This window comes from Amia ocellicauda, chromosome 19, assembly GCF_036373705.1.
Source record: "Amia ocellicauda isolate fAmiCal2 chromosome 19, fAmiCal2.hap1, whole genome shotgun sequence".
In the NCBI taxonomy this organism is placed as follows: domain Eukaryota; kingdom Metazoa; phylum Chordata; class Actinopteri; order Amiiformes; family Amiidae; genus Amia; species Amia ocellicauda.
The window spans coordinates 6295860-6367948 of NC_089868.1; positions in this window are offsets into that span (position 1 = coordinate 6295860).

Consider the following 72089-nt stretch of genomic DNA (forward strand, 5'->3'; position numbering starts at 1 on the left):
TTGAAACCAAGTCAGTTCTGACCTGAAACAACAAGATATGTTGTAAAATTGCATTTGTAAGCAGTTGTAATGTAGTTAAGCACATCTAACCTTACAGAATGAAGATATTGCAAAACCATCCAAATCAAGCATCTCTCAGCCTCATTTGTTCCTACACTGTACTTTAGGGCATTATCACTAATAGGTGAACAGTTTACATGTGTATTAGCAAGAAAACATTACAATTCATCAACTTCTTGAAACCAAGTCAGTTCTGACCTGAAACAACAAGATATGATGTAAAATTGCATTTGTAAGCATATGTAATGTAGTTAAGCACATCTAACCTTACAGAATGAAGATATTGCAAAACCATCCAAATCAAGCATCTCTCAGCCTCATTTGTTCCTACACTGTACTTTAGGGCATTATCACTAATAGGTGAACAGTTTACATGTGAATTAGCAAGAAAACATTACAATTCATCAACTTCTTGAAACCAAGTCAGTTCTGACCTGAAACAAGAAGATATGTTGTAAAATTGCACTTGTAAGCATATGTAATGTAGTAAAGCACATCTAACCTTACAGAATGAAGACATTGCAAAACCATCCAAATCAAGCTCCTCTCAGCCTCATTTGTTCCTACACTATACTTAAGGGCATTATCTCTAATAGGTGAAGAGTTTACATGTGTATTAGCAAGAAAACAATACAATTCTTAAAATTCTTGAAACCAAGTCAGTTCTGACCTGAATCAACAAGATATGTGGTAAAATTGCATTTGTAAGCATATGTAATGTAGTTAAGCACATCTAACCTTACAGAATGAAGATATTGTAAAACCATCCAAATCAAGCTTATCTCAGCCTGAAATACTCCCAAACTATAGTAAAAGGCATTATCTCTAATAGGTGAAGAGTTTACATGTGTATTAGCAAGAAAACAATACAATTCTTAAAATTCTTGAAACCAAGTCAGTTCTGACCTGAAACAACAAGATAAGTGGTAAAATTGCATTTGTAAGCATATGTAATGTAGTTAAGCACATCTAACCTTACAGAATGAATATATTGCAAAACCATCCAAATCAAGCATCTCTCAGCCTCATTTGTTCCTACACTGTACTTTAGGGCATTATCACTAATAGGTGAACAGTTTACATGTGTCTTAGCAAGAAAACATTACAATTCACCAACTTCTTGAAACCAAGTCAGTTCTGACCTGAAACAACAAGATATGTTGTAAAATTGCATTTGTAAGCAGTTGTAATGTAGTTAAGCACATCTAACCTTACAGAATGAAGATATTGCAAAACCATCCAAATCAAGCATCTCTCAGCCTCATTTGTTCCTACACTGTACTTTAGGGCATTATCACTAATAGGTGAACAGTTTACATGTGTATTAGCAAGAAAACATTACAATTCATCAACTTCTTGAAACCAAGTCAGTTCTGACCTGAAACAACAAGATATGTTGTTAAATTGCATTTGTAAGCAGTTGTAATGTAGTTAAGCACATCTAACCTTGCAGAATAAAGATATTGCAAAACCATCCAAATCAGGCTTCTCTCAGCCTCATTTGTTCCTACACTATACTTAAGGGCATTATCTCTAATAGGTGAAGAGTTTACATGTGTATTAGCAAGAAAAAAATACAATTCTTAAAATTCTTGAAACCAAGTCAGTTCTGACCTGAAACAACAAGATATGTTGTAAAATTGCATTTGTAAGTATATGTAATGTAGTTAAGCCATCTAACCTTACAGAATGAAGATATTGCAAAACCATCCAAATCAAGCTTATCTCAGCCTGAAATACTCCCACACTATAGTAAAGGGCATAATCTCTAATAGGTGAAGAGTTTACATGTGTATTAGCAAGAAAAAAATACAATTCTTAAAATTCTTGAAACCAAGTCAGTTCTGACCTGAAACAACAAGATATGATGTAAAATTGCATTTGTAAGCATATGTAATGTAGTTAAGCACATCTCACCTTACAGAATGAAGATATTGCAAAACCATCCAATTCAAGCTTATCTCAGCCTGAAATACTCCCAAACTATAGTAAAGGGCATTATATCTAATAGGTGAAGCGTTTACATGTGTATTAGCAAGAAAACAATACAATTCTTAAAATTATTGAAACCAAGTCAGTTCTGACCTGAAACAACAAGATATGATGTAAAATTGCATTTGTAAGCATATGTAATGTAGTTAAGCACATCTCACCTTACAGAATGAAGATATTGCAAAACCATCCAAATCAAGCTTCTCTCAGCCTCATTTGTTCCTACACTATACTTAAGGGCATTATCTCTAATAGGTGAAGAGTATACATGTGTATTTGCAAGAAAACATTACAATTCTTTACTTCTTGAGACCAAGTCAGTTCTGACCTGAAACAACAAGATATGTGGTAAAATTGCATTTGTAAGCATATGTAATGTAGTTAAGCACATCTCACCTTACAGAATGAAGATATTGCAAAACCATCCAAATCAAGCTTATCTCAGCCTGAAATACTCCCACACTATAGTAAGGAGCATTATCTCTAATAGGTGACGAGTATACATGTGTATTAGCAAGAGAAAAATACAATTCTTAAAATTCTTGAAACCAAGTCAGTTCTGACCTGAAACAACAAGATATGTGGTAGAATTGCATTTGTAAGCATATGTAATGTAGTTAAGCACATCTAACCTTACAGAATGAAGATATTGTAAAACCATCCAAATCAAGCTTACCTCAGCCTGAATTACTCCCACACTATAGTAAAGAGAATTATCTCTAATAGGTGAACAGTTTACATGTGTATTAGCAAGAAAACATTACAATTCATCATCTTCTTGAAACCAAGTCAGTTCTGACCTGAAACAACAAGATATGTTGTAAAATTGCATTTGTAAGCAGTTGTAATGTAGTTAAGCACATCTAACCTTACAGAATGAAGATATTGCAAAACCATCCAAATCAAGCTTCTCTCAGCCTCATTTGTTCCTACACTATACTTAAGGGCATTATCTCTAATAGGTGAAGAGTTTACATGTGTATTGCAAGAAAAAAATACAATTCTTAAAATTCTTGAAACCAAGTCAGTTCTGACCTGAAACAACAAGATATGTTGTAAAATTGCATTTGTAAGTATATGTAATGTAGTTAAGCCATCTAACCTTACAGAATGAAGATATTGCAAAACCATCCAAATCAAGCTTATCTCAGCCTGAAATACTCCCACACTATAGTAAAGAGCATTATCTCTAATAGGTGAAGAGTTTACATGTGTATTAGCAAGAAAAAAATACAATTCTTAAAATTCTTGAAACCAAGTCAGTTCTGACCTGAAACAACAAGATATGATGTAAAATTGCATTTGTAAGCATATGTAATGTAGTTAAGCACATCTCACCTTACAGAATGAAGATATTGCAAAACCATCCAAATCAAGCTTATCTCAGCCTGAAATACTCCCAAACTATAGTAAAGGGCATTATATCTAATAGGTGAAGAGTTTACATGTGTATTAGCAAGAAAACAATACAATTCTTAAAATTCTTGAAACCAAGTCAGTTCTGACCTGAAACAACAAGATATGTGGTTAAATTGCATTTGTAAGCATATGTAATGTAGTTAAGCACATCTAACCTTACAGAATGAAGATATTGTAAAACCATCCAAATCAAGCTTACCTCAGCCTGAAGTACTCCCACACTATAGTAAAGAGAATTATCTCTAATAGGTGAACAGTTTACATGTGTATTAGCAAGAAAACATTACAATTCATCAACTTCTTTAAACCAAGTCAGTTCTGACCTGAAACAACAAGATATGTTGTAAAATTGCATTTGTAAGCAGTTGTAATGTAGTTAAGCACATCAAACCTTACAGAATGAAGATATTGCAAAACCATCCAAATCAAGCTTCTCTCAGCCTGAAATACTCCCACACTATAGTAAGGAGCATTATCTCTAATAGGTGACGAGTTTACATGTGTATTAGCAAGAGAAAAATACAATTCTTAAAATTCTTGAAACCAAGTCAGTTCTGACCTGAAACAACAAGATATGTTGTAAAATTGCATTTGTAAGCATATGTAATGTAGTTAAGCACATCTAACCTTACAGAATGAATATATTGCAAAAACATCCAAATCAAGCTTCTCTCAGCCTCATTTGTTCCTACACTATACTTAAGGGCATTATCTCTAATAGGTGAAGAGTATACATGTGTATTTGCATGAAAACATTACAATTCTTCACTTCTTGAAACCAAGTCAGTTCTGACCTGAAACAACAAGATATGTGGTAAAATTGCATTTGTAAGCATATGCAATGTAGTTAAGCAAATCTAACCTTACAGAATGAAGATATTGTAAAACCATCCAAATCAAGCTTATCTCAGCCTGAAATACTCCCACACTATAGTAAAGAGCATTATCTCTAATAGGTGAAGAGTTTACATGTGTATTAGCAAGAAAAAAATACAATTCTTAAAATTCTTGAAACCAAGTCAGTTCTGACCTGAAACAACAAGATATGACGTAAAATTGCATTTGTAAGCATATGTAATGTAGTTAAGCACATCTAACCTTACAGAATGAAGATATTGTAAAACCATCCAAATCAAGCTTACCTCAGCCTGAAGTACTCCCACACTATAGTAAAGAGAATTATCTCTAATAGGTGAACAGTTTACATGTGTATTAGCAAGAAAACATTACAATTCATCAACTTCTTTAAACCAAGTCAGTTCTGACCTGAAACAACAAGATATGTTGTAAAATTGCATTTGTAAGCAGTTGTAATATAGTTAAGCACATCAAACCTTACAGAATGAAGATATTGCAAAACCATCCAAATCAAGCTTCTCTCAGCCTGAAATACTCCCACACTATAGTAAAGGACATTATCTCTAATAGGTGAAGAGTTTACGTGTATTAGCAAGAAAAAAATACAATTCTTAAAATTCTTGAAACCAAGTCAGTTCTGACCTGAAACAACAAGATATGTTGTAAAATTGCATTTGTAAGCATATGTAATGTAGTTAAGCACATCTAACCTTACAGAATGAATATATTGCAAAAACATCCAAATCAAGCTTCTCTCAGCCTCATTTGTTCCTACACTATACTTAAGGGCATTATCTCTAATAGGTGAAGAGTATACATGTGTATTTGCATGAAAACATTACAATTCTTCACTTCTTGAAACCAAGTCAGTTCTGACCTGAAACAACAAGATATGTGGTAAAATTGCATTTGTAAGCATATGCAATGTAGTTAAGCAAATCTAACCTTACAGAATGAAGATATTGTAAAACCATCCAAATCAAGCTTATCTCAGCCTGAAATACTCCCACACTATAGTAAAGAGCATTATCTCTAATAGGTGAAGAGTTTACATGTGTATTAGCAAGAAAAACATACAATTCTTAAAATTCTTGAAACCAAGTCAGTTCTGACCTGAAACAACAAGATATGTTGTAAAATTGCATTTGTAAGCATATGTAATGTAGTTAAGCCATCTAACCTTACAGAATAAAGATATTGCAAAACCATCCAAATCAAGCTTATCTCAGCCTGAAATACTCCCACACTATAGTAAAGGACATTATCTCTAATAGGTGAAGAGTTTACGTGTATTAGCAAGAAAACATAACAATTCATTAACTTCTTGAAACCAAGTCAGTTCTGACCTAAAACAACAAGATATGTTGTAAAATTGCATTTGTAAGCATATGTAATGTAGTTAAGCCATCTAACCTTACAGAATGAAGATATTGCAAAACCATCCAAAACAAGCTTATCTCAGCCTGAAATACTCCCACACTATAGTAAAGAGCATTATCTCTAATAGGTCAAGAGTTTACATGTGTATTAGCAAGAAAAAAATACAATTCTTAAAATTCTTGAAACCAAGTCAGTTCTGACCTGAAACAACAAGATATGACGTAAAATTGCATTTGTAAGCATATGTAATGTAGTTAAGCACATCTAACCTTACAGAATGAAGATATTGCAAAACCATCCAAATCAAGCATCTCTCAGCCTCATTTGTTCCTACACTGTACTTTAGGGCATTATCACTAATAGGTGAACAGTTTACATGTGTATTAGCAAGAAAACATTACAATTCACCAACTTCTTGAAACCAAGTCAGTTCTGACCTGAAACAACAAGATATGTTGTAAAATTGCATTTGTAAGCAGTTGTAATGTAGTTAAGCACTTCTAACCTTACAGAATGAAGATATTGCAAAACCATCCAAATCAAGCATCTCTCAGCCTCATTTGTTCCTACACTGTACTTTAGGGCATTATCACTAATAGGTGAACAGTTTACATGTGTATTAGCAAGAAAACATTACAATTCATGAACTTCTTGAAACCAAGTCAGTTCTGACCTGAAACAACAAGATATGATGTAAAATTGCATATGTAAGCATATGTAATGTAGTTAAGCACATCTAACCTTGCAGAATAAAGACATTGCAAAACCATCCAAATCAGGCTTCTCTCAGCCTCATTTGTTCCTACACTATAACTTAAGGGCATTATCTCTAATAGGTGAAGAGTTTACATGTGTATTAAGCAAGAAAACAATACAATTTTTCAACTTCTTGAAACCAAGTCAGTTCTACCTGAAACAACAAGATATGTGGTAAAATTGCATTTGTAAGCATATGTAATGTAGTTAAGCACATCTAACCTTACAGAATGAAGATATTGTAAAACCATCCAAATCAAGCTTATCTCAGCCTGAAATAATCCCACACTATAGTAAAGAGCATTATCTCTAATAGGTGAAGAGTTTACATGTGTATTCGCAAGAAAACAATACAATTCTTAAAATTCTTGAAACCAAGTCAGTTCTGACCTGAAACAACAAGATAAGTGGTAAAATTGCATTTGTAAGCATATGTAATGTAGTTAAGCACATCTAACCTTGCAGAATGAAGATATTGCAAAACCTTCCAAATCAAGCATCTCTCAGCCTCATTTGTTCCTACACTGTACTTTAGGGCATTATCACTAATAGGTGAACAGTTTACATGTGAATTAGCAAGAAAACATTACAATTCATCAACTTCTTGAAACCAAGTCAGTTCTGACCTGAAACAAGAAGATATGTTGTAAAATTGCACTTGTAAGCATATGTAATGTAGTAAAGCACATCTAACCTTACAGAATGAAGACATTGCAAAACCATCCAAATCAAGCTCCTCTCAGCCTCATTTGTTCCTACACTATACTTAAGGGCATTATCTCTAATAGGTGAAGAGTTTACATGTGTATTAGCAAGAAAACAATACAATTCTTAAAATTCTTGAAACCAAGTCAGTTCTGACCTGAATCAACAAGATATGTGGTAAAATTGCATTTGTAAGCATATGTAATGTAGTTAAGCACATCTAACCATACAGAATGAAGATATTGTAAAACCATCCAAATCAAGCTTATCTCAGCCTGAAATACTCCCAAACTATAGTAAAAGGCATTATCTCTAATAGGTGAAGAGTTTACATGTGTATTAGCAAGAAAACAATACAATTCTTAAAATTCTTGAAACCAAGTCAGTTCTGACCTGAAACAACAAGATAAGTGGTAAAATTGCATTTGTAAGTATATGTAATGTAGTTAAGCACATCTAACCTTACAGAATGAAGATATTGTAAAACCATCCAAATCAAGCTTACCTCAGCCTGAAGTACTCCCACACTATAGTAAAGAGAATTATCTCTAATAGGTGAACAGTTTACATGTGTATTAGCAAGAAAACATTACAATTCATCAACTTCTTTAAACCAAGTCAGTTCTGACCTGAAACAACAAGATATGTTGTAAAATTGCATTTGTAAGCAGTTGTAATGTAGTTAAGCACATCAAACCTTACAGAATGAAGATATTGCAAAACCATCCAAATCAAGCTTCTCTCAGCCTGAAATACTCCCACACTATAGTAAAGGACATTATCTCTAATAGGTGAAGAGTTTACGTGTATTAGCAAGAAAAAAATACAATTCATCAACTTCTTGAAACCAAGTCAGTTCTGACCTGATACAACAAGATATGACGTAAAATTGCATTTGTAAGCATATGTAATGTAGTTAAGCACATCTAACCTTACAGAATGAAGATATTGCAACACCATCCAAATCAAGCATCTCTCAGCCTCATTTGTTCCTACACTGTACTTTAGAGCATTATCACTAATAGGTGAACAGTTTACATGTGTATTTGCAAGAAAACATTACAATTCACCAACTTCTTGAAACCAAGTCAGTTCTGACCTGAAACAACAAGATATGTTGTAAAATTGCATTTGTAAGCAGTTGTAATGTAGTTAAGCACATCTAACCTTACAGAATGAAGATATTGCAAAACCATCCAAATCAAGCATCTCTCAGCCTCATTTGTTCCTACACTGTACTTTAGGGCATTATCACTAATAGGTGAACAGTTTACATGTGTATTAGCAAGAAAACATTACAATTCATGAACTTATTGAAACCAAGTCAGTTCTGACCTGAAACAACAAGATATGATGTAAAATTGCATATGTAAGCATATGTAATGTAGTTAAGCACATCTAACCTTGCAGAATAAAGACATTGCAAAACCATCCAAATCAGGCTTCTCTCAGCCTCATTTGTTCCTACACTATAACTTAAGGGCATTATCTCTAATAGGTGAAGAGTTTACATGTGTATTAAGCAAGAAAACAATACAATTTTTCAACTTCTTGAAACCAAGTCAGTTCTACCTGAAACAACAAGATATGTGGTAAAATTGCATTTGTAAGCATATGTAATGTAGTTAAGCACATCTAACCTTACAGAATGAAGATATTGTAAAACCATCCAAATCAAGCTTATCTCAGCCTGAAATAATCCCACACTATAGTAAAGAGCATTATCTCTAATAGGTGAAGAGTTTACATGTGTATTCGCAAGAAAACAATACAATTCTTAAAATTCTTGAAACCAAGTCAGTTCTGACCTGAAACAACAAGATAAGTGGTAAAATTGCATTTGTAAGCATATGTAATGTAGTTAAGCACATCTAACCTTACAGAATGAAGATATTGTAAAACCATCCAAATCAAGCTTATCTCAGCCTGAAATACTCCCAAACTATAGTAAAAGGCAGTATCTCTAATAGGTGAAGAGTTTACATGTGTATTAGCAAGAAAACAATACAATTCTTAAAATTCTTGAAACCAAGTCAGTTCTGACCTGAAACAACAAGATATGATGTGAAATTGCATTTGTAAGCTTATGTAGTGTAGTTAAGCACATCTAACCTTACAGAATGTAGATATTGCAAAACCATCCAAATCAAGCTTCTCTCAGCCTCATTTGTTCCTACACTATACTTAAGGGCATTATCTCTAATAGGTGAAGAGTTTACATGTGTATTAGCAAGAAAAAAATGCAATTCTTAAAATTCTTGAAACCAAGTCAGTTCTGACCTGAAACAACAAGATATGTTGTAAAATTGCATTTGTAAGTATATGTAATTTAGTTAAGCCATCTAACCTTACAGAATGAAGATATTGCAAAACCATCCAAATCAAGCTTATCTCAGCCTGAAATACTCCCACACTATAGTAAAGAGCATTATCTCTAATAGGTGAAGAGTTTACATGTGTATTAGCAAGAAAAAAATACAATTCTTAAAATTCTTGAAACCAAGTCAGTTCTGACCTGAAACAACAAGATATGATGTAAAATTGCATTTGTAAGCATATGTAATGTAGTTAAGCACATCTCACCTTACAGAATGAAGATATTGCAAAACCATCCAAATCAAGCTTATCTCAGCCTGAAATACTCCCAAACTATAGTAAAGGGCATTATCTCTAATAGGTGAAGAGTTTACATGTGTATTAGCAAGAAAACAATACAATTCTTAAAATTCTTGAAACCATGTCAGATCTGACCTGAAACAACAAGATATGTGGTTAAGTTGCATTTGTAAGCATATGTAATGTAGTTAAGCACATCTAACCTTACAGAATGAAGATATTGTAAAACCATCCAAATCAAGCTTACCTCAGCCTGAAGTACTCCCACACTATATTAAAGAGAATTATCTCTAATAGGTGAACAGTTTACATGTGTATTAGCAAGAAAACATTACAATTCATCAACTTCTTTAAACCAAGTCAGTTCTGACCTGAAACAACAAGATATGTTGTAAAATTGCATTTGTAAGCAGTTGTAATGTAGTTAAGCACATCAAACCTTACAGAATGAAGATATTGCAAAACCATCCAAATCAAGCTTCTCTCAGCCTGAAATACTCCCACACTATAGTAAAGGACATTATCTCTAATAGGTGAAGAGTTTACGTGTATTAGCAAGAAAAAAATACAATTCTTAAAATTCTTGAAACCAAGTCAGTTCTGACCTGAAACAACAAGATATGTTGTAAAATTGCATTAGTAAGCATATGTAATGTAGTTAAGCACATCAAACCTTACAGAATGAAGATATTGCAAAACCATCCAAATCAAGCTTCTCTCAGCCTGAAATACTCCCACACTATAGTAAAGGACATTATCTCTAATAGGTGAAGAGTTTACGTGTATTAGCAAGAAAAAAATACAATTCTTAAAATTCTTGAAACCAAGTCAGTTCTGACCTGAAACAACAAGATATGTTGTAAAATTGCATTTGTAAGCAGTTGTAATGTAGTTAAGCACATCTAACCTTACAGAATGAAGATATTTAAAACCATCCAAATCAAGCATCTCTCAGCCTCATTTGTTCCTACACTGTACTTTAGGGCATTATCACTAATAGGTGAACAGTTTACATGTGTCTTAGCAAGAAAACATTACAATTCACCAACTTCTTGAAACCAAGTCAGTTCTGACCTGAAACAACAAGATATGTTGTAAAATTGCATTTGTAAGCAGTTGTAATGTAGTTAAGCACATCTAACCTTACAGAATGAAGATATTGCAAAACCATCCAAATCAAGCATCTCTCAGCCTCATTTGTTCCTACACTGTACTTTAGGGCATTATCACTAATAGGTGAACAGTTTACATGTGTATTAGCAAGAAAACATTACAATTCATCAACTTCTTGAAACCAAGTCAGTTCTGACCTGAAACAACAAGATATGATGTAAAATTGCATTTGTAAGCATATGTAATGTAGTTAAGCACATCTAACCTTACAGAATGAAGATATTGCAAAACCATCCAAATCAAGCATCTCTCAGCCTCATTTGTTCCTACACTGTACTTTAGGGCATTATCACTAATAGGTGAACAGTTTACATGTGAATTAGCAAGAAAACATTACAATTCATCAACTTCTTGAAACCAAGTCAGTTCTGACCTGAAACAAGAAGATATGTTGTAAAATTGCACTTGTAAGCATATGTAATGTAGTAAAGCACATCTAACCTTACAGAATGAAGACATTGCAAAACCATCCAAATCAAGCTCCTCTCAGCCTCATTTGTTCCTACACTATACTTAAGGGCATTATCTCTAATAGGTGAAGAGTTTACATGTGTATTAGCAAGAAAACAATACAATTCTTAAAATTCTTGAAACCAAGTCAGTTCTGACCTGAATCAACAAGATATGTGGTAAAATTGCATTTGTAAGCATATGTAATGTAGTTAAGCACATCTAACCTTACAGAATGAAGATATTGTAAAACCATCCAAATCAAGCTTATCTCAGCCTGAAATACTCCCAAACTATAGTAAAAGGCATTATCTCTAATAGGTGAAGAGTTTACATGTGTATTAGCAAGAAAACAATACAATTCTTAAAATTCTTGAAACCAAGTCAGTTCTGACCTGAAACAACAAGATAAGTGGTAAAATTGCATTTGTAAGCATATGTAATGTAGTTAAGCACATCTAACCTTACAGAATGAATATATTGCAAAACCATCCAAATCAAGCATCTCTCAGCCTCATTTGTTCCTACACTGTACTTTAGGGCATTATCACTAATAGGTGAACAGTTTACATGTGTCTTAGCAAGAAAACATTACAATTCACCAACTTCTTGAAACCAAGTCAGTTCTGACCTGAAACAACAAGATATGTTGTAAAATTGCATTTGTAAGCAGTTGTAATGTAGTTAAGCACATCTAACCTTACAGAATGAAGATATTGCAAAACCATCCAAATCAAGCATCTCTCAGCCTCATTTGTTCCTACACTGTACTTTAGGGCATTATCACTAATAGGTGAACAGTTTACATGTGTATTAGCAAGAAAACATTACAATTCATCAACTTCTTGAAACCAAGTCAGTTCTGACCTGAAACAACAAGATATGTTGTTAAATTGCATTTGTAAGCAGTTGTAATGTAGTTAAGCACATCTAACCTTGCAGAATAAAGATATTGCAAAACCATCCAAATCAGGCTTCTCTCAGCCTCATTTGTTCCTACACTATACTTAAGGGCATTATCTCTAATAGGTGAAGAGTTTACATGTGTATTAGCAAGAAAAAAATACAATTCTTAAAATTCTTGAAACCAAGTCAGTTCTGACCTGAAACAACAAGATATGTTGTAAAATTGCATTTGTAAGTATATGTAATGTAGTTAAGCCATCTAACCTTACAGAATGAAGATATTGCAAAACCATCCAAATCAAGCTTATCTCAGCCTGAAATACTCCCACACTATAGTAAAGGGCATAATCTCTAATAGGTGAAGAGTTTACATGTGTATTAGCAAGAAAAAAATACAATTCTTAAAATTCTTGAAACCAAGTCAGTTCTGACCTGAAACAACAAGATATGATGTAAAATTGCATTTGTAAGCATATGTAATGTAGTTAAGCACATCTCACCTTACAGAATGAAGATATTGCAAAACCATCCAATTCAAGCTTATCTCAGCCTGAAATACTCCCAAACTATAGTAAAGGGCATTATATCTAATAGGTGAAGCGTTTACATGTGTATTAGCAAGAAAACAATACAATTCTTAAAATTATTGAAACCAAGTCAGTTCTGACCTGAAACAACAAGATATGATGTAAAATTGCATTTGTAAGCATATGTAATGTAGTTAAGCACATCTCACCTTACAGAATGAAGATATTGCAAAACCATCCAAATCAAGCTTCTCTCAGCCTCATTTGTTCCTACACTATACTTAAGGGCATTATCTCTAATAGGTGAAGAGTATACATGTGTATTTGCAAGAAAACATTACAATTCTTTACTTCTTGAGACCAAGTCAGTTCTGACCTGAAACAACAAGATATGTGGTAAAATTGCATTTGTAAGCATATGTAATGTAGTTAAGCACATCTCACCTTACAGAATGAAGATATTGCAAAACCATCCAAATCAAGCTTATCTCAGCCTGAAATACTCCCACACTATAGTAAGGAGCATTATCTCTAATAGGTGACGAGTATACATGTGTATTAGCAAGAGAAAAATACAATTCTTAAAATTCTTGAAACCAAGTCAGTTCTGACCTGAAACAACAAGATATGTGGTAGAATTGCATTTGTAAGCATATGTAATGTAGTTAAGCACATCTAACCTTACAGAATGAAGATATTGTAAAACCATCCAAATCAAGCTTACCTCAGCCTGAATTACTCCCACACTATAGTAAAGAGAATTATCTCTAATAGGTGAACAGTTTACATGTGTATTAGCAAGAAAACATTACAATTCATCATCTTCTTGAAACCAAGTCAGTTCTGACCTGAAACAACAAGATATGTTGTAAAATTGCATTTGTAAGCAGTTGTAATGTAGTTAAGCACATCTAACCTTACAGAATGAAGATATTGCAAAACCATCCAAATCAAGCTTCTCTCAGCCTCATTTGTTCCTACACTATACTTAAGGGCATTATCTCTAATAGGTGAAGAGTTTACATGTGTATTGCAAGAAAAAAATACAATTCTTAAAATTCTTGAAACCAAGTCAGTTCTGACCTGAAACAACAAGATATGTTGTAAAATTGCATTTGTAAGTATATGTAATGTAGTTAAGCCATCTAACCTTACAGAATGAAGATATTGCAAAACCATCCAAATCAAGCTTATCTCAGCCTGAAATACTCCCACACTATAGTAAAGAGCATTATCTCTAATAGGTGAAGAGTTTACATGTGTATTAGCAAGAAAAAAATACAATTCTTAAAATTCTTGAAACCAAGTCAGTTCTGACCTGAAACAACAAGATATGATGTAAAATTGCATTTGTAAGCATATGTAATGTAGTTAAGCACATCTCACCTTACAGAATGAAGATATTGCAAAACCATCCAAATCAAGCTTATCTCAGCCTGAAATACTCCCAAACTATAGTAAAGGGCATTATATCTAATAGGTGAAGAGTTTACATGTGTATTAGCAAGAAAACAATACAATTCTTAAAATTCTTGAAACCAAGTCAGTTCTGACCTGAAACAACAAGATATGTGGTTAAATTGCATTTGTAAGCATATGTAATGTAGTTAAGCACATCTCACCTTACAGAATGAAGATATTGCAAAACCATCCAAATCAAGCTTCTCTCAGCCTCATTTGTTCCTACACTATACTTAAGGGCATTATCTCTAATAGGTGAAGAGTATACATGTGTATTTGCAAGAAAACATTACAATTCTTTACTTCTTGAGACCAAGTCAGTTCTGACCTGAAACAACAAGATATGTGGTAAAATTGCATTTGTAAGCATATGTAATGTAGTTAAGCACATCTCACCTTACAGAATGAAGATATTGCAAAACCATCCAAATCAAGCTTATCTCAGCCTGAAATACTCCCACACTATAGTAAGGAGCATTATCTCTAATAGGTGACGAGTATACATGTGTATTAGCAAGAGAAAAATACAATTCTTAAAATTCTTGAAACCAAGTCAGTTCTGACCTGAAACAACAAGATATGTGGTAGAATTGCATTTGTAAGCATATGTAATGTAGTTAAGCACATCTAACCTTACAGAATGAAGATATTGTAAAACCATCCAAATCAAGCTTACCTCAGCCTGAATTACTCCCACACTATAGTAAAGAGAATTATCTCTAATAGGTGAACAGTTTACATGTGTATTAGCAAGAAAACATTACAATTCATCATCTTCTTGAAACCAAGTCAGTTCTGACCTGAAACAACAAGATATGTTGTAAAATTGCATTTGTAAGCAGTTGTAATGTAGTTAAGCACATCTAACCTTACAGAATGAAGATATTGCAAAACCATCCAAATCAAGCTTCTCTCAGCCTCATTTGTTCCTACACTATACTTAAGGGCATTATCTCTAATAGGTGAAGAGTTTACATGTGTATTGCAAGAAAAAAATACAATTCTTAAAATTCTTGAAACCAAGTCAGTTCTGACCTGAAACAACAAGATATGTTGTAAAATTGCATTTGTAAGTATATGTAATGTAGTTAAGCCATCTAACCTTACAGAATGAAGATATTGCAAAACCATCCAAATCAAGCTTATCTCAGCCTGAAATACTCCCACACTATAGTAAAGAGCATTATCTCTAATAGGTGAAGAGTTTACATGTGTATTAGCAAGAAAAAAATACAATTCTTAAAATTCTTGAAACCAAGTCAGTTCTGACCTGAAACAACAAGATATGATGTAAAATTGCATTTGTAAGCATATGTAATGTAGTTAAGCACATCTCACCTTACAGAATGAAGATATTGCAAAACCATCCAAATCAAGCTTATCTCAGCCTGAAATACTCCCAAACTATAGTAAAGGGCATTATATCTAATAGGTGAAGAGTTTACATGTGTATTAGCAAGAAAACAATACAATTCTTAAAATTCTTGAAACCAAGTCAGTTCTGACCTGAAACAACAAGATATGTGGTTAAATTGCATTTGTAAGCATATGTAATGTAGTTAAGCACATCTAACCTTACAGAATGAAGATATTGTAAAACCATCCAAATCAAGCTTACCTCAGCCTGAAGTACTCCCACACTATAGTAAAGAGAATTATCTCTAATAGGTGAACAGTTTACATGTGTATTAGCAAGAAAACATTACAATTCATCAACTTCTTTAAACCAAGTCAGTTCTGACCTGAAACAACAAGATATGTTGTAAAATTGCATTTGTAAGCAGTTGTAATGTAGTTAAGCACATCAAACCTTACAGAATGAAGATATTGCAAAACCATCCAAATCAAGCTTCTCTCAGCCTGAAATACTCCCACACTATAGTAAGGAGCATTATCTCTAATAGGTGACGAGTTTACATGTGTATTAGCAAGAGAAAAATACAATTCTTAAAATTCTTGAAACCAAGTCAGTTCTGACCTGAAACAACAAGATATGTTGTAAAATTGCATTTGTAAGCATATGTAATGTAGTTAAGCACATCTAACCTTACAGAATGAATATATTGCAAAAACATCCAAATCAAGCTTCTCTCAGCCTCATTTGTTCCTACACTATACTTAAGGGCATTATCTCTAATAGGTGAAGAGTATACATGTGTATTTGCATGAAAACATTACAATTCTTCACTTCTTGAAACCAAGTCAGTTCTGACCTGAAACAACAAGATATGTGGTAAAATTGCATTTGTAAGCATATGCAATGTAGTTAAGCAAATCTAACCTTACAGAATGAAGATATTGTAAAACCATCCAAATCAAGCTTATCTCAGCCTGAAATACTCCCACACTATAGTAAAGAGCATTATCTCTAATAGGTGAAGAGTTTACATGTGTATTAGCAAGAAAAAAATACAATTCTTAAAATTCTTGAAACCAAGTCAGTTCTGACCTGAAACAACAAGATATGACGTAAAATTGCATTTGTAAGCATATGTAATGTAGTTAAGCACATCTAACCTTACAGAATGAAGATATTGTAAAACCATCCAAATCAAGCTTACCTCAGCCTGAAGTACTCCCACACTATAGTAAAGAGAATTATCTCTAATAGGTGAACAGTTTACATGTGTATTAGCAAGAAAACATTACAATTCATCAACTTCTTTAAACCAAGTCAGTTCTGACCTGAAACAACAAGATATGTTGTAAAATTGCATTTGTAAGCAGTTGTAATATAGTTAAGCACATCAAACCTTACAGAATGAAGATATTGCAAAACCATCCAAATCAAGCTTCTCTCAGCCTGAAATACTCCCACACTATAGTAAAGGACATTATCTCTAATAGGTGAAGAGTTTACGTGTATTAGCAAGAAAAAAATACAATTCTTAAAATTCTTGAAACCAAGTCAGTTCTGACCTGAAACAACAAGATATGTTGTAAAATTGCATTTGTAAGCATATGTAATGTAGTTAAGCACATCTAACCTTACAGAATGAATATATTGCAAAAACATCCAAATCAAGCTTCTCTCAGCCTCATTTGTTCCTACACTATACTTAAGGGCATTATCTCTAATAGGTGAAGAGTATACATGTGTATTTGCATGAATACATTACAATTCTTCACTTCTTGAAACCAAGTCAGTTCTGACCTGAAACAACAAGATATGTGGTAAAATTGCATTTGTAAGCATATGCAATGTAGTTAAGCAAATCTAACCTTACAGAATGAAGATATTGTAAAACCATCCAAATCAAGCTTATCTCAGCCTGAAATACTCCCACACTATAGTAAAGAGCATTATCTCTAATAGGTGAAGAGTTTACATGTGTATTAGCAAGAAAAACATACAATTCTTAAAATTCTTGAAACCAAGTCAGTTCTGACCTGAAACAACAAGATATGTTGTAAAATTGCATTTGTAAGCATATGTAATGTAGTTAAGCCATCTAACCTTACAGAATAAAGATATTGCAAAACCATCCAAATCAAGCTTATCTCAGCCTGAAATACTCCCACACTATAGTAAAGGACATTATCTCTAATAGGTGAAGAGTTTACGTGTATTAGCAAGAAAACATAACAATTCATTAACTTCTTGAAACCAAGTCAGTTCTGACCTAAAACAACAAGATATGTTGTAAAATTGCATTTGTAAGCATATGTAATGTAGTTAAGCCATCTAACCTTACAGAATGAAGATATTGCAAAACCATCCAAAACAAGCTTATCTCAGCCTGAAATACTCCCACACTATAGTAAAGAGCATTATCTCTAATAGGTCAAGAGTTTACATGTGTATTAGCAAGAAAAAAATACAATTCTTAAAATTCTTGAAACCAAGTCAGTTCTGACCTGAAACAACAAGATATGACGTAAAATTGCATTTGTAAGCATATGTAATGTAGTTAAGCACATCTAACCTTACAGAATGAAGATATTGCAAAACCATCCAAATCAAGCATCTCTCAGCCTCATTTGTTCCTACACTGTACTTTAGGGCATTATCACTAATAGGTGAACAGTTTACATGTGTATTAGCAAGAAAACATTACAATTCACCAACTTCTTGAAACCAAGTCAGTTCTGACCTGAAACAACAAGATATGTTGTAAAAATGCATTTGTAAGCAGTTGTAATGTAGTTAAGCACTTCTAACCTTACAGAATGAAGATATTGCAAAACCATCCAAATCAAGCATCTCTCAGCCTCATTTGTTCCTACACTGTACTTTAGGGCATTATCACTAATAGGTGAACAGTTTACATGTGTATTAGCAAGAAAACATTACAATTCATGAACTTCTTGAAACCAAGTCAGTTCTGACCTGAAACAACAAGATATGATGTAAAATTGCATATGTAAGCATATGTAATGTAGTTAAGCACATCTAACCTTGCAGAATAAAGACATTGCAAAACCATCCAAATCAGGCTTCTCTCAGCCTCATTTGTTCCTACACTATAACTTAAGGGCATTATCTCTAATAGGTGAAGAGTTTACATGTGTATTAAGCAAGAAAACAATACAATTTTTCAACTTCTTGAAACCAAGTCAGTTCTACCTGAAACAACAAGATATGTGGTAAAATTGCATTTGTAAGCATATGTAATGTAGTTAAGCACATCTAACCTTACAGAATGAAGATATTGTAAAACCATCCAAATCAAGCTTATCTCAGCCTGAAATAATCCCACACTATAGTAAAGAGCATTATCTCTAATAGGTGAAGAGTTTACATGTGTATTCGCAAGAAAACAATACAATTCTTAAAATTCTTGAAACCAAGTCAGTTCTGACCTGAAACAACAAGATAAGTGGTAAAATTGCATTTGTAAGCATATGTAATGTAGTTAAGCACATCTAACCTTGCAGAATGAAGATATTGCAAAACCTTCCAAATCAAGCATCTCTCAGCCTCATTTGTTCCTACACTGTACTTTAGGGCATTATCACTAATAGGTGAACAGTTTACATGTGAATTAGCAAGAAAACATTACAATTCATCAACTTCTTGAAACCAAGTCAGTTCTGACCTGAAACAAGAAGATATGTTGTAAAATTGCACTTGTAAGCATATGTAATGTAGTAAAGCACATCTAACCTTACAGAATGAAGACATTGCAAAACCATCCAAATCAAGCTCCTCTCAGCCTCATTTGTTCCTACACTATACTTAAGGGCATTATCTCTAATAGGTGAAGAGTTTACATGTGTATTAGCAAGAAAACAATACAATTCTTAAAATTCTTGAAACCAAGTCAGTTCTGACCTGAATCAACAAGATATGTGGTAAAATTGCATTTGTAAGCATATGTAATGTAGTTAAGCACATCTAACCATACAGAATGAAGATATTGTAAAACCATCCAAATCAAGCTTATCTCAGCCTGAAATACTCCCAAACTATAGTAAAAGGCATTATCTCTAATAGGTGAAGAGTTTACATGTGTATTAGCAAGAAAACAATACAATTCTTAAAATTCTTGAAACCAAGTCAGTTCTGACCTGAAACAACAAGATAAGTGGTAAAATTGCATTTGTAAGTATATGTAATGTAGTTAAGCACATCTAACCTTACAGAATGAAGATATTGTAAAACCATCCAAATCAAGCTTACCTCAGCCTGAAGTACTCCCACACTATAGTAAAGAGAATTATCTCTAATAGGTGAACAGTTTACATGTGTATTAGCAAGAAAACATTACAATTCATCAACTTCTTTAAACCAAGTCAGTTCTGACCTGAAACAACAAGATATGTTGTAAAATTGCATTTGTAAGCAGTTGTAATGTAGTTAAGCACATCAAACCTTACAGAATGAAGATATTGCAAAACCATCCAAATCAAGCTTCTCTCAGCCTGAAATACTCCCACACTATAGTAAAGGACATTATCTCTAATAGGTGAAGAGTTTACGTGTATTAGCAAGAAAAAAATACAATTCATCAACTTCTTGAAACCAAGTCAGTTCTGACCTGATACAACAAGATATGACGTAAAATTGCATTTGTAAGCATATGTAATGTAGTTAAGCACATCTAACCTTACAGAATGAAGATATTGCAACACCATCCAAATCAAGCATCTCTCAGCCTCATTTGTTCCTACACTGTACTTTAGAGCATTATCACTAATAGGTGAACAGTTTACATGTGTATTTGCAAGAAAACATTACAATTCACCAACTTCTTGAAACCAAGTCAGTTCTGACCTGAAACAACAAGATATGATGTAAAATTGCATATGTAAGCATATGTAATGTAGTTAAGCACATCTAACCTTGCAGAATAAAGACATTGCAAAACCATCCAAATCAGGCTTCTCTCAGCCTCATTTGTTCCTACACTATAACTTAAGGGCATTATCTCTAATAGGTGAAGAGTTTACATGTGTATTGCAAGAAAAAAATACAATTCTTAAAATTCTTGAAACCAAGTCAGTTCTGACCTGAAACAACAAGATATGTTGTAAAATTGCATTTGTAAGTATATGTAATGTAGTTAAGCCATCTAACCTTACAGAATGAAGATATTGCAAAACCATCCAAATCAAGCTTATCTCAGCCTGAAATACTCCCACACTATAGTAAAGAGCATTATCTCTAATAGGTGAAGAGTTTACATGTGTATTAGCAAGAAAAAAATACAATTCTTAAAATTCTTGAAACCAAGTCAGTTCTGACCTGAAACAACAAGATATGATGTAAAATTGCATTTGTAAGCATATGTAATGTAGTTAAGCACATCTCACCTTACAGAATGAAGATATTGCAAAACCATCCAAATCAAGCTTATCTCAGCCTGAAATACTCCCAAACTATAGTAAAGGGCATTATATCTAATAGGTGAAGAGTTTACATGTGTATTAGCAAGAAAACAATACAATTCTTAAAATTCTTGAAACCAAGTCAGTTCTGACCTGAAACAACAAGATATGTGGTTAAATTGCATTTGTAAGCATATGTAATGTAGTTAAGCACATCTAACCTTACAGAATGAAGATATTGTAAAACCATCCAAATCAAGCTTACCTCAGCCTGAAGTACTCCCACACTATAGTAAGGAGAATTATCTCTAATAGGTGAACAGTTTACATGTGTATTAGCAAGAAAACATTACAATTCATCAACTTCTTTAAACCAAGTCAGTTCTGACCTGAAACAACAAGATATGTTGTAAAATTGCATTTGTAAGCAGTTGTAATGTAGTTAAGCACATCAAACCTTACAGAATGAAGATATTGCAAAACCATCCAAATCAAGCTTCTCTCAGCCTGAAATACTCCCACACTATAGTAAGGAGCATTATCTCTAATAGGTGACGAGTTTACATGTGTATTAGCAAGAGAAAAATACAATTCTTAAAATTCTTGAAACCAAGTCAGTTCTGACCTGAAACAACAAGATATGTTGTAAAATTGCATTTGTAAGCATATGTAATGTAGTTAAGCACATCTAACCTTACAGAATGAATATATTGCAAAAACATCCAAATCAAGCTTCTCTCAGCCTCATTTGTTCCTACACTATACTTAAGGGCATTATCTCTAATAGGTGAAGAGTATACATGTGTATTTGCATGAAAACATTACAATTCTTCACTTCTTGAAACCAAGTCAGTTCTGACCTGAAACAACAAGATATGTGGTAAAATTGCATTTGTAAGCATATGCAATGTAGTTAAGCAAATCTAACCTTACAGAATGAAGATATTGTAAAACCATCCAAATCAAGCTTATCTCAGCCTGAAATACTCCCACACTATAGTAAAGAGCATTATCTCTAATAGGTGAAGAGTTTACATGTGTATTAGCAAGAAAAAAATACAATTCTTAAAATTCTTGAAACCAAGTCAGTTCTGACCTGAAACAACAAGATATGACGTAAAATTGCATTTGTAAGCATATGTAATGTAGTTAAGCACATCTAACCTTACAGAATGAAGATATTGTAAAACCATCCAAATCAAGCTTACCTCAGCCTGAAGTACTCCCACACTATAGTAAAGAGAATTATCTCTAATAGGTGAACAGTTTACATGTGTATTAGCAGGAAAACATTACAATTCATCAACTTCTTTAAACCAAGTCAGTTCTGACCTGAAACAACAAGATATGTTGTAAAATTGCATTTGTAAGCAGTTGTAATATAGTTAAGCACATCAAACCTTACAGAATGAAGATATTGCAAAACCATCCAAATCAAGCTTCTCTCAGCCTGAAATACTCCCACACTATAGTAAAGGACATTATCTCTAATAGGTGAAGAGTTTACGTGTATTAGCAAGAAAAAAATACAATTCTTAAAATTCTTGAAACCAAGTCAGTTCTGACCTGAAACAACAAGATATGTTGTAAAATTGCATTTGTAAGCATATGTAATGTAGTTAAGCACATCTAACCTTACAGAATGAAGATATTGCAAAACCATCCAAATCAAGCATCTCTCAGCCTCATTTGTTCCTACACTGTACTTTAGGGCATTATCACTAATAGGTGAACAGTTTACATGTGTATTAGCAAGAAAACATTACAATTCACCAACTTCTTGAAACCAAGTCAGTTCTGACCTGAAACAACAAGATATGTTGTAAAATTGCATTTGTAAGCAGTTGTAATGTAGTTAAGCACTTCTAACCTTACAGAATGAAGATATTGCAAAACCATCCAAATCAAGCATCTCTCAGCCTCATTTGTTCCTACACTGTACTTTAGGGCATTATCACTAATAGGTGAACAGTTTACATGTGTATTAGCAAGAAAACATTACAATTCATGAACTTCTTGAAACCAAGTCAGTTCTGACCTGAAACAACAAGATATGATGTAAAATTGCATATGTAAGCATATGTAATGTAGTTAAGCACATCTAACCTTGCAGAATAAAGACATTGCAAAACCATCCAAATCAGGCTTCTCTCAGCCTCATTTGTTCCTACACTATAACTTAAGGGCATTATCTCTAATAGGTGAAGAGTTTACATGTGTATTAAGCAAGAAAACAATACAATTTTTCAACTTCTTGAAACCAAGTCAGTTCTACCTGAAACAACAAGATATGTGGTAAAATTGCATTTGTAAGCATATCTAATGTAGTTAAGCACATCTAACCTTACAGAATGAAGATATTGTAAAACCATCCAAATCAAGCTTATCTCAGCCTGAAATAATCCCACACTATAGTAAAGAGCATTATCTCTAATAGGTGAAGAGTTTACATGTGTATTCGCAAGAAAACAATACAATTCTTAAAATTCTTGAAACCAAGTCAGTTCTGACCTGAAACAACAAGATAAGTGGTAAAATTGCATTTGTAAGCATATGTAATGTAGTTAAGCACATCTAACCTTGCAGAATGAAGATATTGCAAAACCTTCCAAATCAAGCATCTCTCAGCCTCATTTGTTCCTACACTGTACTTTAGGGCATTATCACTAATAGGTGAACAGTTTACATGTGAATTAGCAAGAAAACATTACAATTCATCAACTTCTTGAAACCAAGTCAGTTCTGACCTGAAACAAGAAGATATGTTGTAAAATTGCACTTGTAAGCATATGTAATGTAGTAAAGCACATCTAACCTTACAGAATGAAGACATTGCAAAACCATCCAAATCAAGCTCCTCTCAGCCTCATTTGTTCCTACACTATACTTAAGGGCATTATCTCTAATAGGTGAAGAGTTTACATGTGTATTAGCAAGAAAACAATACAATTCTTAAAATTCTTGAAACCAAGTCAGTTCTGACCTGAATCAACAAGATATGTGGTAAAATTGCATTTGTAAGCATATGTAATGTAGTTAAGCACATCTAACCATACAGAATGAAGATATTGTAAAACCATCCAAATCAAGCTTATCTCAGCCTGAAATACTCCCAAACTATAGTAAAAGGCATTATCTCTAATAGGTGAAGAGTTTACATGTGTATTAGCAAGAAAACAATACAATTCTTAAAATTCTTGAAACCAAGTCAGTTCTGACCTGAAACAACAAGATAAGTGGTAAAATTGCATTTGTAAGTATATGTAATGTAGTTAAGCACATCTAACCTTACAGAATGAAGATATTGTAAAACCATCCAAATCAAGCTTACCTCAGCCTGAAGTACTCCCACACTATAGTAAAGAGAATTATCTCTAATAGGTGAACAGTTTACATGTGTATTAGCAAGAAAACATTACAATTCATCAACTTCTTTAAACCAAGTCAGTTCTGACCTGAAACAACAAGATATGTTGTAAAATTGCATTTGTAAGCAGTTGTAATGTAGTTAAGCACATCAAACCTTACAGAATGAAGATATTGCAAAACCATCCAAATCAAGCTTCTCTCAGCCTGAAATACTCCCACACTATAGTAAAGGACATTATCTCTAATAGGTGAAGAGTTTACGTGTATTAGCAAGAAAAAAATACAATTCATCAACTTCTTGAAACCAAGTCAGTTCTGACCTGATACAACAAGATATGACGTAAAATTGCATTTGTAAGCATATGTAATGTAGTTAAGCACATCTAACCTTACAGAATGAAGATATTGCAACACCATCCAAATCAAGCATCTCTCAGCCTCATTTGTTCCTACACTGTACTTTAGAGCATTATCACTAATAGGTGAACAGTTTACATGTGTATTTGCAAGAAAACATTACAATTCACCAACTTCTTGAAACCAAGTCAGTTCTGACCTGAAACAACAAGATATGTTGTAAAATTGCATTTGTAAGCAGTTGTAATGTAGTTAAGCACATCTAACCTTACAGAATGAAGATATTGCAAAACCATCCAAATCAAGCATCTCTCAGCCTCATTTGTTCCTACACTGTACTTTAGGGCATTATCACTAATAGGTGAACAGTTTACATGTGTATTAGCAAGAAAACATTACAATTCATGAACTTATTGAAACCAAGTCAGTTCTGACCTGAAACAACAAGATATGATGTAAAATTGCATATGTAAGCATATGTAATGTAGTTAAGCACATCTAACCTTGCAGAATAAAGACATTGCAAAACCATCCAAATCAGGCTTCTCTCAGCCTCATTTGTTCCTACACTATAACTTAAGGGCATTATCTCTAATAGGTGAAGAGTTTACATGTGTATTAAGCAAGAAAACAATACAATTTTTCAACTTCTTGAAACCAAGTCAGTTCTACCTGAAACAACAAGATATGTGGTAAAATTGCATTTGTAAGCATATGTAATGTAGTTAAGCACATCTAACCTTACAGAATGAAGATATTGTAAAACCATCCAAATCAAGCTTATCTCAGCCTGAAATAATCCCACACTATAGTAAAGAGCATTATCTCTAATAGGTGAAGAGTTTACATGTGTATTCGCAAGAAAACAATACAATTCTTAAAATTCTTGAAACCAAGTCAGTTCTGACATGAAACAACAAGATATGTGGTAAAATTGCATTTGTAAGCATATGTAATGTAGTTAAGCACATCTAACCTTACAGAATGAAGATATTGCAAAACCTTCCAAATCAAGCATCTCTCAGCCTCATTTGTTCCTACACTGTACTTTAGGGCATTATCACTAATAGGTGAACAGTTTACATGTGAATTAGCAAGAAAACATTACAATTCATCAACTTCTTGAAACCAAGTCAGTTCTGACCTGAAACAAGAAGATATGTTGTAAAATTGCACTTGTAAGCATATGTAATGTAGTAAAGCACATCTAACCTTACAGAATGAAGACATTGCAAAACCATCCAAATCAAGCTCCTCTCAGCCTCATTTGTTCCTACACTATACTTAAGGGCATTATCTCTAATAGGTGAAGAGTTTACATGTGTATTAGCAAGAAAACAATACAATTCTTAAAATTCTTGAAACCAAGTCAGTTCTGACCTGAATCAACAAGATATGTGGTAAAATTGCATTTGTAAGCATATGTAATGTAGTTAAGCACATCTAACCTTACAGAATGAAGATATTGTAAAACCATCCAAATCAAGCTTATCTCAGCCCGAAATACTCCCAAACTATAGTAAAAGGCATTATCTCTAATAGGTGAAGAGTTTACATGTGTATTAGCAAGAAAACAATACAATTCTTAAAATTCTTGAAACCAAGTCAGTTCTGACCTGAAACAACAAGATAAGTGGTAAAATTGCATTTGTAAGCATATGTAATGTAGTTAAGCACATCTAACCTTACAGAATGAAGATATTGCAAAACCATCCAAATCAAGCATCTCTCAGCCTCATTTGTTCCTACACTGTACTTTAGGGCATTATCACTAATAGGTGAACAGTTTACATGTGTATTAGCAAGAAAACATTACAATTCATCAACTTCTTGAAACCAAGTCAGTTCTGACCTGACACAACAAGATAAGTGGTAAAATTGCATTTGTAAGCTTATGTAATGTAGTTAAGCACATCTAACCTTACAGAATGAAGATATTGCAAAACCTTCCAAATCAAGCATCTCTCAGCCTCATTTGTTCCTACACTGTACTTTAGGGCATTATCACTAATAGGTGAACAGTTTACATGTGAATTAGCAAGAAAACATTACAATTCATCAACTTCTTGAAACCAAGTCAGTTCTGACCTGAAACAAGAAGATATGTTGTAAAATTGCACTTGTAAGCATATGTAATGTAGTAAAGCACATCTAACCTTACAGAATGAAGACATTGCAAAACCATCCAAATCAAGCTCCTCTCAGCCTCATTTGTTCCTACACTATACTTAAGGGCATTATCTCTAATAGGTGAAGAGTTTACATGTGTATTAGCAAGAAAACAATACAATTCTTAAAATTCTTGAAACCAAGTCAGTTCTGACCTGAATCAACAAGATATGTGGTAAAATTGCATTTGTAAGCATATGTAATGTAGTTAAGCACATCTAACCTTACAGAATGAAGATATTGTAAAACCATCCAAATCAAGCTTATCTCAGCCTGAAATACTCCCAAACTATAGTAAAAGGCATTATCTCTAATAGGTGAAGAGTTTACATGTGTATTAGCAAGAAAACAATACAATTCTTAAAATTCTTGAAACCAAGTCAGTTCTGACCTGAAACAACAAGATAAGTGGTAAAATTGCATTTGTAAGCATATGTAATGTAGTTAAGCACATCTAACCTTACAGAATGAAGATATTGTAAAACCATCCAAATCAAGCTTATCTCAGCCTGAAATACTCCCACACTATAGTAAAGAGCATTATCTCTAATAGGTGAAGAGTTTACAAGTGTATTAGCAATAAAAACATACAATTCTTAATTATTCTTGAAACCAAGTCAGTTCTGACCTGAAACAACAAGATATGTTGTAAAATTGCATTTGTAAGCATATGTAATGTAGTTAAGCCATCTAACCTTACAGAATAAAGATATTGCAAAACCATCCAAATCAAGCTTATCTCAGCCTGAAATACTCCCACACTATAGTAAAGGACATTATCTCTAATAGGTCAAGAGTTTACATGTGTATTAGCAAGAAAAAAATACAATTCATCAACTTCTTGAAACCAAGTCAGTTCTGACCTGATACAACAAGATATGACGTAAAATTGCATTTGTAAGCATATGTAATGTAGTTAAGCACATCTAACCTTACAGAATGAAGATATTGCAACACCATCCAAATCAAGCATCTCTCAGCCTCATTTGTTCCTACACTGTACTTTAGGGCATTATCACTAATAGGTGAACAGTTTACATGTGTATTAGCAAGAAAACATTACAATTCATCAACTTCTTGAAACCAAGTCAGTTCTGACCTGAATCAACAAGATATGTGGTAAAATTGCATTTGTAAGCATATGTAATGTAGTTAAGCACATCTAACCTTACAGAATGAAGATATTGCAAAACCATCCAAATCAAGCATCTCTCAGCCTCATTTGTTCCTACACTGTACTTTAGGGCATTATCACTAATAGGTGAACAGTTTACATGTGTATTAGCAAGAAAACATTACAATTCATCAACTTCTTGAAACCAAGTCAGTTCTGACCTGACACAACAAGATAAGTGGTAAAATTGCATTTGTAAGCTTATGTAATGTAGTTAAGCACATCTAACCTTACAGAATGAAGATATTGCAAAACCTTCCAAATCAAGCATCTCTCAGCCTCATTTGTTCCTACACTGTACTTTAGGGCATTATCACTAATAGGTGAACAGTTTACATGTGAATTAGCAAGAAAACATTACAATTCATCAACTTCTTGAAACCAAGTCAGTTCTGACCTGAAACAAGAAGATATGTTGTAAAATTGCACTTGTAAGCATATGTAATGTAGTAAAGCACATCTAACCTTACAGAATGAAGACATTGCAAAACCATCCAAATCAAGCTCCTCTCAGCCTCATTTGTTCCTACACTATACTTAAGGGCATTATCTCTAATAGGTGAAGAGTTTACATGTGTATTAGCAAGAAAACAATACAATTCTTAAAATTCTTGAAACCAAGTCAGTTCTGACCTGAATCAACAAGATATGTGGTAAAATTGCATTTGTAAGCATATGTAATGTAGTTAAGCACATCTAACCTTACAGAATGAAGATATTGTAAAACCATCCAAATCAAGCTTATCTCAGCCTGAAATACTCCCAAACTATAGTAAAAGGCATTATCTCTAATAGGTGAAGAGTTTACATGTGTATTAGCAAGAAAACAATACAATTCTTAAAATTCTTGAAACCAAGTCAGTTCTGACCTGAAACAACAAGATAAGTGGTAAAATTGCATTTGTAAGCATATGTAATGTAGTTAAGCACATCTAACCTTACAGAATGAAGATATTGTAAAACCATCCAAATCAAGCTTATCTCAGCCTGAAATACTCCCACACTATAGTAAAGAGCATTATCTCTAATAGGTGAAGAGTTTACAAGTGTATTAGCAATAAAAACATACAATTCTTAATTATTCTTGAAACCAAGTCAGTTCTGACCTGAAACAACAAGATATGTTGTAAAATTGCATTTGTAAGCATATGTAATGTAGTTAAGCCATCTAACCTTACAGAATAAAGATATTGCAAAACCATCCAAATCAAGCTTATCTCAGCCTGAAATACTCCCACACTATAGTAAAGGACATTATCTCTAATAGGTCAAGAGTTTACATGTGTATTAGCAAGAAAAAAATACAATTCATCAACTTCTTGAAACCAAGTCAGTTCTGACCTCATACAACAAGATATGACGTAAAATTGCATTTGTAAGCATATGTAATGTAGTTAAGCACATCTAACCTTACAGAATGAAGATATTGCAACACCATCCAAATCAAGCATCTCTCAGCCTCATTTGTTCCTACACTGTACTTTAGGGCATTATCACTAATAGGTGAACAGTTTACATGTGTATTAGCACGAAAACATTACAATTCACCAACTTCTTGAAACCAAGTCAGTTCTGACCTGAAACAACAAGATATGTTGTAAAATTGCATTTGTAAGCAGTTGTAATGTAGTTAAGCATATCTAACCTTACAGAATGAAGATATTGCAAAACCATCCAAATCAAGCATCTCTCAGCCTCATTTGTTCCTACACTGTACTTTAGGGCATTATCACTAATAGGTGAAGAGTTTACATGTGTATTAAGCAAGAAAACAATACAATTTTTCAACTTCTTGAAACCAAGTCAGTTCTACCTGAAACAACAAGATATGTGGTAAAATTGCATTTGTAAGCATATGTAATGTAGTTAAGCACATCTAACCTTACAGAATGAAGATATTGTAAAACCATCCAAATCAAGCTTATCTCAGCCTGAAATAATCCCACACTATAGTAAAGAGCATTATCTCTAATAGGTGAAGAGTTTACATGTGTATTCGCAAGAAAACAATACAATTCTTAAAATTCTTGAAACCAAGTCAGTTCTGACATGAAACAACAAGATATGTGGTAAAATTGCATTTGTAAGCATATGTAATGTAGTTAAGCACATCTAACCTTACAGAATGAAGATATTGCAAAACCTTCCAAATCAAGCATCTCTCAGCCTCATTTGTTCCTACACTGTACTTTAGGGCATTATCACTAATAGGTGAACAGTTTACATGTGAATTAGCAAGAAAACATTACAATTCATCAACTTCTTGAAACCAAGTCAGTTCTGACCTGAAACAAGAAGATATGTTGTAAAATTGCACTTGTAAGCATATGTAATGTAGTAAAGCACATCTAACCTTACAGAATGAAGACATTGCAAAACCATCCAAATCAAGCTCCTCTCAGCCTCATTTGTTCCTACACTATACTTAAGGGCATTATCTCTAATAGGTGAAGAGTTTACATGTGTATTAGCAAGAAAACAATACAATTCTTAAAATTCTTGAAACCAAGTCAGTTCTGACCTGAATCAACAAGATATGTGGTAAAATTGCATTTGTAAGCATATGTAATGTAGTTAAGCACATCTAACCTTACAGAATGAAGATATTGTAAAACCATCCAAATCAAGCTTATCTCAGCCCGAAATACTCCCAAACTATAGTAAAAGGCATTATCTCTAATAGGTGAAGAGTTTACATGTGTATTAGCAAGAAAACAATACAATTCTTAAAATTCTTGAAACCAAGTCAGTTCTGACCTGAAACAACAAGATAAGTGGTAAAATTGCATTTGTAAGCATATGTAATGTAGTTAAGCACATCTAACCTTACAGAATGAAGATATTGCAAAACCATCCAAATCAAGCATCTCTCAGCCTCATTTGTTCCTACACTGTACTTTAGGGCATTATCACTAATAGGTGAACAGTTTACATGTGTATTAGCAAGAAAACATTACAATTCATCAACTTCTTGAAACCAAGTCAGTTCTGACCTGACACAACAAGATAAGTGGTAAAATTGCATTTGTAAGCTTATGTAATGTAGTTAAGCACATCTAACCTTACAGAATGAAGATATTGCAAAACCTTCCAAATCAAGCATCTCTCAGCCTCATTTGTTCCTACACTGTACTTTAGGGCATTATCACTAATAGGTGAACAGTTTACATGTGAATTAGCAAGAAAACATTACAATTCATCAACTTCTTGAAACCAAGTCAGTTCTGACCTGAAACAAGAAGATATGTTGTAAAATTGCACTTGTAAGCATATGTAATGTAGTAAAGCACATCTAACCTTACAGAATGAAGACATTGCAAAACCATCCAAATCAAGCTCCTCTCAGCCTCATTTGTTCCTACACTATACTTAAGGGCATTATCTCTAATAGGTGAAGAGTTTACATGTGTATTAGCAAGAAAACAATACAATTCTTAAAATTCTTGAAACCAAGTCAGTTCTGACCTGAATCAACAAGATATGTGGTAAAATTGCATTTGTAAGCATATGTAATGTAGTTAAGCACATCTAACCTTACAGAATGAAGATATTGTAAAACCATCCAAATCAAGCTTATCTCAGCCTGAAATACTCCCAAACTATAGTAAAAGGCATTATCTCTAATAGGTGAAGAGTTTACATGTGTATTAGCAAGAAAACAATACAATTCTTAAAATTCTTGAAACCAAGTCAGTTCTGACCTGAAACAACAAGATAAGTGGTAAAATTGCATTTGTAAGCATATGTAATGTAGTTAAGCACATCTAACCTTACAGAATGAAGATATTGTAAAACCATCCAAATCAAGCTTATCTCAGCCTGAAATACTCCCACACTATAGTAAAGAGCATTATCTCTAATAGGTGAAGAGTTTACAAGTGTATTAGCAATAAAAACATACAATTCTTAATTATTCTTGAAACCAAGTCAGTTCTGACCTGAAACAACAAGATATGTTGTAAAATTGCATTTGTAAGCATATGTAATGTAGTTAAGCCATCTAACCTTACAGAATAAAGATATTGCAAAACCATCCAAATCAAGCTTATCTCAGCCTGAAATACTCCCACACTATAGTAAAGGACATTATCTCTAATAGGTCAAGAGTTTACATGTGTATTAGCAAGAAAAAAATACAATTCATCAACTTCTTGAAACCAAGTCAGTTCTGACCTGATACAACAAGATATGACGTAAAATTGCATTTGTAAGCATATGTAATGTAGTTAAGCACATCTAACCTTACAGAATGAAGATATTGCAACACCATCCAAATCAAGCATCTCTCAGCCTCATTTGTTCCTACACTGTACTTTAGGGCATTATCACTAATAGGTGAACAGTTTACATGTGTATTAGCAAGAAAACATTACAATTCACCAACTTCTTGAAACCAAGTCAGTTCTGACCTGAAACAACAAGATATGTTGTAAAATTGCATTTGTAAGCAGTTGTAATGTAGTTAAGCACATCTAACCTTACAGAATGAAGATATTGCAAAACCATCCAAATCAAGCATCTCTCAGCCTCATTTGTTCCTACACTGTACTTTAGGGCATTATCACTAATAGGTGAACAGTTTACATGTGTATTAGCAAGAAAACATTACAATTCATGAACTTATTGAAACCAAGTCAGTTCTGACCTGAAACAACAAGATATGATGTAAAATTGCATATGTAAGCATATGTAATGTAGTTAAGCACATCTAACCTTGCAGAATAAAGACATTGCAAAACCATCCAAATCAGGCTTCTCTCAGCCTCATTTGTTCCTACACTATAACTTAAGGGCATTATCTCTAATAGGTGAAGAGTTTACATGTGTATTAAGCAAGAAAACAATACAATTTTTCAACTTCTTGAAACCAAGTCAGTTCTACCTGAAACAACAAGATATGTGGTAAAATTGCATTTGTAAGCATATGTAATGTAGTTAAGCACATCTAACCTTACAGAATGAAGATATTGTAAAACCATCCAAATCAAGCTTATCTCAGCCTGAAATAATCCCACACTATAGTATAGAGCATTATCTCTAATAGGTGAAGAGTTTACATGTGTATTCGCAAGAAAACAATACAATTCTTAAAATTCTTGAAACCAAGTCAGTTCTGACATGAAACAACAAGATATGTGGTAAAATTGCATTTGTAAGCATATGTAATGTAGTTAAGCACATCTAACCTTACAGAATGAAGATATTGCAAAACCTTCCAAATCAAGCATCTCTCAGCCTCATTTGTTCCTACACTGTACTTTAGGGCATTATCACTAATAGGTGAACAGTTTACATGTGAATTAGCAAGAAAACATTACAATTCATCAACTTCTTGAAACCAAGTCAGTTCTGACCTGAAACAAGAAGATATGTTGTAAAATTGCACTTGTAAGCATATGTAATGTAGTAAAGCACATCTAACCTTACAGAATGAAGACTAGCAAAACCATCCAAATCAAGCTCCTCTCAGCCTCATTTGTTCCTACACTATACTTAAGGGCATTATCTCTAATAGGTGAAGAGTTTACATGTGTATTAGCAAGAAAACAATACAATTCTTAAAATTCTTGAAACCAAGTCAGTTCTGACCTGAATCAACAAGATATGTGGTAAAATTGCATTTGTAAGCATATGTAATGTAGTTAAGCACATCTAACCTTACAGAATGAAGATATTGTAAAACCATCCAAATCAAGCTTATCTCAGCCCGAAATACTCCCAAACTATAGTAAAAGGCATTATCTCTAATAGGTGAAGAGTTTACATGTGTATTAGCAAGAAAACAATACAATTCTTAAAATTCTTGAAACCAAGTCAGTTCTGACCTGAAACAACAAGATAAGTGGTAAAATTGCATTTGTAAGCATATGTAATGTAGTTAAGCACATCTAACCTTACAGAATGAAGATATTGCAAAACCATCCAAATCAAGCATCTCTCAGCCTCATTTGTTCCTACACTGTACTTTAGGGCATTATCACTAATAGGTGAACAGTTTACATGTGTATTAGCAAGAAAACATTACAATTCATCAACTTCTTGAAACCAAGTCAGTTCTGACCTGACACAACAAGATAAGTGGTAAAATTGCATTTGTAAGCTTATGTAATGTAGTTAAGCACATCTAACCTTACAGAATGAAGATATTGCAAAACCTTCCAAATCAAGCATCTCTCAGCCTCATTTGTTCCTACACTGTACTTTAGGGCATTATCACTAATAGGTGAACAGTTTACATGTGAATTAGCAAGAAAACATTACAATTCATCAACTTCTTGAAACCAAGTCAGTTCTGACCTGAAACAAGAAGATATGTTGTAAAATTGCACTTGTAAGCATATGTAATGTAGTAAAGCACATCTAACCTTACAGAATGAAGACATTGCAAAACCATCCAAATCAAGCTCCTCTCAGCCTCATTTGTTCCTACACTATACTTAAGGGCATTATCTCTAATAGGTGAAGAGTTTACATGTGTATTAGCAAGAAAACAATACAATTCTTAAAATTCTTGAAACCAAGTCAGTTCTGACCTGAATCAACAAGATATGTGGTAAAATTGCATTTGTAAGCATATGTAATGTAGTTAAGCACATCTAACCTTACAGAATGAAGATATTGTAAAACCATCCAAATCAAGCTTATCTCAGCCTGAAATACTCCCAAACTATAGTAAAAGGCATTATCTCTAATAGGTGAAGAGTTTACATGTGTATTAGCAAGAAAACAATACAATTCTTAAAATTCTTGAAACCAAGTCAGTTCTGACCTGAAACAACAAGATAAGTGGTAAAATTGCATTTGTAAGCATATGTAATGTAGTTAAGCACATCTAACCTTACAGAATGAAGATATTGCAAAACCATCCAAATCAAGCATCTCTCAGCCTCATTTGTTCCTACACTGTACTTTAGGGCATTATCACTAATAGGTGAACAGTTTACATGTGTATTAGCAAGAAAACATTACAATTCATCAACTTCTTGAAACCAAGTCAGTTCTGACCTGAAACAAAAAGATATGTTGTAAAATTGCATTTGTAAGCAGTTGTAATGTAGTTAAGCACATCTAACCTTACAGAATGAAGATATTGCAAAACCATCCAAATCAAGCATCTCTCAGCCTCATTTGTTCCTACACTGTACTTTAGGGCATTATCACTAATAGGTGAACAGTTTACATGTGAATTAGCAAGAAAACATTACAATTCATCAACTTCTTGAAACCAAGTCAGTTCTGACCTGAAACAAGAAGATATGTTGTAAAATTGCACTTGTAAGCATATGTAATGTAGTAAAGCACATCTAACCTTACAGAATGAAGACATTGCAAAACCATCCAAATCAAGCTCCTCTCAGCCTCATTTGTTCCTACACTATACTTAAGGGCATTATCTCTAATAGGTGAAGAGTTTACATGTGTATTAGCAAGAAAACAATACAATTCTTAAAATTCTTGAAACCAAGTCAGTTCTGACCTGAATCAACAAGATATGTGGTAAAATTGCATTTGTAAGCATATGTAATGTAGTTAAGCACATCTAACCTTACAGAATGAAGATATTGTAAAACCATCCAAATCAAGCTTATCTCAGCCTGAAATACTCCCAAACTATAGTAAAAGGCATTATCTCTAATAGGTGAAGAGTTTACATGTGTATTAGCAAGAAAACAATACAATTCTTAAAATTCTTGAAACCAAGTCAGTTCTGACCTGAAACAACAAGATAAGTGGTAAAATTGCATTTGTAAGCATATGTAATGTAGTTAAGCACATCTAACCTTACAGAATGAAGATATTGCAAAACCATCCAAATCAAGCATCTCTCAGCCTCATTTGTTCCTACACTGTACTTTAGGGCATTATCACTAATAGGTGAACAGTTTACATGTGTATTAGCAAGAAAACATTACAATTCATCAACTTCTTGAAACCAAGTCAGTTCTGACCTGAAACAACAAGATATGATGTAAAATTGCATTTGTAAGCATATGTAATGTAGTTAAGCACATCTAACCTTGCAGAATAAAGATATTGCAAAACCATCCAAATCAGGCTTCTCTCAGCCTCATTTGTTCCTACACTATAACGTAAGGGCATTATCTCTAATAGGTGAAGAGTTTACATGTGTATTAGCAAGAAAACAATACAATTTTTCAACTTCTTGAAACCAAGTCAGTTCTACCTGAAACAACACGATATGTGGTAAAATTGCATTTGAAAGCATATGTAATGTAGTTAAGCACATCTAACCTTACAGAATGAAGATATTGTAAAACCATCCAAATCAAGCTTATCTCAGCCTGAAATAATCCCACACTATAGTAAAGAGCATTATCTCTAATAGGTGAAGAGTTTACATGTGTATTAGCAAGAAAACAATACAATTCTTAAAATTCTTGAAACCAAGTCAGTTCTGACCTGAAACAACAAGATATGATGTAAAATTGCATTTGTAAGCATATGTAGTGTAGTTAAGCACATCTAACCTTACAGAATGAAGATATGGCAAAACCATCCAAATCAAGCTTTTCTCAGCCTGAAATACTCCCAAACTATAGTATAGGGCATTATCTCTAATAGGTGAAGAGTTTACATGTGTATTAGCAAGAAAACAATACAATTCTTAAAATTCTTGAAACCAAGTCAGTTCTGACCTGAAACAACAAGATAAGTGGTAAAATTGCATTTGTAAGCATATGTCATGAAGTTAAGCACATCTAACCTTACAGAATGAAGATATTGCAAAACCATCCAAATCAAGCATCTCTCAGCCTCATTTGTTCCTACACTGTACTTTAGGGCATTATCACTAATAGGTGAACAGTTTACATGTGTATTAGCAAGAAAACATTACAATTCATCAACTTCTTGAAACCAAGTCAGTTCTGACCTGAATCAACAAGATATGTGGTAAAATTGCATTTGTAAGCATATGTAATGTAGTAAAGCACATCTAACCTTACAGAATGAAGACATTGCAAAACCATCCAAATCAAGCTCCTCTCAGCATCATTTGTTCCTACACTATACTTAAGGGCATTATCTCTAATAGGTGAATAGTTTACATGTGTATTAGCAAGAAAACAATACAATTCTTAAAATTCTTGAAACCAAGTCAGTTCTGACCTGAATCAACAAGATATGTGGTAAAATTGCATTTGTAAGCATATGTAATGTAGTTAAGCACATCTAACCTTACAGAATGAAGATATTGTAAAACCATCCAAATCAAGCTTATCTCAGCCCGAAATACTCCCAAACTATAGTAAAAGGCATTATCTCTAATAGGTGAAGAGTTTACATGTGTATTAGCAAGAAAACAATACAATTCTTAAAATTCTTGAAACCAAGTCAGTTCTGACCTGAAACAACAAGATAAGTGGTAAAATTGCATTTGTAAGCATATGTAATGTAGTTAAGCACATCTAACCTTACAGAATGAAGATATTGCAAAACCATCCAAATCAAGCATCTCTCAGCCTCATTTGTTCCTACACTGTACTTTAGGGCATTATCACTAATAGGTGAACAGTTTACATGTGTATTAGCAAGAAAACATTACAATTCATCAACTTCTTGAAACCAAGTCAGTTCTGACCTGAAACAACAAGATAAGTGGTAAAATTGCATTTGTAAGCTTATGTAATGTAGTTAAGCACATCTAACCTTACAGAATGAAGATATTGCAAAACCTTCCAAATCAAGCATCTCTCAGCCTCATTTGTTCCTACACTGTACTTTAGGGCATTATCACTAATAGGTGAACAGTTTACATGTGAATTAGCAAGAAAACAATACAATTCTTAAAATTCTTGAAACCAAGTCAGTTCTGACCTGAATCAACAAGATATGTGGTAAAATTGCATTTGTAAGCATATGTAATGTAGTTAAGCACATCTAACCTTACAGAATGAAGATATTGTAAAACCATCCAAATCAAGCTTATCTCAGCCTGAAATACTCCCAAACTATAGTAAAAGGCATTATCTCTAATAGGTGAAGAGTTTACATGTGTATTAGCAAGAAAACAATACAATTCTTAAAATTCTTGAAACCAAGTCAGTTCTGACCTGAAACAACAAGATAAGTGGTAAAATTGCATTTGTAAGCATATGTCATGAAGTTAAGCACATCTAACCTTACAGAATGAAGATATTGCAAAACCATCCAAATCAAGCATCTCTCAGCCTCATTTGTTCCTACACTGTACTTTAGGGCATTATCACTAATAGGTGAACAGTTTACATGTGTATTAGCAAGAAAACATTACAATTCATCAACTTCTTGAAACCAAGTCAGTTCTGACCTGAATCAACAAGATATGTGGTAAAATTGCATTTGTAAGCATATGTAATGTAGTAAAGCACATCTAACCTTACAGAATGAAGACATTGCAAAACCATCCAAATCAAGCTCCTCTCAGCATCATTTGTTCCTACACTATACTTAAGGGCATTATCTCTAATAGGTGAATAGTTTACATGTGTATTAGCAAGAAAACAATACAATTCTTAAAATTCTTGAAACCAAGTCAGTTCTGACCTGAATCAACAAGATATGTGGTAAAATTGCATTTGTAAGCATATGTAATGTAGTTAAGCACATCTAACCTTACAGAATGAAGATATTGTAAAACCATACAAATCAAGCTTATCTCAGCCCGAAATACTCCCAAACTATAGTAAAAGGCATTATCTCTAATAGGTGAAGAGTTTACATGTGTATTAGCAAGAAAACAATACAATTCTTAAAATTCTTGAAACCAAGTCAGTTCTGACCTGAAACAACAAGATAAGTGGTAAAATTGCATTTGTAAGCATATGTAATGTAGTTAAGCACATCTAACCTTACAGAATGAAGATATTGCAAAACCATCCAAATCAAGCATCTCTCAGCCTCATTTGTTCCTACACTGTACTTTAGGGCATTATCACTAATAGGTGAACAGTTTACATGTGTATTAGCAAGAAAACATTACAATTCATCAACTTCTTGAAACCAAGTCAGTTCTGACCTGAAACAACAAGATAAGTGGTAAAATTGCATTTGTAAGCTTATGTAATGTAGTTAAGCACATCTAACCTTACAGAATGAAGATATTGCAAAACCTTCCAAATCAAGCATCTCTCAGCCTCATTTGTTCCTACACTGTACTTTAGGGCATTATCACTAATAGGTGAACAGTTTACATGTGAATTAGCAAGAAAACAATACAATTCTTAAAATTCTTGAAACCAAGTCAGTTCTGACCTGAATCAACAAGATATGTGGTAAAATTGCATTTGTAAGCATATGTAATGTAGTTAAGCACATCTAACCTTACAGAATGAAGATATTGTAAAACCATCCAAATCAAGCTTATCTCAGCCTGAAATACTCCCAAACTATAGTAAAAGGCATTATCTCTAATAGGTGAAGAGTTTACATGTGTATTAGCAAGAAAACAATACAATTCTTAAAATTCTTGAAACCAAGTCAGTTCTGACCTGAAACAACAAGATAAGTGGTAAAATTGCATTTGTAAGCATATGTAATGTAGTTAAGCACATCTAACCTTACAGAATGAAGATATTGCAAAACCATCCAAATCAAGCATCTCTCAGCCTCATTTGTTCCTACACTGTACTTTAGGGCATTATCACTAATAGGTGAACAGTTTACATGTGTATTAGCAAGAAAACATTACAATTCATCAACTTCTTGAAACCAAGTCAGTTCTGACCTGAAACAAAAAGATATGTTGTAAAATTGCATTTGTAAGCAGTTGTAATGTAGTTAAGCACATCTAACCTTACAGAATGAAGATATTGCAAAACCATCCAAATCAAGCATCTCTCAGCCTCATTTGTTCCTACACTGTACTTTAGGGCATTATCACTAATAGGTGAACAGTTTACATGTGTATTAGCAAGAAAACATTACAATTCATCAACTTCTTGAAACCAAGTCAGTTCTGACCTGAAACAACAAGATATGATGTAAAATTGCATTTGTAAGCATATGTAATGTAGTTAAGCACATCTAACCTTGCAGAATAAAGATATTGCAAAACCATCCAAATCAGGCTTCTCTCAGCCTCATTTGTTCCTACACTATAACGTAAGGGCATTATCTCTAATAGGTGAAGAGTTTACATGTGTATTAGCAAGAAAACAATACAATTTTTCAACTTCTTGAAACCAAGTCAGTTCTACCTGAAACAACAAGATATGTGGTAAAATTGCATTTGAAAGCATATGTAATGTAGTTAAGCACATCTAACCTTACAGAATGAAGATATTGTAAAACCATCCAAATCAAGCTTATCTCAGCCTGAAATAATCCCACACTATAGTAAAGAGCATTATCTCTAATAGGTGAAGAGTTTACATGTGTATTAGCAAGAAAACAATACAATTCTTAAAATTCTTGAAACCAAGTCAGTTCTGACCTGAAACAACAAGATATGATGTAAAATTGCATTTGTAAGCATATGTAGTGTAGTTAAGCACATCTAACCTTACAGAATGAAGATATGGCAAAACCATCCAAATCAAGCTTTTCTCAGCCTGAAATACTCCCAAACTATAGTATAGGGCATTATCTCTAATAGGTGAAGAGTTTACATGTGTATTAGCAAGAAAACAATACAATTCTTAAAATTCTTGAAACCAAGTCAGTTCTGACCTGAAACAACAAGATAAGTGGTAAAATTGCATTTGTAAGCATATGTCATGAAGTTAAGCACATCTAACCTTACAGAATGAAGATATTGCAAACCATCCAAATCAAGCATCTCTCAGCCTCATTTGTTCCTACACTGTACTTTAGGGCATTATCACTAATAGGTGAACAGTTTTCATGTGTATTAGCAAGAAAACATTACAATTCATCAACTTCTTGAAACCAAGTCAGTTCTGACCTGAATCAACAAGATATGTGGTAAAATTGCATTTGTAAGCATATGTAATGTAGTTAAGCACATCTAACCTTACAGAATGAAGATATTGTAAAACCATCCAAATCAAGCTTATCTCAGCCTGAAATACTCCCAAACTATAGTAAAAGGCATTATCTCTAATAGGTGAAGAGTTTACATGTGTATTAGCAAGAAAACAATACAATTCTTAAAATTCTTGAAACCAAGTCAGTTCTGACCCGAAACAACAAGATAAGTGGTAAAATTGCATTTGTAAGCATATGTAATGTAGTTAAGCACATCTAACCTTACAGAATGAAGATATTGCAAAACCATCCAAATCAAGCATCTCTCAGTCTCATTTGTTCCTACACTGTACTTTAGGGCATTATCACTAATAGGTGAACAGTTTACATGTGTATTAGCAAGAAAACATTACAATTCATCAACTTCTTGAAACCAAGTCAGTTCTGACCTGAAACAACAAGATATGTTGTAAAATTGCATTTCTAAGCAGTTGTAATGTAGTTAAGCACATCTAACCTTACAGAATGAAGATATTGCAAAACCATCCAAATCAAGCATCTCTCAGCCTCATTTGTTCCTACACTGTACTTTAGGGCATTATCACTAATAGGTGAACAGTTTACATGTGTATTAGCAAGAAAACATTACAATTCATCAACTTCTTGAAACCAAGTCAGTTCTGACCTGAAACAACAAGATATGTTGTAAAATTGCATTTGTAAGCAGTTGTAATGTAGTTAAGCACATCTAACCTTACAGAATGAAGATATTGCAAAACCATCCAAATCAAGCATCTCTCAGCCTCATTTGTTCCTACACTGTACTTTAGGGCATTATCACTAATAGGTGAACAGTTTACATGTGTATTAGCAAGAAAACATTACAATTCATCAACTTCTTGAAACCAAGTCAGTTCTGACCTGAAACAACAAGATATGATGTAAAATTGCATTTGTAAGCATATGTAATGTAGTTAAGCACATCTAACCTTACAGATTGAAGATTTTGTAAAACCATCCAAATCAAGCTTATCTCAGCCTGAAATACTCCCACACTATAGTAAAGAGCATTATCTCTAATAGGTGAAGAGTTTACATGTGTATTAGCAAGAAAACAATACAATTCTTAAAATTCTTGAAACCAAGTCAGTTCTGACCTGAAACAACAAGATATGATGTAAAATTGCATTTGTAAGCATATGTAATGTAGTTAAGCACATCTAACCTTGCAGAATAAAGATATTGCAAAACCATCCAAATCAGGCTTCTCTCAGCCTCATTTGTTCCTACACTATAACTTAAGGGCATTATCTCTAATAGGTGAAGAGTTTACATGTGTATTAAGCAAGAAAACAATACAATTTTTCAACTTCTTGAAACCAAGTCAGTTCTACCTGAAACAACAAGATATGTGGTAAAATTGCATTTGTAAGCAGTTGTAATGTAGTTAAGCACATCTAACCTTACAGAATGAAGATATTGCAAAACCATCCAAATCAAGCATCTCTCAGCCTCATTTGTTCCTACACTGTACTTTAGGGCATTATCACTAATAGGTGAACAGTTTACATGTGTATTAGCAAGAAAACATTACAATTCATCAACTTCTTGAAACCAAGTCAGTTCTGACCTGAAACAACAAGATATGTTGTAAAATTGCATTTGTAAGCAGTTGTAATGTAGTTAAGCACATCTAACCTTACAGAATGAAGATATTGCAAAACCATCCAAATCAAACATCTCTCAGCCTCATTTGTTCCTACACTGTACTTTAGGGCATTATCACTAATAGGTGAACAGTTTACATGTGTATTAGCAAGAAAACATTACAATTCATCAACTTCTTGAAACCAAGTCAGTTCTGACCTGAAACAACAAGATATGATGTAAAATTGCATTTGTAAGCATATGTAATGTAGTTAAGCACATCTAACCTTGCAGAATAAAGATATTGTAAAAACATCCAAATCAAGCTTATCTCAGCCTGAAATAATCCCACACTATAGTAAAGAGCATTATCTCTAATAGGTGAAGAGTTTACATGTGTATTAGCAAGGAAACAATACAATTCTTAAAATTCTTGAAACCAAGTCAGTTCTGACCTGAAACAACAAAGATAAGTGGTAAAATTGCATTTGTAAGCATATGTAATGTAGTTAAGCACATCTAACCTTACAGAATGAAGATATTGTAAAACCATCCAAATCAAGCTTATCTCAGCCTGAAATACTCCCACACCATAGTAAAGAGAATTATCTCTAATAGGTGAAGAGTTTACATGTGTATTAGCAAGAAAACAATACAATTCTTAAAATTCTTGAAACCAAGTCAGTTCTGACCTGAAACAACAAGATATGATGTAAAATTGCATTTGTAAGCATATGTAATGTAGTTAAACACATCTAACCTTGCAGAATAAAGATATTGCAAAACCATCCAAATCAGGCTTCTCTCAGCCTCATTTGTTCCTACACTATAACTTAAGGGCATTATCTCTAATAGGTGAAGAGTTTACATGTGTATTAAGCAAGAAAACAATACAATTTTTCAACTTCTTGAAACCAAGTCAGTTCTACCTGAAACAACAAGATATGTGGTAAAATTGCATTTGTAAGCAGTTGTAATGTAGTTAAGCACATCTAACCTTACAGAATGAAGATATTGCAAAACCATCCAAATCAAGCATCTCTCAGCCTCATTTGTTCCTACACTGTACTTTAGGGCATTATCACTAATAGGTGAACAGTTTACATGTGTATTAGCAAGAAAACATTACAATTCATCAACTTCTTGAAACCAAGTCAGTTCTGACCTGAAACAACAAGATATGTTGTAAAATTGCATTTGTAAGCAGTTGTAATGTAGTTAAGCACATCTAACCTTACAGAATGAAGATATTGCAAAACCATCCAAATCAAGCATCTCTCAGCCTCATTTGTTCCTACACTGTACTTTAGGGCATTATCACTAATAGGTGAACAGTTTACATGTGTATTAGCAAGAAAACATTACAATTCATCAACTTCTTGAAACCAAGTCAGTTCTGACCTGAAACAACAAGATATGATGTAAAATTGCATTTGTAAGCATATGTAATGTAGTTAAGCACATCTAACCTTGCAGAATAAAGATATTGCAAAACCATCCAAATCAAGCTTATCTCAGCCTGAAATACTCCCACACTATAGTAAAGAGCATTATCTCTAACAGGTGAAGAGTTTACATGTGTATTAGCAAGAAAAAATTACAATTCTTAAAATTCTTGAAACCAAGTCAGTTTTACCTGAAACAACAAGATATGTGGTAAAATTGCATTTGTAAGCAGTTGTAATGTAGTTAAGCACATCTAACCTTACAGAATGAAGATATTGCAAAACCATCCAAATCAAGCATCTCTCAGCCTCATTTGTTCCTACTCTGTACTTTAGGGCATTATCACTAATAGGTGAACAGTTTACATGTGAATTAGCAAGAAAACATTACAATTCATCAACTTCTTGAAACCAAGTCAGTTCTGACCTGAAACAAGAAGATATGTTGTAAAATTGCACTTGTAAGCATATGTAATGTAGTAAAGCACATCTAACCTTACAGAATGAAGACATTGCAAAACCATCCAAATCAAGCTCCTCTCAGCCTCATTTGTTCCTACACTATACTTAAGGGAATTATCTCTAATAGGTGAAGAGTTTACATGTGTATTAGCAAGAAAACAATACAATTCATCAACTTCTTGAAACCAAGTCAGTTCTGACCTGAAACAACAAGATATGATGTAAAATTGCATTTGTAAGCATATGTAATGTAGTTAAGCACATCTAACCTTGCAGAATAAAGATATTGTAAAAACATCCAAATCAAGCTTATCTCAGCCTGAAATAATCCCACACTATAGTAAAGAGCATTATCTCTAATAGGTGAAGAGTTTACATGTGTATTAGCAAGGAAACAATACAATTCTTAAAATTCTTGAAACCAAGTCAGTTCTGACCTGAAACAACAAAGATAAGTGGTAAAATTGCATTTGTAAGCATATGTAATGTAGTTAAGCACATCTAACCTTACAGAATGAAGATATTGTAAAACCATCCAAATCAAGCTTATCTCAGCCTGAAATACTCCCACACTATAGTAAAGAGAATTATCTCTAATAGGTGAAGAGTTTACATGTGTATTAGCAAGAAAACAATACAATTTTTCAACTTCTTGAATCCAAGTCAGTTCTACCTGAAACAACAAGATATGTGGTAAAATAGCATTTGTAAGCATATGTAATGTAGTAAAGCACATCTAACCTTACAGAATGAAGACATTGCAACACCATCCAAATCAAGCTCCTCTCAGCCTCATTTGTTCATACACTATACTTAAGGGCATTATCTCTAATAGGTGAAGAGTTTACATGTGTATTAGCAAGAAAACATTACAATTCTTAAAATTCTTGAAACCAAGTCAGTTCTGACCTGAAACAACAAGATATGTGGTAAAATTGCATTTGTAAGCATATGTAATGTAGTTAAGCACATCTAATCTTACAGAATGAAGATATTGTAAAACCATCCAAATCAAGCTTATCTCAGCCTGAAATACTCCCACACTATAGTAAAGAGAATTATCTCTAATAGGTGAAGAGTTTACATGTGTATTAGCAAGAAAACAATACAATTTTTCAACTTCTTGAATCCAAGTCAGTTCTACCTGAAACAACAAGATATGTGGTAAAATAGCATTTGTAAGCATATGTAATGTAGTAAAGCACATCTAACCTTACAGAATGAAGACATTGCAACACCATCCAAATCAAGCTCCTCTCAGCCTCATTTGTTCATACACTATACTTAAGGGCATTATCTCTAATAGGTGAAGAGTTTACATGTGTATTAGCAAGAAAACATTACAATTCTTAAAATTCTTGAAACCAAGTCAGTTCTGACCTGAAACAACAAGATATGTGGTAAAATTGCATTTGTAAGCATATGTAATGTAGTTAAGCACATCTAATCTTACAGAATGAAGATATTTCAAAACCATCCAAATCAAGCATCTCTCAGCCTCATTTGTTCCTACACTGTACTTTAGGGCATTATCACTAATAGGTGAACAGTTTACATGTGTATTAGCAAGAAAACATTACAATTCACCAACTTCTTGAAACCAAGTCAGTTCTGACCTGAAACAACAAGATATGTTGTAAAATTGCATTTGTAAGCATATGTAGTGTAGTTAAGCACATCTAACCTTGCAGAATGAAGATATTGCAAAACCATCCAAATCAAGCTCCTCTCAGCCTCATTTATTCCTACACTGTACTTTAGGGCATTATCACTAATAGGTGAACAGTTTACATGTGTATTAGCAAGAAAACATTACAATTCATCAACTTCTTGAAACCAAGTCAGTTCTGACCTGAAACAACAAGATATGATGTAAAATTGCATTTGTAAGCATATGTAATGTAGTTAAGCACATCTAACCTTACAGATTGAAGATTTTGTAAAACCATCCAAATCAAGCTTATCTCAGCCTGAAATACTCCCACACTATAGTAAAGAGCATTATCTCTAATAGGTGAAGAGTTTACATGTGTATTAGCAAGAAAACAATACAATTCTTAAAATTCTTGAAACCAAGTCAGTTCTGACCTGAAACAACAAGATATGATGTAAAATTGCATTTGTAAGCATATGTAATGTAGTTAAGCACATCTAACCTTGCAGAATAAAGATATTGCAAAACCATCCAAATCAGGCTTCTCTCAGCCTCATTTGTTCCTACACTATAACTTAAGGGCATTATCTCTAATAGGTGAAGAGTTTACATGTGTATTAAGCAAGAAAACAATACAATTTTTCAACTTCTTGAAACCAAGTCAGTTCTACCTGAAACAACAAGATATGTGGTAAAATTGCATTTGTAAGCAGTTGTAATGTAGTTAAGCACATCTAACCTTACAGAATGAAGATATTGCAAAACCATCCAAATCAAGCATCTCTCAGCCTCATTTGTTCCTACACTGTACTTTAGGGCATTATCACTAATAGGTGAACAGTTTACATGTGTATTAGCAAGAAAACATTACAATTCATCAACTTCTTGAAACCAAGTCAGTTCTGACCTGAAACAACAAGATATGTTGTAAAATTGCATTTGTAAGCAGTTGTAATGTAGTTAAGCACATCTAACCTTACAGAATGAAGATATTGCAAAACCATCCAAATCAAGCATCTCTCAGCCTCATTTGTTCCTACACTGTACTTTAGGGCATTATCACTAATAGGTGAACAGTTTACATGTGAATTAGCAAGAAAACATTACAATTCATCAACTTATTGAAACCAAGTCAGTTCTGACCTGAAACAAGAAGATATGTTGTAAAATTGCACTTGTAAGCATATGTAATGTAGTAAAGCACATCTAACCTTACAGAATGAAGACATTGCAAAACCATCCAAATCAAGCTCCTCTCAGCCTCATTTGTTCCTACACTATACTTAAGGGAATTATCTCTAATAGGTGAAGAGTTTACATGTGTATTAGCAAGAAAACAATACAATTCTTAAAATTCTTGAAACCAAGTCAGTTCTGACCTGAATCAACAAGATATGTGGTAAAATTGCATTTGTAAGCATATGTAATGTAGTTAAGCACATATAACCTTACAGAATGAAGATATTGTAAAACCATCCAAATCAAGCTTATCTCAGCCTGAAATACTCCCAAACTATAGTAAAAGGCATTATCTCTAATAGGTGAAGAGTTTACATGTGTATTAGCAAGAAAACAATACAATTCTTAAAATTCTTGAAACCAAGTCAGTTCTGACCTGAAACAACAAGATAAGTGGTAAAATTGCATTTGTAAGCATATGTAATGTATTTAAGCACATCTAACCTTACAGAATGAAGATATTGCAAAACCATCCAAATCAAGCATCTCTCAGCCTCATTTGTTCCTACACTGTACTTTAGGGCATTATCACTAATAGGTGAACAGTTTACATGTGTATTAGCAAGAAAACATTACAATTCATCAACTTCTTGAAACCAAGTCAGTTCTGACCTGAAACAACAAGATATGTTGTAAAATTGCATTTGTAAGCAGTTGTAATGTAGTTAAGCACATCTAACCTTACAGAATGAAGATATTGCAAAACCATCCAAATCAAGCATCTCTCAGCCTCATTTGTTCCTACACTGTACTTTAGGGCATTATCACTAATAGGTGAACAGTTTACATGTGTATTAGCAAGAAAACATTACAATTCATCAACTTCTTGAAACCAAGTCAGTTCTGACCTGAAACAACAAGATATGATGTAAAATTGCATTTGTAAGCATATGTAATGTAGTTAAGCACATCTAACCTTACAGATTGAAGATTTTGTAAAACCATCCAAATCAAGCTTATCTCAGCCTGAAATACTCCCACACTATAGTAAAGAGCATTATCTCTAATAGGTGAAGAGTTTACATGTGTATTAGCAAGAAAACAATACAATTCTTAAAATTCTTGAAACCAAGTCAGTTCTGACCTGAAACAACAAGATATGATGTAAAATTGCATTTGTAAGCATATGTAATGTAGTTAAGCACATCTAACCTTGCAGAATAAAGATATTGCAAAACCATCCAAATCAGGCTTCTCTCAGCCTCATTTGTTCCTACACTATAACTTAAGGGCATTATCTCTAATAGGTGAAGAGTTTACATGTGTATTAAGCAAGAAAACAATACAATTTTTCAACTTCTTGAAACCAAGTCAGTTCTACCTGAAACAACAAGATATGTGGTAAAATTGCATTTGTAAGCAGTTGTAATGTAGTTAAGCACATCTAACCTTACAGAATGAAGATATTGCAATACCATCCAAATCAAGCATCTCTCAGCCTCATTTGTTCCTACACTGTACTTTAGGGCATTATCACTAATAGGTGAACAGTTTACATGTGTATTAGCAAGAAAACATTACAATTCATCAACTTCTTGAAACCAAGTCAGTTCTGACCTGAAACAACAAGATATGTTGTAAAATTGCATTTGTAAGCAGTTGTAATGTAGTTAAGCACATCTAACCTTACAGAATGAAGATATTGCAAAACCATCCAAATCAAACATCTCTCAGCCTCATTTGTTCCTACACTGTACTTTAGGGCATTATCACTAATAGGTGAACAGTTTACATGTGTATTAGCAAGAAAACATTACAATTCATCAACTTCTTGAAACCAAGTCAGTTCTGACCTGAAACAACAAGATATGATGTAAAATTGCATTTGTAAGCATATGTAATGTAGTTAAGCACATCTAACCTTGCAGAATAAAGATATTGTAAAAACATCCAAATCAAGCTTATCTCAGCCTGAAATAATCCCACACTATAGTAAAGAGCATTATCTCTAATAGGTGAAGAGTTTACATGTGTATTAGCAAGGAAACAATACAATTCTTAAAATTCTTGAAACCAAGTCAGTTCTGACCTGAAACAACAAAGATAAGTGGTAAAATTGCATTTGTAAGCATATGTAATGTAGTTAAGCACATCTAACCTTACAGAATGAAGATATTGTAAAACCATCCAAATCAAGCTTATCTCAGCCTGAAATACTCCCACACCATAGTAAAGAGAATTATCTCTAATAGGTGAAGAGTTTACATGTGTATTAGCAAGAAAACAATACAATTCTTAAAATTCTTGAAACCAAGTCAGTTCTGACCTGAAACAACAAGATATGATGTAAAATTGCATTTGTAAGCATATGTAATGTAGTTAAACACATCTAACCTTGCAGAATAAAGATATTGCAAAACCATCCAAATCAGGCTTCTCTCAGCCTCATTTGTTCCTACACTATAACTTAAGGGCATTATCTCTAATAGGTGAAGAGTTTACATGTGTATTAAGCAAGAAAACAATACAATTTTTCAACTTCTTGAAACCAAGTCAGTTCTACCTGAAACAACAAGATATGTGGTAAAATTGCATTTGTAAGCAGTTGTAATGTAGTTAAGCACATCTAACCTTACAGAATGAAGATATTGCAAAACCATCCAAATCAAGCATCTCTCAGCCTCATTTGTTCCTACACTGTACTTTAGGGCATTATCACTAATAGGTGAACAGTTTACATGTGTATTAGCAAGAAAACATTACAATTCATCAACTTCTTGAAACCAAGTCAGTTCTGACCTGAAACAACAAGATATGTTGTAAAATTGCATTTGTAAGCAGTTGTAATGTAGTTAAGCACATCTAACCTTACAGAATGAAGATATTGCAAAACCATCCAAATCAAGCATCTCTCAGCCTCATTTGTTCCTACACTGTACTTTAGGGCATTATCACTAATAGGTGAACAGTTTACATGTGTATTAGCAAGAAAACATTACAATTCATCAACTTCTTGAAACCAAGTCAGTTCTGACCTGAAACAACAAGATATGATGTAAAATTGCATTTGTAAGCATATGTAATGTAGTTAAGCACATCTAACCTTGCAGAATAAAGATATTGCAAAACCATCCAAATCAAGCTTATCTCAGCCTGAAATACTCCCACACTATAGTAAAGAGCATTATCTCTAACAGGTGAAGAGTTTACATGTGTATTAGCAAGACAAAATTACAATTCTTAAAATTCTTGAAACCAAGTCAGTTTTACCTGAAACAACAAGATATGTGGTAAAATTGCATTTGTAAGCAGTTGTAATGTAGTTAAGCACATCTAACCTTACAGAATGAAGATATTGCAAAACCATCCAAATCAAGCATCTCTCAGCCTCATTTGTTCCTACACTGTACTTTAGGGCATTATCACTAATAGGTGAACAGTTTACATGTGAATTAGCAAGAAAACATTACAATTCATCAACTTCTTGAAACCAAGTCAGTTCTGACCTGAAACAAGAAGATATGTTGTAAAATTGCACTTGTAAGCATATGTAATGTAGTAAAGCACATCTAACCTTACAGAATGAAGACATTGCAAAACCATCCAAATCAAGCTCCTCTCAGCCTCATTTGTTCCTACACTATACTTAAGGGAATTATCTCTAATAGGTGAAGAGTTTACATGTGTATTAGCAAGAAAACAATACAATTCATCAACTTCTTGAAACCAAGTCAGTTCTGACCTGAAACAACAAGATATGATGTAAAATTGCATTTGTAAGCATATGTAATGTAGTTAAGCACATCTAACCTTGCAGAATAAAGATATTGTAAAAACATCCAAATCAAGCTTATCTCAGCCTGAAATAATCCCACACTATAGTAAAGAGCATTATCTCTAATAGGTGAAGAGTTTACATGTGTATTAGCAAGGAAACAATACAATTCTTAAAATTCTTGAAACCAAGTCAGTTCTGACCTGAAACAACAAAGATAAGTGGTAAAATTGCATTTGTAAGCATATGTAATGTAGTTAAGCACATCTAACCTTACAGAATGAAGATATTGTAAAACCATCCAAATCAAGCTTATCTCAGCCTGAAATACTCCCACACTATAGTAAAGAGAATTATCTCTAATAGGTGAAGAGTTTACATGTGTATTAGCAAGAAAACAATACAATTTTTCAACTTCTTGAATCCAAGTCAGTTCTACCTGAAACAACAAGATATGTGGTAAAATAGCATTTGTAAGCATATGTAATGTAGTAAAGCACATCTAACCTTACAGAATGAAGACATTGCAACACCATCCAAATCAAGCTCCTCTCAGCCTCATTTGTTCATACACTATACTTAAGGGCATTATCTCTAATAGGTGAAGAGTTTACATGTGTATTAGCAAGAAAACATTACAATTCTTAAAATTCTTGAAACCAAGTCAGTTCTGACCTGAAACAACAAGATATGTGGTAAAATTGCATTTGTAAGCATATGTAATGTAGTTAAGCACATCTAATCTTACAGAATGAAGATATTGTAAAACCATCCAAATCAAGCTTATCTCAGCCTGAAATACTCCCACACTATAGTAAAGAGAATTATCTCTAATAGGTGAAGAGTTTACATGTGTATTAGCAAGAAAACAATACAATTTTTCAACTTCTTGAATCCAAGTCAGTTCTACCTGAAACAACAAGATATGTGGTAAAATAGCATTTGTAAGCATATGTAATGTAGTAAAGCACATCTAACCTTACAGAATGAAGACATTGCAACACCATCCAAATCAAGCTCCTCTCAGCCTCATTTGTTCATACACTATACTTAAGGGCATTATCTCTAATAGGTGAAGAGTTTACATGTGTATTAGCAAGAAAACATTACAATTCTTAAAATTCTTGAAACCAAGTCAGTTCTGACCTGAAACAACAAGATATGTGGTAAAATTGCATTTGTAAGCATATGTAATGTAGTTAAGCACATCTAATCTTACAGAATGAAGATATTTCAAAACCATCCAAATCAAGCATCTCTCAGCCTCATTTGTTCCTACACTGTACTTTAGGGCATTATCACTAATAGGTGAACAGTTTACATGTGTATTAGCAAGAAAACATTACAATTCATCAACTTCTTGAAACCAAGTCAGTTCTGACCTGAAACAACAAGATATGATGTAAAATTGCATTTGTAAGCATATGTAATGTAGTTAAGCACATCTAACCTTACAGATTGAAGATTTTGTAAAACCATCCAAATCAAGCTTATCTCAGCCTGAAATACTCCCACACTATAGTAAAGAGCATTATCTCTAATAGGTGAAGAGTTTACATGTGTATTAGCAAGAAAACAATACAATTCTTAAAATTCTTGAAACCAAGTCAGTTCTGACCTGAAACAACAAGATATGATGTAAAATTGCATTTGTAAGCATATGTAATGTAGTTAAGCACATCTAACCTTGCAGAATAAAGATATTGCAAAACCATCCAAATCAGGCTTCTCTCAGCCTCATTTGTTCCTACACTATAACTTAAGGGCATTATCTCTAATAGGTGAAGAGTTTACATGTGTATTAAGCAAGAAAACAATACAATTTTTCAACTTCTTGAAACCAAGTCAGTTCTACCTGAAACAACAAGATATGTGGTAAAATTGCATTTGTAAGCAGTTGTAATGTAGTTAAGCACATCTAACCTTACAGAATGAAGATATTGCAAAACCATCCAAATCAAGCATCTCTCAGCCTCATTTGTTCCTACACTGTACTTTAGGGCATTATCACTAATAGGTGAACAGTTTACATGTGTATTAGCAAGAAAACATTACAATTCATCAACTTCTTGAAACCAAGTCAGTTCTGACCTGAAACAACAAGATATGTTGTAAAATTGCATTTGTAAGCAGTTGTAATGTAGTTAAGCACATCTAACCTTACAGAATGAAGATATTGCAAAACCATCCAAATCAAGCATCTCTCAGCCTCATTTGTTCCTACACTGTACTTTAGGGCATTATCACTAATAGGTGAACAGTTTACATGTGAATTAGCAAGAAAACATTACAATTCATCAACTTATTGAAACCAAGTCAGTTCTGACCTGAAACAAGAAGATATGTTGTAAAATTGCACTTGTAAGCATATGTAATGTAGTAAAGCACATCTAACCTTACAGAATGAAGACATTGCAAAACCATCCAAATCAAGCTCCTCTCAGCCTCATTTGTTCCTACACTATACTTAAGGGAATTATCTCTAATAGGTGAAGAGTTTACATGTGTATTAGCAAGAAAACAATACAATTCTTAAAATTCTTGAAACCAAGTCAGTTCTGACCTGAATCAACAAGATATGTGGTAAAATTGCATTTGTAAGCATATGTAATGTAGTTAAGCACATATAACCTTACAGAATGAAGATATTGTAAAACCATCCAAATCAAGCTTATCTCAGCCTGAAATACTCCCAAACTATAGTAAAAGGCATTATCTCTAATAGGTGAAGAGTTTACATGTGTATTAGCAAGAAAACAATACAATTCTTAAAATTCTTGAAACCAAGTCAGTTCTGACCTGAAACAACAAGATAAGTGGTAAAATTGCATTTGTAAGCATATGTAATGTATTTAAGCACATCTAACCTTACAGAATGAAGATATTGCAAAACCATCCAAATCAAGCATCTCTCAGCCTCATTTGTTCCTACACTGTACTTTAGGGCATTATCACTAATAGGTGAACAGTTTACATGTGTATTAGCAAGAAAACATTACAATTCATCAACTTCTTGAAACCAAGTCAGTTCTGACCTGAAACAACAAGATATGTTGTAAAATTGCATTTGTAAGCAGTTGTAATGTAGTTAAGCACATCTAACCTTACAGAATGAAGATATTGCAAAACCATCCAAATCAAGCATCTCTCAGCCTCATTTGTTCCTACACTGTACTTTAGGGCATTATCACTAATAGGTGAACAGTTTACATGTGTATTAGCAAGAAAACATTACAATTCATCAACTTCTTGAAACCAAGTCAGTTCTGACCTGAAACAACAAGATATGATGTAAAATTGCATTTGTAAGCATATGTAATGTAGTTAAGCACATCTAACCTTGCAGAATAAAGATATTGTAAAAACATCCAAATCAAGCTTATCTCAGCCTGAAATAATCCCACACTATAGTAAAGAGCATTATCTCTAATAGGTGAAGAGTTTACATGTGTATTAGCAAGGAAACAATACAATTCTTAAAATTCTTGAAACCAAGTCAGTTCTGACCTGAAACAACAAAGATAAGTGGTAAAATTGCATTTGTAAGCATATGTAATGTAGTTAAGCACATCTAACCTTACAGAATGAAGATATTGCAAAACCATCCAAATCAAGCATCTCTCAGCCTCATTTGTTCCTACACTATAACTTAAGGGCATTATCTCTAATAGGTGAAGAGTTTACATGTGTATTAGCAAAAAAACAATACAATTTTTCAACTTCTTGAATCCAAGTCAGTTCTACCTGAAACAACAAGATATGTGGTAAAATAGCATTTGTAAGCATATGTAATGTAGTAAAGCACATCTAACCTTACAGAATGAAGACATTGCAACACCATCCAAATCAAGCTCCTCTCAGCCTCATTTGTTCATACACTATACTTAAGGGCATTATCTCTAATAGGTGAAGAGTTTACATGTGTATTAGCAAGAAAACATTACAATTCTTAAAATTCTTGAAACCAAGTCAGTTCTGACCTGAAACAACAAGATATGTGGTAAAATTGCATTTGTAAGCATATGTAATGTAGTTAAGCACATCTAATCTTACAGAATGAAGATATTTCAAAACCATCCAAATCAAGCATCTCTCAACCTCATTTGTTCCTACACTGTACTTTAGGGCATTATCACTAATAGGTGAACAGTTTACATGTGTATTAGCAAGAAAACATTACAATTCACCAACTTCTTGAAACCAAGTCAGTTCTGACCTGAAACAACAAGATATGTTGTAAAATTGCATTTGTAAGCATATGTAGTGTAGTTAAGCACATCTAACCTTGCAGAATGAAGATATTGCAAAACCATCCAAATCAAGCTCCTCTCAGCCTCATTTATTCCTACACTATACTTAAGGGCATTATCTCTAATAGGTGAAGAGTTTACATGTGTATTAGCAAGAAAACAATACAATTCTTAAAATTCTTGAAACCAAGTCAGTTCTGACCTGAAACAACAAGATATGATGTAAAATTGCATTTGTAAACATATGTAATGTAGTTAAGCACATCTAACCTTACAGAATGAAGATATTGCAAAACCATCCAAATCAAGCTTCTCTCGGCCTCATTTGTTCCTACACTATACTTAAGGGCATTATCTCTAATAGGTGAAGAGTTTACATGTGTATTAGCAAGAAAACAATACAATTCTTAAAATTCTTGAAACCAAGTCAGTTCTGACCTGAAACAACAAGATATGTGGTAAAATTGCATTTGTAAGCATATGTAATGTAGTTAAGCACATCAAACCTTACAGAATGAAGATATTGCAAAACCATCCAAATCATGCTCCTCTCGGCCTCATTTGTTCCTACACTATACTTAAGGGCATTATCTCTAATAGGTAAAGAGTTTACATGTGTATTAGCAAGAAAACAATACAATTCTTAAAATTCTTGAAACCAAGTCAGTTCTGACCTGAAACAACAAAGATAAGTGGTAAAATTGCATTTTTAAGCATATGTAATGTAGTTAAGCACATCTAACCTTACAGAGTGAAGATATTGCAAAACCATCCAAATCAAGCATCTCTCAGCTTCATTTGTTCCTACACTGTACTTTAGGGCATTATCACTAATAGGTGAAGAGTTTACATATGTATTAGCAAGAAAACATTACAATTCATCAACTTCTTGAAACCAAGTCAGTTCTGACCTGAAACAACAAGATAAGTGGTAAAATTGCATTTGTAAGCATATGTAATGTAGTTAAGCACATCTAATCTTACAAAATGAAGATATTGTAAAACCATCCAAATCAAGCTTATCTCAGCCTGAATTACTCCCAAACTATAGTAAAAGGCATTATCTCTAATAGGTGAAGAGTTTACATGTGTATTAGCAAGAAAACAATACAATTCTTAAAATTCTTGAAACCAAGTCAGTTCTGACCTGAAACAACAAGATAAGTGGTAAAATTGCATTTGTAAGCATATGTAATGTAGTTAAGCACATCAAACCTTACAGAATGAAGATATTGCAAAACCATCCAAATCATGCTCCTCTCGGCCTCATTTGTTCCTACACTATACTTAAGGGCATTATCTCTAATAGGTAAAGAGTTTACATGTGTATTAGCAAGAAAACAATACAATTCTTAAAATTCTTGAAACCAAGTCAGTTCTGACCTGAAACAACAAAGATAAGTGGTAAAATTGCATTTGTAAGCATATGTAATGTAGTTAAGCACATCTAACCTTACAGAATGAAGATATTGCAAAACCATCCAAATCAAGCATCTCTCAGCCTGAAATAATCCCACACTATAGTAAAGAGCATTATCTCTAATAGGTGAAGAGTTTATATGTGTATTAGCAAGAAAAAAATAAAATTCTTAAAATTCTTGAAACCAAGTCAGTTCTGACCTGAAACAACAAGATATGATGTGAAATTGCATTTGTAAGCATATGTAATGTAGTTAAGCACATCTAACCTTACAGAGTGAAGATATTGCAAAACCATCCAAATCAAGCATCTCTCAGCTTCATTTGTTCCTACACTGTACTTTAGGGCATTATCACTAATAGGTGAAGAATTACATATGTATTAGCAAGAAAACATTACAATTCATCAACTTCTTGAAACCAAGTCAGTTCTGACCTGAAACAACAAGATAAGTGGTAAAATTGCATTTGTAAGCATATGTAATGTAGTTAAGCACATCTAATCTTACAAAATGAAGATATTGTAAAACCATCCAAATCAAGCTTATCTCAGCCTGAATTACTCCCAAACTATAGTAAAAGGCATTATCTCTAATAGGTGAAGAGTTTACATGTGTATTAGCAAGAAAACAATACAATTCTTAAAATTCTTGAAACCAAGTCAGTTCTGACCTGAAACAACAAGATAAGTGGTAAAATTGCATTTGTAAGCATATGTAATGAAGTTAAGCACATCTAATCTTACAAAATGAAGATATTGTAAAACCATCCAAATCAAGCTTATCTCAGCCTGAATTACTCCCAAACTATAGTAAAAGGCATTATCTCTAATAGGTGAAGAGTTTACATGTGTATTAGCAAGAAAACAATACAATTCTTAAAATTCTTGAAACCAAGTCAGTTCTGACCTGAAACATCAAGATAAGTGGTAAAATTGCATTTGTAAGCATATGTAATGTAGTTAAGCACATCAAACCTTACAGAATGAAGATATTGCAAAACCATCCAAATCAAGCTCCTCTCGGCCTCATTTGTTCCTACACTATACTTAAGGGCATTATCTCTAATAGGTGAAGAGTTTACATGTGTATTAGCAAGAAAACAATACAATTCTTATAATTCTTGAAACCAAGTCAGTTCAGACCTGAAACAACAAGATATGTGGTAAAATTGCATTTGTAAGCATATGTAATGTAGTTAAGCACATCTAACCTTACAGAATGAAGATATTGTAAAACCATCCAAATCAAGCTTATCTCAGCCTGAAATAATCCCACACTATAGTAAAGAGCATTATCTCTAATAGGTGAAGAGTTTACATGTGTATTAGCAAGAAAAAAATAAAATTCTTAAAATTCTTGAAACCAAGTCAGTTCTGACCTGAAACAACAAGATATGATGTGAAATTGCATTTGTAAGCATATGTAATGTAGTTAAGCACATCTAACCTTACAGAGTGAAGATATTGCAAAACCATCCAAATGAAGCATCTCTCAGCTTCATTTGTTCCTACACTGTACTTTAGGGCATTATCACTAATAGGTGAAGAGTTTACATATGTATTAGCAAGAAAACATTACAATTCATCAACTTCTTGAAACCAAGTCAGTTCTGACCTGAAACAACAAGATAAGTGGTAAAATTGCATTTGTAAGCATATGTAATGTAGTTAAGCACATCTAATCTTACAAAATGAAGATATTGTAAAACCATCCAAATCAAGCTTATCTCAGCCTGAATTACTCCCAAACTATAGTAAAAGGCATTATCTCTAATAGGTGAAGAGTTTACATGTGTATTAGCAAGAAAACAATACAATTCTTAAAATTCTTGAAACCAAGTCAGTTCTGACCTGAAACATCAAGATAAGTGGTAAAATTGCATTTGTAAGCATATGTAATGTAGTTAAGCACATCAAACCTTACAGAATGAAGATATTGCAAAACCATCCAAATCAAGCTCCTCTCGAACTCATTTGTTCCTACACTATACTTAAGGGCATTATCTCTAATAGGTGAAGAGTATACATGTGTATTAGCAAGAAAACAATACAATTCTTATAATTCTTGAAACCAAGTCAGTTCAGACCTGAAACAACAAGATATGTGGTAAAATTGCATTTGTAAGCATATGTAATGTAGTTAAGCACATCTAACCTTACAGAATGAAGATATTGTAAAACCATCCAAATCAAGCTTATCTCAGCCTGAAATACTCCCAAACTATAGTAAAAGGCATTATCTCTAATAGGTGAAGAGTTTACATGTGTATTAGCAAGAAAACAATACAATTCTTAAAATTCTTGAAACCAAGTCAGTTCTGACCTGAAACAACAAGATATGATGTGAAATAGCATTTGTAAGCATATGTAGTGTAGTTAAGCACATCTAACCTTGCAGAATGAAGATATTGCAAAACCATCCAAATCAGGCTTCTCTCAGCCTCATTTGTTCCTACACTATAGTAAAGAGCATTATCTCTAATAGGTGAAGAGTTTACATGTGTATTAGCAAGAAAACAATACAATTCTTAAAATTCTTGAAACCAAGTCAGTTCTGACCTGAAACAACAAAGATAAGTGGTAAAATTGCATTTGTAAGCATATGTAATGTAGTTAAGCACATCTAACCTTACAGAATGAAGATATTGCAAAACCATCCAAATCAAGCATCTCTCAGCCTCATTTGTTCCTACACTGTACTTAAGGGCATTATCTCTAATAGGTAAAGAGTTTACATGTGTATTAGCAAGAAAACAATACAATTCTTAAAATTCTTGAAACCAAGTCAGTTCTGACCTGAAACAACAAAGATAAGTGGTAAAATTGCATTTGTAAGCATATGTAATGTAGTTAAGCACATCTAACCTTACAGAATGAAGATATTGCAAAACCATCCAAATCAAGCATCTCTCAGCCTCATTTGTTCCTACACTATAACTTAAGGGCATTATCTCTAATAGGTGAAGAGTTTACATGTGTATTAGCAAGAAAACAATACAATTTTTCAACTTCTTGAATCCAAGTCAGTTCTACCTGAAACAACAAGATATGTGGTAAAATTGCATTTGTAAGCATATGTAATGTAAAGCACATCTAACCTTACAGAATGAAGACATTGCAAAACCATCCAAATCAAGCTCCTCTCAGCCTCATTTATTCCTACACTATACTTAAGGGCATTATCTCTAATAGGTGAAGAGTTTACATGTGTATTAGCAAGAAAACAATACAATTCTTAAAATTCTTGAAACCAAGTCAGTTCTGACCTGAAACAACAAGATATGATGTAAAATTGCATTTGTAAGCATATGTAATGTAGTTAAGCACATCTAACCTTACAGAATGAAGATATTGCAAAACCATCCAAATCAAGCTTCTCTCGGCCTCATTTGTTCCTACACTATACTTAAGGGCATTATCTCTAATAGGTGAAGAGTTTACATGTGTATTAGCAAGAAAACAATACAATTCTTAAAATTCTTGAAACCAAGTCAGTTCTGACCTGAAACAACAAGATATGTGGTAAAATTGCATTTGTAAGCATATGTAATGTAGTTAAGCACATCAAACCTTACAGAATGAAGATATTGCAAAACCATCCAAATCATGCTCCTCTCGGCCTCATTTGTTCCTACACTATACTTAAGGGCATTATCTCTAATAGGTAAAGAGTTTACATGTGTATTAGCAAGAAAACAATACAATTCTTAAAATTCTTGAAACCAAGTCAGTTCTGACCTGAAACAACAAAGATAAGTGGTAAAATTGCATTTGAAAGCATATGTAATGTAGTTAAGCACATCTAACCTTACAGAATGAAGATATTGCAAAACCATCCAAATCAAGCATCTCTCAGCCTGAAATAATCCCACACTATAGTAAAGAGCATTATCTCTAATAGGTGAAGAGTTTACATGTGTATTAGCAAGAAAAAAATAAAATTCTTAAAATTCTTGAAACCAAGTCAGTTCTGACCTGAAACAACAAGATATGATGTAAAATTGCATTTGTAAGCATATGTAATGTAGTTAAGCACATCTAACCTTACAGAGTGAAGATATTGTAAAACCATCCAAATCAAGCTTATCTCAGCCTGAATTACTCCCAAACTATAGTAAAAGGCATTATCTCCATTAGGTGAAGAGTTTACATGTGTATTAGCAAGAAAACAATACAATTCTTAAAATTCTTGAAACCAAGTCAGTTCTGACCTGAAACAACAAGATAAGTGGTAAAATTGCATTTGTAAGCATATGTAATGTAGTTAAGCACATCAAACCTTACAGAATGAAGATATTGCAAAACCATCCAAATCAAGCTCCTCTCGGCCTCATTTGTTCCTACACTATACTTAAGGGCATTATCTCTAATAGGTGAAGAGTTTACATGTGTATTAGCAAGAAAACAATACAATTCTTATAATTCTTGAAACCAAGTCAGTTCAGACCTGAAACAACAAGATATGTGGTAAAATTGCATTTGTAAGCATATGTAATGTAGTTAAGCACATCTAACCTTACAGAATGAAGATATTGTAAAACCATCCAAATCAAGCTTATCTCAGCCTGAAATACTCCCAAACTATAGTAAAAGGCATTATCTCTAATAGGTGAAGAGTTTACATGTGTATTAGCAAGAAAACAATACAATTCTTAAAATTCTTGAAACCAAGTCAGTTCTGACCTGAAACAACAAGATATGATGTGAAATAGCATTTGTAAGCATATGTAGTGTAGTTAAGCACATCTAACCTTGCAGAATGAAGATATTGCAAAACCATCCAAATCAGGCTTCTCTCAGCCTCATTTGTTCCTACACTATAGTAAAGAGCATTATCTCTAATAGGTGAAGAGTTTACATGTGTATTAGCAAGAAAACAATACAATTCTTAAAATTCTTGAAACCAAGTCAGTTCTGACCTGAAACAAGAAAGATAAGTGGTAAAATTGCATTTGTAAGCATATGTAATGTAGTTAAGCACATCTAACCTTACAGAATGAAGATATTGCAAAACCATCCAAATCAAGCATCTCTCAGCCTCATTTGTTCCTACACTGTACTTAAGGGCATTATCTCTAATAGGTAAAGAGTTTACATGTGTATTAGCAAGAAAACAATACAATTCTTATAATTCTTGAAACCAAGTCAGTTCAGACCTGAAACAACAAGATATGTGGTAAAATTGCATTTGTAAGCATATGTAATGTAGTTAAGCACATCTAACCTTACAGAATGAAGATATTGTAAAACCATCCAAATCAAGCTTATCTCAGCCTGAAATACTCCCAAACTATAGTAAAAGGCATTATCTCTAATAGGTGAAGAGTTTACATGTGTATTAGCAAGAAAACAATACAATTCTTAAAATTCTTGAAACCAAGTCAGTTCTGACCTGAAACAACAAGATATGATGTGAAATAGCATTTGTAAGCATATGTAGTGTAGTTAAGCACATCTAACCTTGCAGAATGAAGATATTGCAAAACCATCCAAATCAGGCTTCTCTCAGCCTCATTTGTTCCTACACTATAGTAAAGAGCATTATCTCTAATAGGTGAAGAGTTTACATGTGTATTAGCAAGAAAACAATACAATTCTTAAAATTCTTGAAACCAAGTCAGTTCTGACCTGAAACAACAAGATATGATGTGAAATAGCATTTGTAAGCATATGTAGTGTAGTTAAGCACATCTAACCTTGCAGAATGAAGATATTGCAAAACCATCCAAATCAGGCTTCTCTCAGCCTCATTTGTTCCTACACTATAGTAAAGAGCATTATCTCTAATAGGTGAAGAGTTTACATGTGTATTAGCAAGAAAACAATACAATTCTTAAAATTCTTGAAACCAAGTCAGTTCTGACCTGAAACAACAAAGATAAGTGGTAAAATTGCATTTGTAAGCATATGTAATGTAGTTAAGCACATCTAACCTTACAGAATGAAGATATTGCAAAACCATCCAAATCAAGCATCTCTCAGCCTCATTTGTTCCTACACTATAACTTAAGGGCATTATCTCTAATAGGTGAAGAGTTTACATGTGTATTAGCAAGAAAACAATACAATTTTTCAACTTCTTGAATCCAAGTCAGTTCTACCTGAAACAACAAGATATGTGGTAAAATTGCATTTGTAAGCATATGTAATGTAAAGCACATCTAACCTTACAGAATGAAGACATTGCAAAACCATCCAAATCAAGCTCCTCTCAGCCTCATTTATTCCTACACTATACTTAAGGGCATTATCTCTAATAGGTGAAGAGTTTACATGTGTATTAGCAAGAAAACAATACAATTTTTCAACTTCTTGAATCCAAGTCAGTTCTACCTGAAACAACAAGATATGTGGTAAAATTGCATTTGTAAGCATATGTAATGTAAAGCACATCTAACCTTACAGAATGAAGACATTGCAAAACCATCCAAATCAAGCTCCTCTCAGCCTCATTTATTCCTACACTATACTTAAGGGCATTATCTCTAATAGGTGAAGAGTTTACATGTGTATTAGCAAGAAAACAATACAATTCTTAAAATTCTTGAAACCAAGTCAGTTCTGACCTGAAACAACAAGATATGATGTAAAATTGCATTTGTAAGCATATGTAATGTAGTTAAGCACATCTAACCTTACAGAATGAAGATATTGCAAAACCATCCAAATCAAGCTTCTCTCGGCCTCATTTGTTCCTACACTATACTTAAGGGCATTATCTCTAATAGGTGAAGAGTTTACATGTGTATTAGCAAGAAAACAATACAATTCTTAAAATTCTTGAAACCAAGTCAGTTCTGACCTGAAACAACAAGATATGTGGTAAAATTGCATTTGTAAGCATATGTAATGTAGTTAAGCACATCAAACCTTACAGAATGAAGATATTGCAAAACCATCCAAATCATGCTCCTCTCGGCCTCATTTGTTCCTACACTATACTTAAGGGCATTATCTCTAATAGGTAAAGAGTTTACATGTGTATTAGCAAGAAAACAATACAATTCTTAAAATTCTTGAAACCAAGTCAGTTCTGACCTGAAACAACAAAGATAAGTGGTAAAATTGCATTTGTAAGCATATGTAATGTAGTTAAGCACATCTAACCTTACAGAATGAAGATATTGCAAAACCATCCAAATCAAGCATCTCTCAGCCTGAAATAATCCCACACTATAGTAAAGAGCATTATCTCTAATAGGTGAAGAGTTTACATGTGTATTAGCAAGAAAAAAATAAAATTCTTAAAATTCTTGAAACCAAGTCAGTTCTGACCTGAAACAACAAGATATGATGTAAAATTGCATTTGTAAGCATATGTAATGTAGTTAAGCACATCTAACCTTACAGAGTGAAGATATTGTAAAACCATCCAAATCAAGCTTATCTCAGCCTGAATTACTCCCAAACTATAGTAAAAGGCATTATCTCCATTAGGTGAAGAGTTTACATGTGTATTAGCAAGAAAACAATACAATTCTTAAAATTCTTGAAACCAAGTCAGTTCTGACCTGAAACAACAAGATAAGTGGTAAAATTGCATTTGTAAGCATATGTAATGTAGTTAAGCACATCAAACCTTACAGAATGAAGATATTGCAAAACCATCCAAATCAAGCTCCTCTCGGCCTCATTTGTTCCTACACTATACTTAAGGGCATTATCTCTAATAGGTGAAGAGTTTACATGTGTATTAGCAAGAAAACAATACAATTCTTATAATTCTTGAAACCAAGTCAGTTCAGACCTGAAACAACAAGATATGTGGTAAAATTGCATTTGTAAGCATATGTAATGTAGTTAAGCACATCTAACCTTACAGAATGAAGATATTGTAAAACCATCCAAATCAAGCTTATCTCAGCCTGAAATACTCCCAAACTATAGTAAAAGGCATTATCTCTAATAGGTGAAGAGTTTACATGTGTATTAGCAAGAAAACAATACAATTCTTAAAATTCTTGAAACCAAGTCAGTTCTGACCTGAAACAACAAGATATGATGTGAAATAGCATTTGTAAGCATATGTAGTGTAGTTAAGCACATCTAACCTTGCAGAATGAAGATATTGCAAAACCATCCAAATCAGGCTTCTCTCAGCCTCATTTGTTCCTACACTATAGTAAAGAGCATTATCTCTAATAGGTGAAGAGTTTACATGTGTATTAGCAAGAAAACAATACAATTCTTAAAATTCTTGAAACCAAGTCAGTTCTGACCTGAAACAACAAAGATAAGTGGTAAAATTGCATTTGTAAGCATATGTAATGTAGTTAAGCACATCTAACCTTACAGAATGAAGATATTGCAAAACCATCCAAATCAAGCATCTCTCAGCCTCATTTGTTCCTACACTGTACTTAAGGGCATTATCTCTAATAGGTAAAGAGTTTACATGTGTATTAGCAAGAAAACAATACAATTCTTATAATTCTTGAAACCAAGTCAGTTCAGACCTGAAACAACAAGATATGTGGTAAAATTGCATTTGTAAGCATATGTAATGTAGTTAAGCACATCTAACCTTACAGAATGAAGATATTGTAAAACCATCCAAATCAAGCTTATCTCAGCCTGAAATACTCCCAAACTATAGTAAAAGGCATTATCTCTAATAGGTGAAGAGTTTACATGTGTATTAGCAAGAAAACAATACAATTCTTAAAATTCTTGAAACCAAGTCAGTTCTGACCTGAAACAACAAGATATGATGTGAAATAGCATTTGTAAGCATATGTAGTGTAGTTAAGCACATCTAACCTTGCAGAATGAAGATATTGCAAAACCATCCAAATCAGGCTTCTCTCAGCCTCATTTGTTCCTACACTATAGTAAAGAGCATTATCTCTAATAGGTGAAGAGTTTACATGTGTATTAGCAAGAAAACAATACAATTCTTAAAATTCTTGAAACCAAGTCAGTTCTGACCTGAAACAACAAGATATGATGTGAAATAGCATTTGTAAGCATATGTAGTGTAGTTAAGCACATCTAACCTTGCAGAATGAAGATATTGCAAAACCATCCAAATCAGGCTTCTCTCAGCCTCATTTGTTCCTACACTATAGTAAAGAGCATTATCTCTAATAGGTGAAGAGTTTACATGTGTATTAGCAAGAAAACAATACAATTCTTAAAATTCTTGAAACCAAGTCAGTTCTGACCTGAAACAACAAAGATAAGTGGTAAAATTGCATTTGTAAGCATATGTAATGTAGTTAAGCACATCTAACCTTACAGAATGAAGATATTGCAAAACCATCCAAATCAAGCATCTCTCAGCCTCATTTGTTCCTACACTATAACTTAAGGGCATTATCTCTAATAGGTGAAGAGTTTACATGTGTATTAGCAAGAAAACAATACAATTTTTCAACTTCTTGAATCCAAGTCAGTTCTACCTGAAACAACAAGATATGTGGTAAAATTGCATTTGTAAGCATATGTAATGTAAAGCACATCTAACCTTACAGAATGAAGACATTGCAAAACCATCCAAATCAAGCTCCTCTAAGCCTCATTTATTCCTACACTATACTTAAGGGCATTATCTCTAATAGGTGAAGAGTTTACATGTGTATTAGCAAGAAAACAATACAATTCTTAAAATTCTTGAAACCAAGTCAGTTCTGACCTGAAACAACAAGATATGTGGTAAAATTGCATTTGTAAGCATATGTAATGTAGTTAAGCACATCTAACCTTACAGAATGAAGATATTGCAAAACCATCCAAATCAAGCTTCTCTCGGCCTCATTTGTTCCTACACTATACTTAAGGGCATTATCTCTAATAGGTGAAGAGTTTACATGTGTATTAGCAAGAAAACAATACAATTCTTAAAATTCTTGAAACCAAGTCAGTTCTGACCTGAAACAACAAGATATGTGGTAAAATTGCATTTGTAAGCATATGTAATGTAGTTAAGCACATCAAACCTTACAGAATGAAGATATTGCAAAACCATCCAAATCATGCTCCTCTCGGCCTCATTTGTTCCTACACTATACTTAAGGGCATTATCTCTAATAGGTAAAGAGTTTACATGTGTATTAGCAAGAAAACAATACAATTCTTAAAATTCTTGAAACCAAGTCAGTTCTGACCTGAAACAACAAAGATAAGTGGTAAAATTGCATTTGTAAGCATATGTAATGTAGTTAAGCACATCTAACCTTACAGAATGAAGATATTGCAAAACCATCCAAATCAAGCATCTCTCAGCCTGAAATAATCCCACACTATAGTAAAGAGCATTATCTATAATAGGTGAAGAGTTTACATGTGTATTAGCAAGAAAAAAATAAAATTCTTAAAATTCTTGAAACCAAGTCAGTTCTGACCTGAAACAACAAGATATGATGTAAAATTGCATTTGTAATGTAGTTAAGCACATCTAACCTTACAGAGTGAAGATATTGTAAAACCATCCAAATCAAGCTTATCTCAGCCTGAATTACTCCCAAACTATAGTAAAAGGCATTATCTCTATTAGGTGAAGAGTTTACATGTGTATTAGCAAGAAAACAATACAATTCTTAAAATTCTTGAAACCAAGTCAGTTCTGACCTGAAACAACAAGATAAGTGGTAAAATTGCATTTGTAAGCATATGTAATGTAGTTAAGCACATCAAACCTTACAGAATGAAGATATTGCAAAACCATCCAAATCAAGCTCCTCTCGGCCTCATTTGTTCCTACACTATACTTAAGGGCATTATCTCTAATAGGTGAAGAGTTTACATGTGTATTAGCAAGAAAACAATACAATTCTTATAATTCTTGAAACCAAGTCAGTTCAGACCTGAAACAACAAGATATGTGGTAAAATTGCATTTGTAAGCATATGTAATGTAGTTAAGCACATCTAACCTTACAGAATGAAGATATTGTAAAACCATCCAAATCAAGCTTATCTCAGCCTGAAATACTCCCAAACTATAGTAAAAGGCATTATCTCTAATAGGTGAAGAGTTTACATGTGTATTAGCAAGAAAACAATACAATTCTTAAAATTCTTGAAACCAAGTCAGTTCTGACCTGAAACAACAAGATATGATGTGAAATAGCATTTGTAAGCATATGTAGTGTAGTTAAGCACATCTAACCTTGCAGAATGAAGATATTGCAAAACCATCCAAATCAGGCTTCTCTCAGCCTCATTTGTTCCTACACTATAGTAAAGAGCATTATCTCTAATAGGTGAAGAGTTTACATGTGTATTAGCAAGAAAACAATACAATTCTTAAAATTCTTGAAACCAAGTCAGTTCTGACCTGAAACAACAAAGATAAGTGGTAAAATTGCATTTGTAAGCATATGTAATGTAGTTAAGCACATCTAACCTTACAGAATGAAGATATTGCAAAACCATCCAAATCAAGCATTTCTCAGCCTCATTTGTTCCTACACTGTACTTAAGGGCATTATCTCTAATAGGTAAAGAGTTTACATGTGTATTAGCAAGAAAACAATACAATTCTTAAAATTCTTGAAACCAAGTCAGTTCTGACCTGAAACAACAAAGAATAAGTGGTAAAATTGCATTTGTAAGCATATGTAATGTAGTTAAGCACATCTAACCTTACAGAATGAAGATATTGCAAAACCATCCAAATCAAGCTTATCTCAGCCTGAAATACTCCCAAACTATAGTAAAAGGCATTATCTCTAATAGGTGAAGAGTTTACATGTGTATTAGCAAGAAAACAATACAATTCTTAAAATTCTTGAAACCAAGTCAGTTCTGACCTGAAACAACAAGATATGATGTGAAATAGCATTTGTAAGCATATGTAGTGTAGTTAAGCACATCTAACCTTGCAGAATGAAGATATTGCAAAACCATCCAAATCAGGCTTCTCTCAGCCTCATTTGTTCCTACACTATAGTAAAGAGCATTATCTCTAATAGGTGAAGAGTTTACATGTGTATTAGCAAGAAAACAATACAATTCTTAAAATTCTTGAAACCAAGTCAGTTCTGACCTGAAACAACAAAGATAAGTGGTAAAATTGCATTTGTAAGCATATGTAATGTAGTTAAGCACATCTAACCTTACAGAATGAAGATATTGCAAAACCATCCAAATCAAGCATTTCTCAGCCTCATTTGTTCCTACACTGTACTTAAGGGCATTATCTCTAATAGGTAAAGAGTTTACATGTGTATTAGCAAGAAAACAATACAATTCTTAAAATTCTTGAAACCAAGTCAGTTCTGACCTGAAACAACAAAGAATAAGTGGTAAAATTGCATTTGTAAGCATATGTAATGTAGTTAAGCACATCTAACCTTACAGAATGAAGATATTGCAAAACCATCCAAATCAAGCATCTCTCAGCCTCATTTGTTCCTACACTATAACTTAAGGGCATTATCTCTAATAGGTGAAGAGTTTACATGTGTATTAGCAAGAAAACAATACAATTTTTCAACTTCTTGAATCCAAGTCAGTTCTACCTGAAACAACAAGATATGTGGTAAAATTGCATTTGTAAGCATATGTAATGTAAAGCACATCTAACCTTACAGAATGAAGACATTGCAAAACCATCCAAATCAAGCTCCTCTCAGCCTCATTTATTCCTACACTATACTTAAGGGCATTATCTCTAATAGGTGAAGAGTTTACATGTGTATTAGCAAGAAAACAATACAATTCTTAAAATTCTTGAAACCAAGTCAGTTCTGACCTGAAACAACAAGATATGATGTAAAATTGCATTTGTAAGCATATGTAATGTAGTTAAGCACATCTAACCTTACAGAATGAAGATATTGCAAAACCATCCAAATCAAGCTTCTCTCGGCCTCATTTGTTCCTACACTATACTTAAGGGCATTATCTCTAATAGGTGAAGAGTTTACATGTGTATTAGCAAGAAAACAATACAATTCTTAAAATTCTTGAAACCAAGTCAGTTCTGACCTGAAACAACAAGATATGTGGTAAAATTGCATTTGTAAGCATATGTAATGTAGTTAAGCACATCAAACCTTACAGAATGAAGATATTGCAAAACCATCCAAATCATGCTCCTCTCGGCCTCATTTGTTCCTACACTATACTTAAGGGCATTATCTCTAATAGGTAAAGAGTTTACATGTGTATTAGCAAGAAAACAATACAATTCTTAAAATTCTTGAAACCAAGTCAGTTCTGACCTGAAACAACAAAGATAAGTGGTAAAATTGCATTTGTAAGCATATGTAATGTAGTTAAGCACATCTAACCTTACAGAATGAAGATATTGCAAAACCATCCAAATCAAGCATCTCTCAGCCTGAAATAATCCCACACTATAGTAAAGAGCATTATCTCTAATAGGTGAAGAGTTTACATGTGTATTAGCAAGAAAAAAATAAAATTCTTAAAATTCTTGAAACCAAGTCAGTTCTGACCTGAAACAACAAGATATGATGTAAAATTGCATTTGTAAGCATATGTAATGAAGTTAAGCACATCTAACCTTACAGAGTGAAGATATTGTAAAACCATCCAAATCAAGCTTATCTCAGCCTGAATTACTCCCAAACTATAGTAAAAGGCATTATCTCTATTAGGTGAAGAGTTTACATGTGTATTAGCAAGAAAACAATACAATTCTTAAAATTCTTGAAACCAAGTCAGTTCTGACCTGAAACAACAAGATATGTGGTAAAATTGCATTTGTAAGCATATGTAATGTAGTTAAGCACATCAAACCTTACAGAATGAAGATATTGCAAAACCATCCAAATCATGCTCCTCTCGGCCTCATTTGTTCCTACACTATACTTAAGGGCATTATCTCTAATAGGTAAAGAGTTTACATGTGTATTAGCAAGAAAACAATACAATTCTTAAAATTCTTGAAACCAAGTCAGTTCTGACCTGAAACAACAAAGATAAGTGGTAAAATTGCATTTGTAAGCATATGTAATGTAGTTAAGCACATCTAACCTTACAGAATGAAGATATTGCAAAACCATCCAAATCAAGCATCTCTCAGCCTGAAATAATCCCACACTATAGTAAAGAGCATTATCTCTAATAGGTGAAGAGTTTACATGTGTATTAGCAAGAAAAAAATAAAATTCTTAAAATTCTTGAAACCAAGTCAGTTCTGACCTGAAACAACAAGATATGATGTAAAATTGCATTTGTAAGCATATGTAATGTAGTTAAGCACATCAAACCTTACAGAATGAAGATATTGCAAAACCATCCAAATCATGCTCCTCTCGGCCTCATTTGTTCCTACACTATACTTAAGGGCATTATCTCTAATAGGTAAAGAGTTTACATGTGTATTAGCAAGAAAACAATACAATTCTTAAAATTCTTGAAACCAAGTCAGTTCTGACCTGAAACAACAAAGATAAGTGGTAAAATTGCATTTGTAAGCATATGTAATGTAGTTAAGCACATCTAACCTTACAGAATGAAGATATTGCAAAACCATCCAAATCAAGCATCTCTCAGCCTGAAATAATCCCACACTATAGTAAAGAGCATTATCTCTAATAGGTGAAGAGTTTACATGTGTATTAGCAAGAAAAAAATAAAATTCTTAAAATTCTTGAAACCAAGTCAGTTCTGACCTGAAACAACAAGATATGATGTAAAATTGCATTTGTAAGCATATGTAATGTAGTTAAGCACATCTAACCTTACAGAGTGAAGATATTGTAAAACCATCCAAATCAAGCTTATCTCAGCCTGAATTACTCCCAAACTATAGTAAAAGGCATTATCTCTATTAGGTGAAGAGTTTACATGTGTATTAGCAAGAAAACAATACAATTCTTAAAATTCTTGAAACCAAGTCAGTTCTGACCTGAAACAACAAGATAAGTGGTAAAATTGCATTTGTAAGCATATGTAATGTAGTTAAGCACATCAAACCTTACAGAATGAAGATATTGCAAAACCATCCAAATCAAGCTCCTCTCGGCCTCATTTGTTCCTACACTATACTTAAGGGCATTATCTCTAATAGGTGAAGAGTTTACATGTGTATTAGCAAGAAAACAATACAATTTTTCAACTTCTTGAAACCAAGTCAGTTCTGACCTGAAACAACAAGATATGATGTAAAATTGCATTTGTAAGCATATGTAATGTAGTTAAGCACATCTAACCTTACAGAATGAAGATATTGCAAAACCATCCAAATCAAGCTTCTCTCGGCCTCATTTGTT